Source organism: Cnephaeus nilssonii (genome assembly GCF_951640355.1).
Source record: "Cnephaeus nilssonii genome assembly, chromosome: 4".
In the NCBI taxonomy this organism is placed as follows: Eukaryota; Metazoa; Chordata; class Mammalia; order Chiroptera; family Vespertilionidae; genus Cnephaeus; species Cnephaeus nilssonii.
The window spans coordinates 58,542,471-58,614,559 of NC_137075.1; the positions used below are offsets into that span (position 1 = coordinate 58,542,471).

The following is a 72,089-nucleotide window of genomic DNA, read 5'->3' on the forward strand; positions in this document are numbered from 1 at the left end:
TATACTTTCTTCGTGTTCTCCAACGTGCATGAAAATCTCGTTTAGAAAAGATGTATATGTACCTGATTTGACAACTCCAAGCTGCACCGCAACCACCCACTTCCGAATAGGAGGAAAAAAATGCGAACCATTTCTGTGTGCCATTGTGTAACACAGAAATCTCTGGCCTGGAGCCCATCGCTGTGGTTTGGCAACACAATCAGCACATCTCTTTTTTCATCTCTTGAAGAAAAAAAAAAAGACACACACACAACCCAACAGAGAGAAAGCACCTTGAGCATAAAGGTAATGATTAATCCATCAGGCACAAAAAAGGATAAAAGATCCTTTTGGGATTTCAAAGGTTTTAACTCACTAATTTGAAGAAATAGTAGTGAACAGGGAGTGACAATTTCCCCAGGAGAGGATTAAGTCACGAGCTGTAATTGGGACAGTGCGGAGTCGAATAATCTTATCAGAGATCTCAAGGTATTTATGAGCAGTTGTCAAAACTTCCTTTTACATGTTCGAGTGAAGTAGGGAGCAGAAGAAGCAGGTCCTGGTGGAAAGAGTGGTCCTTGGAGAAGCCGCACGATGCAGCCTGAGAAGGAATGGAGGAGGAAAAGCCTCAAGCAGAGACTGGTGTTGAAGAGCAGTTTGGCTAAAGAAACACTCTCCGAGTTCTTGGGCACGTGTATAATGATCGTGAGTATTTCCTGATTTTCGGATTTCCAAACCAATAATGCCTCCCTATCAACCTAGTTCCCGGGGGAGACTTCTGTTTTGGTTTCTTTAAGTTTGTCAGTAGATTCATCTCTCCCAGGAAGCAGCAAGTTACAGGCTGTTTAACTAGTTAGAGGTCTCAATATTAGGTTTCCATTGACTCGTTTCATTTATTCACAAGACTTGGTGGGAGTGGAAGAGGAGGGAGCTTGAAGTACTTTATTAATTTTAGAGATTTACTTGGACTCTAAGGTGGCCTTGTGATTAATGTCAGATATGAGAAATTTTTTTCATTGACATAAAAAATTAATTTATACCCTGTTTGTTTCACACAAACATTGGGGTGACTCAGTCACTTGAAATAAGTATTGACAGCCAATAAATATGGATGGTAAGAAACAGTTCATTATTGTGTTGGCAGATCACTTGACTCTTAAATTAAAAATTGCACGAGACAGAAACAGTGTACTGTGCAGTAGCCCAGCTTTGGCGTTGCACCATTTCCCCCTCTAACTCAAGCTAATCACTAAAGAGCTTTAATTAGACAATTACAAGAACCTTCTATATATATAAAGGAAGGGCTGATTCTAAACCTCTTGAGAACTTTATCTAGAGATTTGCACGGCTATTAATAAAACATTAGAAAGTTTAGTTGAGTAGTATGGGCTCTAGGTTTTTTGGTTTTTTTTTAAATATATTTTATTGATTTTTTACAGAGAGGAAGAGAGAGGGATAGAGAGTTAGAAACATCGATCAGCTGCCTCTTGCACACCCCCTACTGGGGATGTGCCCGCAACCAAGGTACATGCCCCATGCCCTTGACCGGAATCGAACCTGGGACCTTTCAGTCCGCAGACCGACGCTCTATCCACTGAGCCAAACCGGTTTCAGTGGGTCTAGGTTTTTATCCTGTTGCATGTTTTCCCACATTCTCTGTACCCTGAATTTTCAGTTGGAGCCAGACCATTTGTTTTTGGGTGTGTGTGTGTGTGTGTGTGTGTGTGTGTGTGTGTGTGCTTAAATCTTCACCTGAGGATATTTTTCCATTTATTTTAGAAAGAGTGGAGGAGATAGGGAAAGACAGAAATAGCGATGTGAGAGAAACACATCCATAGGTTGCCTCCTGCATGTGCCCAGATCAGGGCCCGGGCCGAGGAGGAGCCTGCAACCAAGGTATGTGCCCTTGACCGGAATCAAACCCAGGACCATTCAGTCTGCAGGCAGACACTCTATCACTGAGACAAACCAGCTAGGGCATGGTGCCAGACCATTTGTGAACACAAAATTAAATCTTTGATTATTCTCGTGTGTAACAACTACTGATTTTAACTTGTTTTTAAAAATAATCTGCTCAAGGATTCCCTACTCCAGATAGAAATAATTTAATTTTTCTTAAGGTAATAGAGAATTGCCCATAAACTTTGTACATTAAAAGTTATTTGGTAAGAAAAAAATAAAGAAAAAACTTATTTGGTAATGTACAGCATTGTGACTACAGTTGATAATACTGTATTGTCTATTTGAAAGTTGCTAACTAGATCTTAAAACTTATAAGAAAAAATTATAAAACTATGGAGATGGATGTTAACTTATTGTGGTGATCATTTCAAAATATATACAAATATCAAAATATTAGGTTGTGCACCTGAAACTAATATAATGTTATATGTCAATTATACCTCAATTTTTAAAAAGTTATTTGCTTTGGGTAAATACATAGTAATTTAGGAGAATAAGTCAAAATTGAGAAATGAATGTGAACTTGGGAATTGAACTAGCATAAGATGAGAGAGAGCCATGTTTTCTGGTCTCTGATAGCTTCTTTTTTATCTAATTCACTCAAGTATTTTAAAGGCATTAGGGATGGTTTCTTGTATTGCTTCTGGGCTGTCCTTACCCACATGATTGGGTAGAGGAGATTGTGAAGGAAAAGAGACAATCAAAGCCCAGGATTCTTTTGATTTTAGTTATTGCTTCCTGGAAAATTGTGCTCAAGGGGACAGACACCCTCAGGTCAGGGTCACATTACTTGACTATTTGGTCCCAAAGAGGAGAGTGGGTGCCACCCCTGACTTCTGCTTCACAGTAACTTTGCTTCCAGAGAAAGTGAAGCAAGTTCAGTTACAACTCTTGAGTGTTCTGCAGAGTAGGAAGTAAACACCCATTTTGTAACCAAAAAAGTTAAAACTCTTCATTTCTTAACAAGAACCTGTTTCATAATCCCATCCAGTCTGGGTTAAGTAAGTGAAAATTGCTTTCAGCCATTCACTATTCTACTGTTAAAAATCAAACACAAAATCCAACTGTGTCAATATAAAGATCTAATTGGCTTTATGAAGTGATTCATAAATTGGGCAGCATCCCATCTTAGCAACTAGAAGGGGGGGTCCGAGGAGTTATACAGAAAGGAAGGTTTTATAGGCAGAAAGAGGTGGCACTGAGTAATTAGAGTGGATTAATTCAGGCAAGGCCCATTCCTTTAGGGTAAGGCAGGGTGTTATTAGGAAGGTTTCATATAAAAAGAAAGGATTATTTTTGGGTCAGGACATCTTTGAAGGGAAAAGAAGGGAAGGGTTTTTAACATGCAAATTGCCTCTTTCTATGGGTTGGGGTCAATGGAGAGGGCCCATAGCATAGATCTTTACTGGTGCTAGGCCAGAAAATTCCAGAGTGGTTGGTTAAAATTATGTTTCTGGAGAGGTTGAAACTGCAATTAAATCAGGTATGAAATCTGGTTTAGGTATCATGGCTTTCAGCACAAGTGACCATTTTGGGCCTGTGGTTTTCTGTTTAAAAACTACTCCTACGGCCCTGACTGGTTGGCTCTCTTTCTCTCTATATCTATCTATCTATCTATCTATCTATCTATCTATCTATCTATCTTTCTCCTTCCTCTCTCTAAAATCAATTAAAACATACCTTTGAGTGAGGATTTTTAAAAATTAAATAATAAAAAAAACACACACCACTCATACAACTAGCACTGTCTCTTCCCCTAGTATTCAAGAGGGGAGCTAAAGACATAATATCTTACTATTGTATGTTGAAAAATTAACCTTTGTATCTTCTGCCTAAAGCCAATCCATTCCTGAAAAGCTTGATTTCCATCTATACTGTATGCTTATTTAAAGCAAACCCTGATGAAATCTATGATAGTGATTACAAGCTCCAATTTTGTTGAGGCCTGTGGGGATGTACATACAAGTTGCCACACCAACACAATTATTTCTTAATCCATAAATCTATATGGTTTTGCTCAAAGATTTCCAGAGTAGTTGTCTGTATTAAAAAATGTGCATTTTGCCTTGTTTTCTCTAGTAAAAAGTTCTGCATTCTAATAGGCGGGGAAAGGGAGCCTTAAACAGATGGCAGAGGATGGTCAGGACTCATTAGTGCTTCAGGTTTGTGAAGCTGGTTCCCCCTCCCCCCCCCCCCCCCCCCCCAGCCCCTGCCAAACTCTCCCACCCTGGGAGTTTGGGGCCATTTCCCCCACCAAAACCAACACAACACAAAACAAAACAAAATGCTCTTTGGGGAAGCCATGTCACTTAAACTCATTCATGTCATGGTGTAAATGACTAATAAGGCCCACTGGTAGCATTAAGGGAAGGGATGGCCCATGAAAAATTCTTGGTAAACTACAGCTAAAAACAATTACATCGTAAGCTGAGGAACTAGTTCGAATTTGGCTTTTTAGGCATTAAGATAGGTAGGTCTTCTTGCCTTTGCTAATGTCAGGGAGGAGGTCTTATTATCACCCATAAACAGTTGGAGAAATGAAGGTTCAAAGAGATGAAATAACTGGCCCAAACCAGAAAAGCAGTAAACTGAAATTCTTTTTTATTCTAGAGCCTATACGGTCCACACCCATTACTTGGTAGATAGTAAGACTCCCTCTGCTTTAACAGATTAGAGCCATAGCTTGCTTGAGGGCATGTGAGTTGCTCAAGGGCATGTAAGTTTAAACCTGTAAGCACTTGAGACCAGATTGTTAGTTATGCCCGGAAGCCAATGTCTTTACTTTCTCAGAAGCTGAAAAGACTGTTCAGTGCAGGTAGAGAGGTATGAAGTAAAGGTAGAGCTCAGGCCCATGCATGTGGGCTCATGGCCTGGTGGTTTCAAACTGCACCTTAAAAACACTACATGTGAAGTTCCTGATACCAGAAACACTCATTCAATTCCACTTTCTTTCCCCCTTTCTCGCTCCTTCCCCTTCTGCTCAGAATCCTTGTAGTATTTGAAAACAACTGCTTTGTCTCCTCCTGGCCAAAATCTTGCAGGCTCCTTTCTCCAGCATCTGCCATAGAACTCTGCTCATACATTCTAGTAAGTGGGAGCCCATAAATCTTTTTGTGTGTTGAATTTAAATCTTTTTTTTTTTCCCTGAACATTCCAGGATCTCCAGTTATTTCTCGTATGTTCACTCCTTGCTATTCTGTGTATGCTCTTCTCTCTTTAAACATTTCATCATTCTTTGACACAGCTCATCCTCTTGAAGATGCTGAGAAGAACAGCCCCGCAAGCAGCCATGTGGCCTGCGGTAGGAGGGCACCCTTCTAGGGCTGAACTTCTGAGTAGGGAGCACCTATTTGTGTATGGGGGAAGACCCTAAATTCTTTTCTCACCCTGTGTCAAGCTTGCGCATTAGAGGTCTACTTTTTGACATTTCTAAGAACGAAAAAATGTGAATCCTTTTTTGAAAAGTGATCCTTGATGGGTGTCCTGAAGGGAAATACAAAAGGTAAAGGCTTGAGACACAGACTAGGGGTGGGCATAGGGGAGTGGGCAGTGCAGGAGAGAGGAAGGAAATGAGATGAATGGTACATGAGAAACTTCAGACTCTCCGTGTTTCCCAGGTCTGCTCCTGACTTCCTCCATGACTTCATGCCCCAATTCTCTCCCAGCCGGAGTCACTGAGTTAATCATTTCATTCTAGGAAGGTTCTCAGATAGGCTTCCTATAGAAATTCTAGAGCTTTAAAATCATTATTATAAAGTGTGCTCAGATCTTGGAGTAGGCCTATTTTATTTTAGAGTGTTTTTTTAAAAATATGTTTTTATTGATTTTAACGAGAGAGTAAGGGAGAGGGATAGAGAGATAGAAACATCAGTGAGAAACAGCATTCGGCTGCCTCCTGCACACCCCCTACTGGGGATCAAGCCCAAAACCTGGGCATGTGCCCTGACTGAAGACCTCTTGGTTCATGGGTCGATGCTCAACCACTGAGACATACTGGCAGGGCAAGAGAGCTTTTTAAAAAAAAATTTATTGATTGATTTGAAAGAGACAGACAGACAGACAGACAGACAGACAGACAGACAGACATGGACATCAATATGTTCCATATATTTATGCATTCATTGGTTGATTCTTGTATGTGCCCTGACTGGAGATCGAACCTGAACCTTGGGATATTGGGATGATGTTCTAACCAACTGTGCTACCTGGCCAGGGCCCATTTTAGAGAGCTTTGGAAACAAAATATATACATGCATATATAATATATATATATATATATATATATATATATATATATATATATATATATAGTGTATGTATATAGTATATATATATATATATATATATAGTGTATATATATATATATATATATATATATATATATATATTCCAAATTTAGAGTGAAATAGGAAAGTTCTTCAAATAAGCCAGTTCTTAAAATAAGTCTGCTTTGCAGGGCATAATTCAGAGCAGTTTGGGTCTACTACATTATTTAGAATTCTCAGGTACTGGAGGACAGCTGGGATAGGGGTGGGATGGATGGAACTGGCCCTTCATATTGATGGGGAAGCCAGGGCATAGGCTGGCACAACCCTGTATCTTGTATCTTTCCTGGGAGGGAGAGAGGGATAAGAGAAGGAGGGAGGGGGAGAGAGAGAGAGAGAGAGAGAGAGAGAGAGAGAGAGAGAGAGAGAGATCAACTCCATCCTTCTAGATGGGGAAACAGATATAATTAAGAGGTTCATCCAAGATCACCCTGCCCATGAATTCGAGAACTAGGCTTGATAACTTGACTTCAGTCATTCCTAATATACTGTAATCTGATGGGATATATCTCTTTTCATGTGAAGTCCCAAAAAGAGCATTACTAGTTTTATAGCCTAAAGTACATTAGCTAGTAGAGGTGTCAAAAGATGATTATATAGAACAGACATGATCATGGCAGGAAAATTTTATAGAAAATCTATTAGCATAGAGGTTTTGGGTCTCTTTATCACCAGGTTCTGCCATGGCTCCAATGAACACACTGACCATGTGTTTTTCCCCTTGGGACTTTTATAGTCTGTGAGCCAGCAAAGGACCTATAGGAAAGTGAGTCTCAAGAGACCCTGTAACTCCTCTCTTGCTTTCTGCCTCAACAGTCTCCTGCCCTCTATCTGTCTCCTCTCTGCTTGGCTCTATTTAATGCTTTGCAAAGGTATGCCCCCCACTTCAAGCCTGGGGGATTCAAGACAGGGGTCCCCCAGAACTGGAGCTATCAGATTGCCAACAGGTAATAGGACAGAAGTCTCCACTGTCAGCAATGCCCTGGCTGGTTCTGGCCATGCATGGCTAGTCTGCCAAAGGCGTGGAAGGATCCACCATCCCTGGGCTCTCACACACTGGCTTTGGGATGAAGTGGTCTCCGTTGTCCAGTCCCTGTGTCCCTCAGATGAGGGAACAGAGACCCACATGCTTAGTTTCTGTCAAGTGCCCTTTCTACCACAGCAGGACATCAGCGAGACCGTCCACAGTCAATCCCACCTGTTTCTAACTATTTTCTTATGACTTATGTCCCATACTTAACCTTTTATGGATATGCACTTGTGTACTTGGGTGTCCTGTCATAGCAAGAAAGTCCACACTTCTAAAAATCTGAATGCATGAACAAGCTAAACATGGAGGGTTTTTGCCCTGTACTTTCACTGGGGTATAAAGGGGCATTGTGAAGCAGGAAGCTAAAGAGGCGTGGTTCTCTCCCTTCAAATAGTGATGACGACAAAATACAATGAAGTGGTTAACATTTACTGAACGTACTTTATACCAAGACACTCATTCCTTGAAAAATCTCATGACATAAGGGAATTGTTCTTATTTTACAGCTGAGGAAGTCAAGGCTCAGTAGATTAAGCAACTTGACCACAGGCAAATGAGTGATGGAGCTAGGATTAGAGTCAAATCTCTAGTCTCTTCACTGTGCTGAAGTTACTTACCATTCTCCTGTATGCCTTTGAACTTTCACCACTGTCACCTGTAGCAAAATATATTATTCTTATGTATGTTTTTAAAATTTACATACATGGCTTCATAGTTTATACACCTTTTACAATTTGAGATTTTCCCCCAAAGACACTTTTTGAGATTCAGCCATTTGGGGACACGTAGATGTAAGGCAATTCATTTTAGCCATTGTGCAATATGGCAGGTTTATATATCCAGTCCCCTCTTGAACTGTTAGGTTGATTGTAATTTGTCACAATTACCAACACTGACACAATGAACATCTTTGTATGTGTCTCCTTATAATCGAGTTCCATAATTTCTCTTGAGTATATACTTAGAAGTGGGTTTGGTGGTCCTAGAGCTGGCATGTTCAACTGGGTGGGTATTGTAAAATTGCTCTCCAAAGTGGCTTTAAAGTTATACTACCAGCAGCAACATGTGAGTTTCCATTTTCCACATAATCCCTGACCATGGTATCCAACTTTTATATTTCTGTCCTTTGGACATATAGGAAAAAGAATTCCTAGTGCAGTTGACTATCTTTTCATGTTCACTAAAACTTTAGATTTTCTCTTTTTAAGTTGTCTGTTTATGTCCTCTGCACATTTTAAAAAATGATTTCTTATTGGTTATAGGATATTGGTATTTGTTTTAAATCCAGATATTAAAGCTATTTTGTATTTTCTTATTTATAGTTCAACTAGGGGCCCGGTGCATGAAATTCATGCACTGGGGAGGGGTCCCTCAGCCCAGCCTGCCCCCTCTCACATACTGGGAGCCCTCAGGGGATGTACTACAGACGGCTTAAGCCCGCTCCTCATTGGGAGCAGACCTAAGCCGCAGTCTGGCCTCCCTTTGCTTGAGGCAACCGGGCTGATCATGGGAAGGCGCCCGCCCCATCACCCCGCTGCTGCAGCCACTGCCAGTCACCACAGCCGCCCAGGTATTTTCATCAACACGGACTCCAGTCCCTTCACCATGAAAAAATGACAATTTTCTTTAAGCATTTTCAAGATGTGTCTTTCATAGGATATGACATTTCTTTCTTTATTTTTCTTTTGATCCTCCCCTGAGGATATGCTTCCATTGATTTTTTCCCCTTCCCTCTGATCCCAAGCTCAGCCCCTTCCCAAGCCAAAAGCCTCCTCCCCAGGTTTAGGCTTGGGAAGGGGTCCCCCCCCTCCGCCACCTCCGATCACAGGCTCAGCCCCTTCCCAAGCCTAAAGCCTCCACCCCAGGTTTAGGCTTGGGAAGGGGTTCCCCCCACCCCCCGCCAGGAACCTCCGATCGCAGGCTTGGCTCCTTCCCAAGCCTAAAGCCTCCACCCCAGGTTTAGGCTTGGGAAGGGGTACTCCCCCCACCCCCCGCCCGGAACCTCCGATCACAGGCTCGGCCCCTTCCCAAGCCTAAAGCCTCCGCCCCAGGCTTTAGGCTTGGGAAGGGGACCCCCGCCCCTCCGATCGCAGGCTCGACCCTTCCCAAGCCTAAAGCCTCTGCCTGATGGCCGGCTGGGAGTGACCTGGGTGCCAAGGAGGTTCCCAGGACCCAGGTATGTATGCAAATTAACCGCCATCGTTGTTGGGTTAATTTGCATACTCACTCTGATTGGCTGTGGGCATAGCAAATGTACGGTCAATTTACATGTTTCTCTATTATTAGGTAAGATATTTTTCTTTTTGTATTTAGATCTTTAAATCATTAGAATTTTGTGTGATGTAGAGTAGGCGTGCATCTCTTTATCTGGAAGGAAAGCCAATTGCTCCAGTACCAGTCCTATGTCTGCTGATTGTGTTGGCATCTCTATTACATGCCAGTTCACTTATAAATGTGGCTGTATGTCTACTCTGTATTTAATTCCATTGATATCTGTCCAAACCTGCACTGATGCCATATATTTATGTTATAATCACCTTCTAAATTTTTATCTTGTGTTTTTCTTCCTTATTATTTTTCCAATATTGACTAGACTACTTGTAGCTTTTTGTTCTTCCACATGAATTTTATAATTAGTTTATCAAGTTCCCTAAATACTGTGTAGATATTTTGGCTGGAATTGCATTACATTTATATATTATTCTGGATAGAACTGATATCTTTCAAATATTGAATCTTCTCATTCATGAACATGAAATAGCTCTTCATTCATAGGTCTGCTTTTTATATTTCTTTCTAAATTTTTATAATTTACTTGGTGTTAGTCATATATTTTGCTTGCTATATTTCTAGGTATCTAATAGTTATTGCTACTGTGAATTGTACATTTTACAATTATATTTTTCAATTGTTTATTATAGGGTTTAGGAAAAATATTGATTTTTATATGTTGATCTTATATTTAGCAAACTTGGTAACTCTGATTAGTTCAAGTAAGTTTATAGATTATCTTGGATAGTCTATGTAGGTCAGAGCTGTCAAATATGATAGCCAGTAGTCATTGCGGTTACTTAAACAAATAAAAATGAGTTTAAAAATGAGTTCCTCAGTCTTACCAGTCCCATTTCAAGTGATGAAGAGCCATATATGACTATTGACTATCATATTGGACAGCAGGTATAGAACTTTTTCCTTATTGCAAATGATCTGTTGGACTGTGTTGATACAGATATTTTTTTCTAAGAAGATGAGAACTTCAATTTTCTTTCTAGTCCTTAAGTATTTAAATTTCTCTGTCTTTTTATTGCAGTTAAAATCTCTTGCAATGTTGTAAGAAGCTGCAATTGTGGCATTCTTATTTTATTTCAACTTTAAAGAATGTGCTTCTCATGTTTTGCCATTAAGTGTGATGGTTCCTTTAGATTTTTGCCAGACAGTCTTGATTTGAGTGAGGAATTGGTTTATCCTTTATTTACTAAAGTGTTCATTAGAAATGATCTCTGATTTTTTAAAATACCTTTTCTACATCTATTGAAATAAGCTTATGAGTTTCTTTTTATCTGTTGATGAAGAAAATTACATTGATAAATATGTTTAGCATTAAATTGTCTTTACATTCTTGAGCTTTATTCCTACCTAATCATGATGCAGCATTAGTTTGCAATGTTTTATTAAGGATTTGGACTATAAATTCTTTTTATTATGTTATTCTTGTCTAGTTTTATTACCAAGGTTATATTAGCCTCATGAAATAAACTGGAGTTCTTTCCCTCTCTTTATATTTTCTGGAACACATTGTATACAATGAGGATTATCTGTTCCTTGAAGATTATTTTGCATGTGCATTGTAAACAACAACAGCAAAGTCGGGTGTTTCTGAGAGATTTCTCTAGCAGTTACGCCTAATTTAGATTTTCTATTCTTAATTCCATTTTGGCAATTTATATTCTTTCCAGGAAACTGTACTTTGTTTTTGTTTTCAAATGTAGTCCTTCAAAATTCTTAGTACTTTCAGGATTAATACAATGAAAGTAATAATTTTGAAATGATTTTTCATAGTATTTACTTATGGCTTTTATAATTTCTACTTATGGTGAAGTCCTCTTTTTAATTTTTAACATGGTTTCTTTGTCTTCCACTCAGTAGTTTGTTTTCTTATAATCCTTTACTTGAATTGATCAGCTTTCTTTATTTCTCTCTTTTCCCCTACTTGTCTTTCTATAAGTATTTATCCTTACATTCTTAAAAAAGATGTATTCTTGAGCTAACAAAATGTGAAGTGAATTAATACCTTCTGAACAACATTAAAAAATTTTAAATCTTAATTGTAATCAACTATTCCATATTACATGTCATTATTGTCTAATATTTAAATTCTATTCTTGCTATTACTGTTATTGGTGTTTTAATAGTGAATACTTATAAATTTGCTACCACATACCAGTTCAATGTCTAATCATTACTGCATGCATCCATTATTTTGTTTTAGGTGCAATCGCCTTTGTGTAGTAGAAACTTTCTTTAGGGAATTTTTCAGAGAGGGTGTGTGAGGAATAAACTTTCTTTTTTGCCTGAATATGTCTTTATTTCACTCTCAAGGCTCAATGGTAAATTTTAGGTTGATGATTGACTGATTTTTCCTTAGCATTTCAAAAGTGTCATCCTAATGTGTCTGTTACTGCTGGTAACAAGCCTGTTATTGTTGGTTTAATTTTGTCCTTAGTAGCCTGCATTTCTCTGGTTACAGTTGAGTTTCTCTGTTTTTCATTTTGAAATTTCACTATAATATGACTAGGGGTTCATCTTCTATTTAAGGATTTTCAATTTTCACCAGTTCTGGAAAATTCTCAGCTTTATTACATTGCCTCTCCCCCAGTCTCTTTATTTTCTTTGTTTAGAACTCCTATTATGCTTGTATATATGCTTGACCCTCTCACTTTTCTTACCTCATTCACTCTTTCATATTTCTATCTCTTAATCTCTCCATAATGAATTTTGTGTAGTTGTCTTGATTGAATCAACCTTCCAAATCACTAATTCTCTACACAGTTGTATTTAATATCTGTTTAACACACTCATTAACTGTAGTTTCATTAATGTTTTCATTTCTAGAAGTGCTTTTGGTTGTTTTTTTTTCCTTACATGTTTATGTCTTTTATCTCTTTAACTCACTAGGCTTAATATATTTATGGTACTTTATGATTATTCTATCAACTCCTTGTTTATTTATCCACTGACACTCATTCACAAAGGATCATTTCCTTAGTGTTTTGTAAATGTGTACTGTAAATACTTCAGGAAGGTTTCCTTTCTCTGTGGGAATTCCATATGGCCAGCACACGTTTGCATTTGCTTCTGCTAAGTTGCCCAGGGATATCACCAACCAGTAAAAAATATGCATCATGAAATTAAAACAGAAAAAAGGAAACTGATGAATATGGGTGCCTCCTTGAAGAGCACTTTCCCCAAAGAACGGCTCTCTGGTCCCTTCCTCCCACATGAGACGGATGACCATGAATGACTAGAAATCCCACGCTTTCTCTAAATGGGCTGGTTCTCAAGTCCTTAGACGCTGAGTCAGTATCAGCTGAAGGGAGATTTCCCTGCAGGCTTTCCCTTATTAGCAGTGACATGACGGGCCAGACTAACCTGGAAACTTTCTGAGTTCCAAAGGAACTGGGAGAAAAGCCGGTCCTGGGTTGCTGACCTCTAAGAGCTGCAGACGCCCAAAGCCAAACTTGACTCTGCCAATCAGAACTCTGCTTTTTCATCGTGACCCAGAAATGACTCTGGCTTTGAAAGGGGAAATACTTTTGTTTTCTACTTCCCCAAAGTGGGTTTGGTTGGTTTTTCTTTAGTGACAAAGTGCATTGCAACATGTTCTCATTACTTGACAAGAAAGGAGAACATAAGAATGAGAGCAGAAGTTGACTTGTTTTTACTCATCAACCTTGTGATGAAGATATGACATAAAGTGAAGGACAGGTGAGGAAGATAAGCCTCAAAAGGGAGATAATCAATATAACTGATCTAAATGCTCAGACTGCCCAGCAGTGATGGTTACTCCCATCATCCTGTGGGCACCATATTCATGTCTGATCTAGGATTGCTATCTAAAAGCAAAGTAAATGTTTAAGTGAAAAGATGCTGGCAAAATTTGCCCAGCCCCCAACCCCTTTTCCATCTTGATAGATTGGCTGGTCATACTAAGACACAGACCTGGGATGGCCAGTCAATACCAAAAGGAAGTGAGGGCTTAGTCCCTCTCAGACTAGAATCAGCCCACATGCTCTAGTCTCTGTCTGAAAGTTTAGACTTCCTGAGGAGAAAATCTTCCCCAAATCTTATGCTTCTATCCACAGTGAGTGGTTAAAGAAGTTGGGGTATAACTCCACTTCTGGGTATGTTTCTGAAGAAACCCAAATTCAAAATAATATTTGTCTGCACGCCTATGTTCATTGAAGGTTTATTATAGATGAGATTTGTGTTATATAGTGGTATATACAATGTGTTAACATAAGAAACATTCAAACCTACAGAGAATTTTTATGAGTTTGAGTCAAACATGACAATTGCCGGGAAGCAAAATTCTAAAGGGCTAAGAGAATGCTCTGGAAAATGGCAGTTTTGCACCTCACGTCACAATCAAAAGGAGGCTTGAGTGGGTTACATGAAATCCATTGATGACAGATTAGGGAGGCAGGAGAACAAAGGGGTGGGGTGCTCTGGGATTGGATAAAGTGATAGACACATACTTTTACATGGGTGGGTACAGGATAGTTATTAACACAATAATAATGAGAGGATTTGTGGTCTGTGCCCAGAAGCGTCTGGATAAAGCAAAGTTACCTTGACATCCCAAAGATATGTTATCATAGATGCAACAGATAGGCTCAATTAAGGTACAGATTTACTTTTATCAGGGAAGATTCTAGCCTAGGACGTGACTACTTGCCATGAACTGCTTTTAGTTAAAACAGTTTAATTTCAGACCATCCTGTGTGGTTACTTTAGGTCTCTGAGTTGGTAAGGCTGCCACGCAGGCTTCCCTGAGCTTCTCAGGTTTAGTATGTGGAATATTCAAAGAATGGAATCTTTCCATTTGTGACAGCATGGATTATGAAATAGGTCAATCAGAGAAAGACAAATACCATGTGATTTCACTCTTATGTGGAATCTAAAGAAAAAAATAAATGAACAAACAAAATAGAAACAGACTCATTGACACAGTGAACATACAGATGGTTGCCTGAGGGGAGGGGACTTGGGGGAATGGGTGATAAAGGTGAAGGGATTAAGAAGCACGGATTGGTAGTCACAAAATAGTCTTGGGAATGTAAAGTACAGCACAAGGAATATAGTCAATAATGTAATAACTGTGTATGGTATCAGATCAGTACTGTAAATATTGAGGGGAACAGTTTGTAAAGTATATGATTGTCTAACCACTATGTTGTACACCTGAAACTAATATAAAATAATATTGAATGTAAACTGTAATTGAAAAAAATTAAATAAAAAGGAGTTCATTGTAAAGGGATGCATCCATGAAATGAACTCTTATATAGCTATTAAAAATAGAGAAGCCAGTCTTCATATGCTGATATGGAATGACTCTAAGCTATCAGATGGAAAGAGCAGGCAGAGAATGGTATTTATCAAATACTCCTGTTTGTATACACACACACACACACACACACACACACACAAACACACACACACATTTTTTGACAGAATATACCATAAAGTACTGATATTAGTTACCTGTGGAGAATAAAATATGAAATCTGAGGGTGGAAAAGAGACAAATTTCTTATATTTTATTGTATACCCTTTGTAACTGAAAACTTTTTATATGCTCATGCACATTTTCTTCACTCCCATTTTGCAGATAAGCTGCCAGGCGGTGTGGGAGAATTAACCAGCCGGGCACTCAGAGAATATTCAGAAAAGTTGCCTTTATTGCAGATTGCACTAGTGCTGTGACTCAGGGGAGTCAGTCTCCAAATCCAGAGTGATGAATATGGACGAAGCTTTCCCTTTATACCCTTTAGTTCCTTTGTCCCCCAAATATGGATCAGGCCTCTAGACCCTTCTCGGGCTTTGCAGCCCCCCATGAGTTGGGATAGGGGGAGTGAGACCACACTCAGAGGCCTGCCTGCTCTGGCACCAGCCCCTCCGGGGATTGTATATGGTTCATGGTTTATGGCCTCTGTAAAAATGGGAGTATTCCAGGAAACAGGTTCTGCAAGGCAGGACAGGCATCACAGATAAAAATGGAGTTTGATAAGAATGGAGTTTATTGGCAAGCAAGAGTGTGTGTCAGAAGGCAGAAGGCAGGTTACTGGCACAGATTCAGATAGCTAGCCACTGAAAAGTCTTATTTTCCCCTTCACCCTGTTGCCCATAAAAGAGTTCACTCAGCAGAGTTTGTCCCTTCCAAGTGTTTTAGGGAATCGCTTGAAATAGGTTCTGAAGAACACTAGTTCCGTGAAATGAAGATAAAAATTAAGTGAAAGAAATGATGCTGTCTTTCCCAAATATACTTGGGAAACACTGGCTTAAGCCAAGCTAAGCAATTTTTCTCAACTGTGGAAATTGCCATGTTCACTGGAAATCTCTAACAGGAGAATAGAATATGTAGCCATCCCCAGATTGACTTTGCCACATATCCTCCTTCCCCCCCCCCCTTTTTTTTTTGAGGAGCATCTCATGGAACTATTGATTTATGAAATATGTTTTAGGAATTGAAGGGCATAGCATAAATCTAAATCAAATCAGCTTCCAGAATTCCTCCAAGAGTCTTCAGGACTCTTCCAGATTGAGAGTGAACCACGGTATACTTGACATCATTGGGCCGCTGAATAAACAGAAAATTGACCTCAGTAACCTTCATCCACACACAGCACACTCAAACCCATGGTCATCCCAGTATGAACGTGCACACCTTGATAAAGAAGTGCATTATTGGATTCTTATTCTGGCTCTGGGATTATGATCAAGCTCTTGTCAAAGCTGGCATTATTTGGGATGAGTTGAGGGATATGAATGCCTGGTGTAGGCCAGAAAAGAAGAGCATTGTTTTTTTCAGCCTAGCAGAAATAATGGAGTTTAGTCACCTTTCATTTCTGAGGCCCAAGTCTGTTCTTGGTACTTTTTTCTACTGAAAGCACTGAAGTTGGCCATTTGCCTATTCACCTGCTTCTCAAATCTCAGATTTGAGATTCTTCTCTTTTTATGAGCCTGCCTTAATGTCATCTCTTTCAAGTACAGCTGGTTCTTAAGGGTTGATTGATATCCTGATATTCTCTCATGCTGCATGCCACCAAATACTTTATTTGTAACCACAATGCCCAGGTTTCAGTCCTGGTCCTTTGTGACTATTTTTGTTATGATTGAGAAAGTTTTGTTTTTTAATTAGAAAACTAACTGACTGGAAAGCCATGCACACCTATGCATTCTGTCCTAACAAAGGGAACAAGGAGACCCACCGAGACAGCAGCAGTTGTCATGGGAGAAAAACAGGGCTGAGAACCACAGGACTGTCTGCAGACTCGGATTCTGTCACTTATTAGCTATACGAATTCTGTCAAGTCGTCCCGTCTTCCACTTTTTAAATGGGATTAAGTATCAGAAAGAATGATGGAAGTAACGTATGTGAGAGTGCCTGGCTCAAACCACACATGCTGTAAATGAGTGCCCATTCGCCCATCCAGAGGTAAAAAATGTGCGCAGTCACACCCGGGCCTTATCACTTGCTGCCTGTGTGAACATGAGAAATTCTCTTGACCTCTTAACCTTTCTAAGCTTTGTTTTCTTATTTGCAAAATGGAGACAATAAGAAGACCTGATTCATAGAAGTTGTTGTATGAAAAGCGCTTAGCTCATAAAAAGCAATCAATAAGTATTAGTTGTTGCTATTATCATTACATGTTCCAATGGATATAGTCACGTAAACTAAACAGGTGTATCTAATCCGGAGGAGCAGAATGTGGAACTTGCGGCAACCCATGCCTACAGCACGGGTGGGAAAGCCAAGGTTTGCAGAGAATGCTGTATGGGTAGATTGGCATTTGTTCTCCTTTCTCTCTAGTTACAAAAAAAACAAAACGTTTGTAGGAGGAGGGAAATAGTTCCCCAAGTGACTCCCTTCTCAAGAGAGGGGACTGTGTCTTTTGGTCTCCCTAGCACCACCATCTTAAAGTTGGACCTGTAGTCGTCCTTCATTGGAAGGTAGTCCAGAGCCTTCCTCCAGGAACTGGGAAGAGTGCTGCATCTTAGCCCAGGTGTGTTCTGTGATATCAGGGGCCAGGAAGTCTCTGGCACCAAAAGCTAAATGGCTTTCTCTTTCCAGGGCTTAAGAAGGCAATCAATAGCCCCAAATCTTATTGTGACCAAGCAGGTAACATATGTGTGAGGTGGACATGTTGGGGTCAGGGAGGAAGTAGATAGTATGTGCCTTGTCGTAGGAGGCACCTGCCACCCAGACCTTCTCCACTGTGGATGAGCAGGAGTGGTGTAAATCAGATTTACCAGTTTTTCAGGCATTTCCAGACATCGAGTTCTATGTATAATTTTTCTGTTTTTAAAAACTGGCAACAATTACTAAAATTAAGAAAAATCACCATGTGGGCCAAACAAAACACTTCTATGAGACAGTCCTACTCACAGGCTGTCTTCAGCCATGGACCACCAGCCTGTGATTGCTCTACAGTGTCCTTAACCACATTCTACAAAGACAAAATAATCACCAGGAAAGGGCAATGGGGGAGATTGTGAGGGCCCAAGGCTTCTGTTCAATACCATTAGTTTGTAAGAGGCCTGGCTATTGGAAATCTAATTCCTGTATACAAGACTGTGATCTCCTCGCCTACCCCACCCCCTCCTATCACCCAAATTTGTTGAAAACCATTTTTATTTCAGGCACTATCAACAGAAATCTTGATCTCATGTAATCTTAATCAAGTTTCTCAGTAGGGCCTATCTGTTGTACACACACGTGCATATATTGTATAGCTCAGATTTAATAGTATTATGTCAGGTGATTCACTAATTTGAAGTATTGATAAAATGATTCACGAATTTGGGGAGATTTAAATGTTGAAATAACCATCTTCTCAGTAAAGTTGAGTTACAAAACTGTAGCTTTATGCACACTTTCCCCAGGCATAAAGACTTAAGCCATTCATTAATAACAAGCTTATAACATCAAATGACAGTACCACACTTCATCTATACTTTTCTTATGATTCTTACCAGTTCTCAGCTATCTTATCTCTTTTATTGGTCTACAAGTTTTCAGAGGACCTGTGTGTGTGTGTGTGTGTGTGTGTGTGTGTGTGTGTGTGTGTGCGTGTGCACGCTTTGTTTTGTTTTTATATATTTTTATTGATTTCAGAGAGGCAGGGAGAGAGAGAGAGAAAAAAAAAACATCAATGACGAGAATCATCTATTGGCTGCCTCCTGCATGCCCCCAACTGGGGATCGAGCCCGCAAGCTGGGCATGTGCCATTGACTGAAATTGAACCCGGGACCCTTTAGTTCACTGGCCGATGCTCTACCCATTGATAGAGCTCTATCCAAAACCAGTGAGGGCTATGTGTGATTTGTTTGTTTGCTTGCTTGTTTTTAAAATATTTTTGCATCCTACTATATATTATTCATGGAACTTAGAATTTTCAAATGTACAAATACTATTCATGGAACTTAGAATTTTCAAATGTACACATGGAGGAGAGAAAGGAAGAAATAGTTGAGTGACAGCCAAGTCCCAATTAGAGTTACTTGTAGATGTGAGTGGGGATCTTAGTTTCTGATAATTTGGTATTTTGAAAGACAGACTTCTAAAGCACAAATCTGGACAAACCACTTATTTGGCTCAGATTCAGGTGAGGGTAGTTCAGTATAAGTGAAGGAACATGAAACTTTGAACACAAATGCTAAAATTGGGTTCAAAAATATCTTTATTTGTCCTCAGGCAAATTCATTTCTTTTTTAAAAATATGTTTTTAATCGATTTTTAGAGAAAGAGAGTAATGGAGAGGGGTAGAGAGATAGAAACATCAAGGATGAGAGAGAATCACTGACTGGCTGCCTCCTGCATGCCCCTTTGGGGATCAAGTCTGCGACCTGGGTGTTCCCTGACCAGAAATTGAACTGTGGCCTTCTGGTTCATGGGTCAACACTCAACCACTGAACCATACCGGCTGGGCAGGGCTCAGTTTTTACATACTCACTGGAAAAATACTTATTGAGCGTGTTTTATGCTGTGTACTGTTCTAGGAACATCTTGGTCTACACCTTAAAGGAAGTAATAGATGTGCAAGAGATTTGAGAAAGGTCAAATGAAAGAAAATCTGTGGGCTTATCATTCTCTCTCCCCATTCCCATCGTTTTGGATCATGATCATCACCTCATCACATTAGGTTTTACATTGTGTCCAGTAATTGTCTTGTCATAGAGGTCACGGCTCAGTTGGGAACTTCCCAGCAGTCCCAACTGACATTTCTTAGAAGTCACACCTCCCACTTTACACATTCTACCCCAAACTAACTTTTTCTCTTGAAAAGGCATTTATGCCGGGTTTTTTCCATGCCTGTATTTAGATATTTTAATGTCGCTTACCAACATTGTTTAAGCATGGAATATAAAGAAGCCCAAGCTGCCCTAGTAGGCATTTTAGTCTTGGTGGGATACCACAAGGCCAAGTGGAATATATTGAAATGACCTTGTAAAAACATGGTAGAAGAAGCAGAAGAGCCCTTGGGGCCTTAAATTGTCAGAGAAAGTCCCACAAAAATGGAGGATGTTAGATCATTGTATAGACTAGAATGAGTTTGGTTGAGGAGGGTGCCGGGCAAAAAGCTTCTGCTGGAAGGCATAGTATGAGCAGGTGTACAGAGGTGGGAATGGGTGTCATGAGTTCAAAGCACTCGAGTGACCAGGATGCCAGCCTGGCTGATACAGAAGATTTATGCTGAAGAGTACGGGGCAGAAAGTGTGGGGAACATGCAGCAAGGCACTGCAGAGCCCCTGGGCACCGGGCTGAGGGGTTTGTGCTGGCACTTTCTCAGCAATAGGTTGGGGGTGGGGAGCAGATAGGAGCCATGCCTCATCTGGCACTGGCTGGGGAGACACTAGAAGTGGGGACACTAGTCGGAGGCTGCAGAAGAAGGCTCAGAAGGTTTGGGAATGGTTGGCTATGGGTGGCGAAGAGAAGAGGACAGAATACTATAGGATTCCAGAATGCTTGGCCTGGGTGTTTGGGAATGACTGGGGGTACCTTGCCCACCAATCAGTCTTTTGTAGGAGCTCTGCCTTTCAAATGGCTTTCTTTTCCATTGAGATTTTTTCTTGTCCTCCTGGAACCTAGAGATTTTTTAATTTTTTTAAGAAAGAAGAGAACATGTTCCTGCTGCAAGTTTATTTGGCATCCAATGTAGGGTCTGGAGCCAAGCCTGGGATGAAAGTCAAAGGCAGCCCGAGTTCTCCCCTGGAGATATCACCTCCTCCCACTTCTCTCTACTGCCTCGCCATTAGAACTAACACAGTCAGTGTATCTTGGGACTGGGGACTGCAGGAGGTTTTAAAAGGTCTTCTAGATAATTTCTCTGCCTTCAAGGAGGAGCAAATCATCCCAAATGTATTAAATATCCCATGTTTGCAAATTGCATTTCTCTGAAGGACCTCACCAATGAGCCTTGGGAAAGCTATTTAGAATTAATTGATCACTATCAGGAAATTGTTTATGTGCAACCTCTCATAGTTCAGTTTCCAACTTCCCTTCTCATTCTTTTGTGAAGAAACACAATAGCTGGTATTGTCTCACTTACCATAATGTTCTCAAGTTTCATCAATATTGTTCCAAATGGCAAGATTTCATTCTTTTCATGGCTGATTTCATTATATATATATATATATATATATATATATATATATATATATATCCATTTTTAATGAAATGTTTCCTTAATGGGCCATGATTAAATGGTTTTAATTATCTATTCAATAAATATATGGACACTTTATTTGTTTATTTTTGACACATTTTTTTTAAATAGCAGAAAATACATGGTGCTATGGTCTCAATGCTTGTGCTTCCCCTCCCCATCCCAACTTCATTTGTTGAAAATCTAATGCCCAAGGTAATGGTATTAGGAGGTAAGGCCTTTGGGAGATAACGAGGCTCTGAAGGCAGAGCCCTCAGGCGTGGGATTAGGGCCCTTATAAAAAGACATCCCAGAGAGCTGTTTGCCCTTCCACCATGTGAGAACACAGAGAGAAGTCTGCAGCCTGCATGAGGACCTCACCTGATCATACTGCCCCCTAATCTGAGACTTCCAGCCTCCAAAACTGTGAGAAATAAGTTTCTATTATTTATAAGCTATCCAGTCTGTGGTATCTTGTTAGAGCACTACAAAAGGACTAAGACACATGGTAAAAAAGGAAAAGGATATACAATGAACAGTTTTTTCCCAACACCTGTCTCAGCCATCTAATTTCCTGATGCGTGTGTATTCATGGAGATAGCCGATGCATATAGAAATAAATATATATAATGTATTCTTAATACAGTTCAGCAGTGTGCTTTAATACTGCTTTGCATCTTATTTTTAGATTTAATGATATACCTTGGTACACACAGATCTTCCTCATTCTATTTCACTACACTATACAAAATACTGTAATATTTGAAGACTATCATATTTCATCTCCATGGTACAGCTGCTTCCTGAGTGCCTTTTTCTTCCCAGGGCCATATGGATATTTATAACTTCATTTGTGGGCCATACAAATTATCAACTTAAAAATTAGCCTGCTGTATTTAACTCACCCCTAATGCCTTGGCAGGGCCAGACCAAATGATTTTGTGGGCCTTATACAGCCCGTAGGCCAGATGTTCTCCACCCCTGGCTTACAGCAATGTGCTTGGTGCCATGGGGAAGCAGTAAATTGGGCAGCCTCTGCTCCCCAGCGAACTATAGCCCAATCAGAAAGAAAAGACATGGGGATGAGGAAGCCTTGATTGCCATTTCAATTGCCCTGCAGTTTTCCAGCACATCAGACTCTTTTCTAATAGTCTTGTGCATGGCTTAAATGAACTTTCTGCCTGTTAGATGTGCAGATGATTGTGAGACTGACCTGGCCTATACTGGGGATCGCAAGCTCAGGTGCCTATAGGGGCCAGGAAGGAGAACTAAGTGGGCAAAGTGGAGTGAGCCATTGGGAGAGCACAAGCTCTATTTAAAGGGGGCAGCCAACTGCTACTTTGCTCCAGGTTATTCTTTCCCTATGGGTTGCTAGATCTGATTGATCAAAAGGACTCTATGGATAAAAGGCATATGGGGTCTTTTTGTTTTATTTCTTACAACCTCATGTGAATCTACAATTATCTAAAAACTAGAGGCCCAGTGCACAAAATTCATGCACGGCGGGGGGGGGGGGGGGGGGGGGGGGGGGCTTCAGCCTGGCCTGTGACCTCTCACAATCCAGGACCCCTTGGGTAGGGTCCCTAGGCCTGGCTGGCCATCAGGGCCTGTCGGGGCTTTCCTTCCCCCAATTGCCAGCAGCTGGCCCCACTGCCACTGTTTGCCATCTGTGTGGTGCTGCCCCCTCCCACCCCCTCCACCCCCCCGCCACTGGTTGCTTCCCTCTGCGAGCAACAGGTGTGGTGTGCGACTGCTGGCCAGCCCCGCACACCCACCACAGTATCAGTGGCCTGGGCCTCCCTCTGTGGGGCAATCATGGGGTGATGGCGGGGCCCCCCACCAATTGCATCGCACCCGCCTTGGCTGGCCAGTGCACGTCATAGCATGGTCGTCTGGAAGGTCATCCAGATGGTCGTTCTGCTGTTTGGTTGTTCGGTTGATTTGCATATTACCCTTTTATTATTATAGATTAAAAGTTTGATTTAAAATAAAAGCAAATAATAATAATAAAAGTAATTTTAAAAGCCAGAAACCTGGATCATTGGGTGAGGTTACCTGATTCATAAATGTAGGCAAAAATTTAACACTGCACAGGCCCAAGAAAACTCACCCATCAGCTAGGTGCAGGCTGGGGACTGTCATCCTGCAGGCTCTGCGTGTTATGTGCTACATGCTGTTGAGTCAGCTCCGACTCCTCGGGATCTGTGCACAGCCGGAGCATTATAATTTGATTTTCACAAAACCTGTGGCATCCCAATCCATGAATTTGCTTAAAAAGTATGTCTTGTTACTTTGTCAAAGTCTTTGACAGTGGCCATCTCCACTCACTTGTTGAGGTTCCTCTCATTCCAGGTCCTCGGATGTGGCTGTGTTGCCCAAGCCATCCTCAGTCGAGGACATTTTGGAGGAATCGTCACTATTAATGTTGGATTTGCAATGGCGGTCACCATGGCCATTTATGTGACTGGGGGTGTCTCTGGTAAGTAAGAGAAATAATAGCAGCTGCCATTATCTCAACCATTTCCATGTGCTGGCACAGTGCTGGGTGCTTTCTATACCTTCATTTATTTAGATCTCAACAGTCCTGCAAGAATATGTATTTGGTTCTATTTTCAGAGGTGATAAAACGAAAATGTCCAGCAAATGGTAAGTGATGTGTGCACAGGCAACTTTTAGCAAGAGACAGACGTGGGAGTTAGAACTGAGTCCTCTACCTGGCCACTGAATCATACTTTTCACCTGTCTTTTCCTTGCTCTTCCCTGGAAACTATTGCCCAGGTGCCAGGTGAATAGCCCAGTGAAGACGCCACTCCACAGAGGCCCAGTCCCTGCACCTCCATCCGCAGCACTCAGAGTCTGGGTCACTGGCTGGGGCTTTCATGGAAGTGCAGGTCTGGCCCAGAGGTCTTGGTCTAATTCTGCCTCGGGTGGTGGGCTAGCAGCCTGGGAAGGTAGGAAGGGACTGTAAGAATGATCTGGTTCCAAAGGCTCTTGGGATCTTTCAGCAGCTGGTCTGGGTGCTCAGAACACTAGGACGAGACTGTTGGTGGTAAGGGGAAAAGGTAATCATGCGTGCTGGGCCCTGTGCTGGCTGCTGGCATGCTTACCTCCTCTCCCCTCTCCAGCAGGACTCAGAGGCAGGCATTAGTGTCTCCCTTCTACAGAGAAAACTGGGGCTCTGAGGGATTAAGTGAATTGCCAGAAGTCTCACAGCTGGTAAAGGGACAGAACAAAGATTTGACCCAGGCCTGCATGACAGCAAAGCGCATGTCCCCATTATTGCACAACATTCCCAACAGCCTATGACGGGAAGGGCGTTACAGGCAGGGCACTTCATTGCAGCACTGAAGAATGATGGCCTAGCCTCCCTGGGAGCCTCCTTGGGCTGGGCACCTGGAACTGTCATTTGCTCGCTGGCACCCTTTCCATCTCGCAGTCGACGCTGATCCTGGGGCAGTCCAGGTTACAGATGCCTGTCATGTCATTTGTCTGGCATGAGCAGTGTTTCTGTTCAAACTCCAGCAGAGCCTCTGCTGTGATCCCAGCGCGGTACTGCCGACCCGAGTCTCAAGAGTAACCAGGGGACCCTCTTGAATGTGCCAAGGCTTAATTCCAGCACAGGCCTCAGCCCCACACACAGAACATGCTCCTGAATTAGAAAGAGCACGCACGATGCTCCGCTGCCACCTTACATGCTCCCACGCCATTCACACCCGTGGTTTCCACGAAGCATGTGATATGAATGCGGGCATACTCTCAGCTAGTGTTCTATTGTTTGTTTGTTTTCTGGTGGACATGTGGTTTTGGAGTATTTTGCTTGCATGGCACCCTGAATTGAACATGGTCAAATATTTAGTTAAGATGGCTTTGTCCCACACCCTACCAGTGTAACTAACCCCTTTTGCCACCGCCACTGTCCATGACTGCATTCACTGATGCACTTGGGGAATCTGGGCTGTCCCCATAGGAGGAAAGGGAGGAACCAGCAGGAGGGGGAAGAGGGAGTAAAGGTTGGTATGGATCTGGCCCCTGGACTGGGGTTAAGACCCTGTGCTCAGAGCGGTGAGGGCCAGAACTCATGGAACTGTTTTTAATAGAGTTGTTTCTGGGTGAGGGTCGGGAGCTGGCCAAATTGTTTATGAGAGACTGTGAGACCCCAAAATATAAGTAGAGCTTTTTTGAGCCTGGCTGGTAAGGAGCTCATCTCCCCCTCTCTGTTTGGGAACTTAGCACTGTTCGGGCTCTCTGAAAACTGGTGGCTTTGGGAGCATGGGCAGACAACACGCTGACCCACCAATGACATCCATGCAGACTCAGTATCGGCTCCAGCAGCTGCAGGAATAGGGGAGGAAGATTGTGTGTGGGAATGACTTTCTCATGGGGCTGCAGCTAACTTAATGGTTTGTGGGCACCTGTGAGGCCCTCTTTGAGGATTTCAAAAACATATATGGGGCATAACCATCAATGAGATCTCATTTTGTGGTTGCAGACTGGTAAGGTGAGCTGACATCCGGTTTTGAAATATAAAACATTACCTGACTGCAAAGAAGTTACCACACCCTGCTTCCCTTGTGAACATGCCAGTGGTCTGGGAACCCAACCAGCCAATCAGAGCGCATGACACCCTCGTTATGCAGCGTCTTCCACCCAGTGTTACGCCACTGACCTGCACCAGGCTACAGTGCTTGTTTTGATGTAGTATTTTATAAGTAATATAAATTCACCAAAAAATCAAAATAGCTTTGCTTTATAACAAATAACATATGAAGGTTATCTCCATCCTAGAATTGTGTGTGGGTGGTGGGGAGGAGGGGACTTGTCTAGAACAGAGCCCTGAGAGAGTTCAGCCTGCTCACATAAGACTATCTCAGGCCTCAAGGCCTCCGACTGCCCGTGGGGCTCTTTGTGTGAACAATCTGATCATCACGACAACCTTGGCAGGGCCCGAGCGAGGCACTCCCTGATTCTGGCACTGCTGTTCTTTCCAGAACACTGCTCTGCCCTGTCCTTTGGGTAAGCAAGAGTGACCACTCATCTCTGCAAGGAGACATTTTCCTCGTTGCTCTGCAAAGCACCCTCCTAGACACACCTTCTCTGGCCCCCAGCTTTCCCTCTCCGTAAATCCTTGGCGTCTGAGCCCTTTATGTGAATAAAGGGCTCTGACTGTTTATTTCTTCAACTTTTAGATATTTTCTTTTATCCTCACCTGAGGATATGATTTTATTTATTTACTTATTTACTTATTTACTTACTTATTTATTTGAGAGAGAGGAGGGGGGGAGAGAAATATCGGTGTGAAAGAGAAACCGATTGGTTCCCTTCCCTATGCACCCCAACCGAGGATTGAACCTGGGTATGTGTCCTGACCAGGAATCGAACCCACCACCTTCTTTTCTTAATCCTTATAGTTGAAAGTATTACATATGTCCCCCTTCCCCCCCATTGATCCCCTCTAGCCCACCTCCCCAAGGCCTTTGCTACCCTATTATCTGTGTCCATGGAACCCACCACCAGGGACAATGCTCCAACCCACTGAACAACCTTGCCAGAGCTCAACTTTCATATCTTGAACACCTACTAAGTACCTTGCAGCATGTGAAGTCCCAGGTGAATAACAGTTCCAGCTTCAGGGTGCTTAGAAGAGACTAAAACACAAAAACCTACCTGTGGGAAGTTTTATTTTGGGAGAGGAGCTTGCTAAACAAACACCTCTTCCACCGGTGAACCCATCGAAGGGGAGGTATTTTATTTGGGGGATTTAGGAACTGCCCACTGTCCTATGTGCTCCCTGCTCCGAACCCCAGTTTCCTGATGCATGGACTCCTGCTGGTCTCCAGCATCATAACTCCCTTGCATTTAAAAGTAAAACAAGACATGTGACGTGTTTGCAAGGCTTCAGGAAATTATCTGGGCTTTGGCATATTGGCATTTTTTGCTCATGTTAGCCCCTGAGTGGCAGGGGCAGGTATAGAAAGGACCCTGGGGTTTAGCCAGCATTCAGAACCCCTCTCTGCTGCAAACCCACCTTGGTGTAGAGACTCAGGAAAAGCATGGTTTCCTGCACAGGGAGGGCTTCGAAAAACAAGCTCACCCATAGGTGCTGTGGAGGGTCAGTTATGAAGCATCATCATAACCAGCATTATCATCACTCTTGTTTACAACTATTTCTGTAGCCCAAATGTCCACATTTTCATATGGTCACATTGACAGGCATTCTAATCCCCCCTCCACACAAAATGTCACCTGTAAGGGAGCCCATACACGCATGTGATTGTTATTTTCCCCTGCCCACTGAGGCAGAAGCCTTTATAAACTTGGTGCAGAAGGTCTGGAAGTGCCTGGCCAGCGTGGCTCAGTGGTTGAGCGTCTACCTATGAACCAGGAGGTCACGGTTCAATTCCCGGTCAGGGCACATGCCCAGGTTGCGGGCTCGATACCCAGTTGGGGAGCGTGCAGGAGGCAGCCCATCAATGATTCTATCTCATCATTGATGTTTCTCTCTCTCTCTCTCTCCCTCTCGCTCTCTGAAGTCAATAAAAGTCTATTAAAAAAAAAAAAAAGAGGTCTGGAAGTGACAGAACATAGAACATAGGCCCTAGAATTCAGAGAAACCTGGATTTGAATTCTAATTCTCCCACTTTTAACCATGTAGCCTTAAGAAAGTTACTTTAGTTCTGTGCCTCAGTTCCCTCACCAGTGAACTGGAGCAGCACCCATCTCACCAGGTTCTTCTGAAGATCAAGTGCATGTACTATCCCTGTGATAACATCTGGCAAGTGTTCAATGAAAGCTGTTGTTGCTAGCACAGCCAGCTGGGAATATTAGTGTCTTACCAGAGCAAACTCTGTCTGACCTTGTGGTGAGAGGAGAATCAAGAAGGCTGATTTAGGGTGGGATGATAGGAGTGCTGCTTCATGTGTGTGAGAGGAATATATTGTTTATGCAGAACTGCAGAGAATCCACTCAGACACTGTGATCACCTCAAAGTTAATGGAGGCTGTTACCTCAGTGAGGGGACAACTAAGGGACATTTCCCCTTAAAGAGACATCTCTTTTTCAGATTTTCAAAAAAATTTTATGAGTTTATTTGAGCCAAACTGGCAACATGCTGGGAAGCAAGATCTCAGCTCCCTTTTTACTTCCAAGGTTGTTTTTATATCTTCTGGACATGGACTGAGGAATTGCTAGATAATAGATTTAAACTGTATAGGTCTGTTGACTTTTTAAAAAGATATATTGAAGTTAACAATTCACATCGATCTCTTTGAGTTTATTGCTTTATAAATAGAGAAAACCCAGTAGATAGATGATGGATGGATAGATAGATAGATAGATAGATAGATAGATAGATAGATAGAAATGAGCCACTTGAATAAAAGTTTCTTTCTATATAAAAAAAGCTAAATATCCTAAACAGTGTCTAATGATTCCATGAGGATTATTAGTCCTCCCTTCCTCCCTACTCAAGCTCACTCTCTCGTTCCCTCTCTCTCTCTCTTTCACACACACACACACCACTCTGTGTCCTCACATACGGGTCCCTACACAGAGGACTGAGGTCTCTAGATAAGAATTATTTTCTTCATAAGAATTCTCCCTGATCTGCCCTCTAACATCATCTTATCTTCCCTTGTAGGCGGCCACATCAACCCTGCTGTGACTTTTGCAATGTGTCTCTTTGGACGGATGAAATGGTTCAAATTTCCTTTTTATGTGGGAGCCCAGTTCCTGGGAGCCTTTGTAGGGTCTGCAATCCTCTTTGGTATTTACTATGGTGAGTAAGACCCCTCAGTCCAGAGGTTCAGGAGAGCTGGGCGTAACTTGGATGTCAGAATTACTTGGAAGAGGTGCAGTAAGACAAGAATAGGAAGCACTCTACAATTGACAGGCAATTTGAAAAGCTCTAAGTTCTAAATAATGGGACCAACATTACCTTTAGGGAAAATTCATGAAGCCTCTCAATGAGAATGGTCACAACTTAAAAGAGAAAACAGAACTTAAAGGAAGCTTATATTTAGGCCCAACCAGGACTACAATGTTAACATGTGCAAAATAAGTAGCTACATGACTTAAATAAATCATCTGATTGTACTGGTCTTGGTTTTCTCTGGAAAAATGAGGGAAATGAACTGTGGTAGGAGAGAGCTGGGGTCCGACTGGCTCTTTGGGGACACCTATCTCCCTTGCTCCAAGGGCAACTTCACCATTCCATGACACCCTCACATTGTGGACTGCTATTAGAATTATGAATTCTGCCTAGAGTAGGTTCAAGTTCCACATTGGCTTTTGGTCAATATAAAAAAATTCCAACAATTCCCCCTAAAGATGATTATTTCCAGGGCCCACTGGCTAGGGATTTGGCTCAAATTTCGAGGGAACCATTGAGGGCAGCCAGTGCTCTCTGGCCTTAGCCCGCCATCCTATGGCTTCTCTGGGCATATAAAGTGAAGAAAAGCAAACAATATGGATCTGCCAAACTAAACCTGAGTGACTGCGGTTGGTTAACGCCTGGCATAAACCTCCCTCACCCCTTCCCAGAGAATGCTAACGGGCTGGAACTCTGTCTTCCGTAGATGGAATTATGTCCTTTGGTGGTGGAAAACTGTTCATCGTGGGAGAAAATGCAACAGCACACATTTTTGCAACGTACCCAGCTCCATATCTGTCTCTGGCAAATGCATTTGCAGACCAAGTAAGTATCCATTCAATCTGTGTGTGAGAGCTAGCTTTGGTGAAGAGACAGGATTTTATAAGGGGACTGCATGGGACTGCTATACGCCTGTCAATAAGGAGAGGCTGTGCTTCCAGAGCCAGAGGTCACTGGGTATCACCCAAGCTTCCGTGACAGATTTTTGCCTTTGTCGAAGTTGATACTATTAAAAGAGTTTTCTACTTCTGCTTTCATATATACACTTGTTCATACCGGTTGAATTCCAGAAGATAGTGGATAACTAAACATTTCAGCCTCTGTAGGGGCAAATGGGGTTTGCTACACCGTTGCATCTCTTTTGTGCAAACAATCTAAATGGAGAGACCACAAGAAAAGACATTCTGCATTCTTCCCAGCCCCTACCCACTCCCCAGGTCTTCACTACCCTATTGCCCGTGTCCATGGGCTACGTATATAAGTTCTTTGGTTTAACTCTTCTCATCCCCCCAACCCCACATTGAGGTATGCCAGTCTTGCCTTCTATCCCTGGCATTATCACTTGCAAGAGTGATCTGTCACTTGTCAGAGAACCAGGCCCTGTACTCCTCGAACAAGGAACAGCATGGAACTGTACCTGGCTCAGTAGGTGCCAGTAAATAGTTATTAAGTAAAAGAATGACTGCCCATTAATTAAATTATACAATATGTTTGAACAATATCTAGAGCTAAACAATTTAGTAATCTTGAGAGAAGCTGACCCTGAAATGGCCTGGGGCCAGCTCACTCTCCTGAGGGGCCAAGGAGGAGAGCGTTGCTAGAGGCTGTCTCTGTGGGAAAGTCATAAGGGCTGAAGGCTTCACTTTGTCACATTCTCGGAACAGAATTAGAGTATAGGAAGAGGGCTGTGGGTCCAAATCTCAAGGAACTAAGACATCAGCCTTTTCAGGGCAAGCCCAGGATTGAGAGAGAAAGTTGGCTTTCTGGAAAGGGCCTGAATTCACATGAGGAACCTCTAAAGCTCCTCCCACAGCTCTGGACTCTAATGCCATCTTCTTCATTATAAGATACATTGGGCTTGTACTGCATGAAAAGTAGGATCCCTGAGAAACCTTATGATTTTTCCATATTTTAGATTATTTTCATGGTATGGTTCTCAACTATCCAATGGGGTCAAATTGAATAAATAATTTTGTGGGGTTTAAATGCATGTTGCTAAATTACTGCTGAGTTTCTTTTCAAAAGTGTGGTACATGTTCAGTTCTACTGGAAAAGCCTGGGAAAACTGGTATCATTTCCCTAACATTTGGTATTGTTTGCATTTCTTTTCATTACAAACCTGTTTTTCCCATTTGTTTCTTAATTCTCTTTTTCTTTAATGAATTTTCTGTTCATTTCCTTTGCTCATTTTCCTACTGATATCTCACATTATTCACCTTGCCAGTTTGAATGAGCCTCTTTGTTCATTTTTCCAGCCTGCAGTTTGTCTTTCGTTTAGCTGGGTAGTGGTTTAGCAGGAGAGTATAGTAAAGTTAGTCTCTAGAGCCTCTAACTCTCTGGGTCCACTGACTGCCATTAATTTTGCAACCTTGGGCAGGTAACTAATCTGTAAAGGAGAATATTGCCATCATGTTTGAAATTGCTATGGCAAGGAGAGAGTCTGACCCGGTCTGTGTTGCTCAGTGGTTGAGCATCAACCTAAAAACCAGGAGATCATGGTTCGATTCCAAGTCAGGGCACATGCTCGTGTTGCCAGCTTGGTCCCCAGTGGGGGGTCTGCAGGAGGCAGCCAGTCGATGATTCTCTCTCTCTATCCCTCTCCCTTCCTCTCTCTCTAAAATTAAAACAAAAACAATACAAACAAAACACCCTACAACATATCATTTCATACACACAATCAATTAAAGAAAAAGAAGAGTGGTACAGGGTGCTCATCTAGTGTATGTTAGTTATTACTAGGTTTGTTCTTAACAAGAGGGGCTGGATTTTAAGGTGGGCAAACAGACAATTATAAGCTAACCCCCTTGGACATTTTCTCTTTCCCCAGGTAATGTCCACCATGTTCCTCCTCCTGGTTGTCTTTGCCATCTTTGACTCCAGAAACTGGGGAGTCCCCAAAGGCCTAGAGCCCATTGCCATCGGCCTCCTGATTATTGTCCTTTCTTCCTCTTTGGGATTGAACTGTGGCTGTGCCATGAATCCAGCTCGAGACCTGAGTCCCAGACTTTTCACTGCTTTGGCAGGATGGGGGTTTGATGTCTTCAGGTAAGTAACAATGGTGGGGGTGGAGGAGAGAGAGATTCATGCTGTGCTTTATCAGGGAGGGCTGTGCTTTGGATTGGAATCCAGGAGAGTACTGACTGGAAGGTGAAGGTCAAGTGCATACCTTGGCCATGAGTGTGGAATGTCTCCCTGGTGATTTGTGATATGGTAGGGCTGTGTATGTGTGTGGTATGTGTGAGAGAGAGGCAGACAGGCAGACAGGGAGGCAGGCAGGCAGGCGCGCACGCGCGCACACATACACACACACACACACACACACACACACACAGAGATTCCAAAGAGGTAGTCCTGTCCTATATAAAATTGGTGTATGGTTTTATGTGCACATTTTGATTGTATAACTTGTCTACAGATTTACTTTGTGACAAAGTTGATCTAGATTTTATATCTTTCAATACTACTACAGGGCTCTTTCTAGGGAACCATGCCAGCTATGCTTCATTCATTACTTCATTCAACAATTCTTCACTGAACCCTATCTTATGCTGTGTCATTGAGCTAGGCAAGGAAATTTCAAAATTTGCTAAGTCACTAGCCTTGAACAATGTAATAAGGACTCTGGCAACCCCTAAAACAAAGTTCCGAGGAGTGACTAGCTCTGCCTGGGGAAGTTGGGAAAGGCGTCACTGAAGAAAGAGCTGAGTTGGGTCTTAAAAAACCCTAGCAGAACAGAGGTAAAAGAGAGCCCGTGCACAGGAAATTTTGCAAGACGCTGTGCTGTGAACCTCATAGTGTGCGGAGGAAGTATGCCAACGGTCAGTACCTAACTCCCAGGACAAAACCTGCCCATGACTTCCTTCCCACTCCCACCTATAAAGCCACAGTAGCTCATCCCATCCACTCATCACTCCTCTGTCTAGGAAAAGAACTTACTTTGGTTCATCAGGAAACACAGAACGTTACACTAACAAGCAATCCAGTCTGGCTGGAAGGGTGCATGAAGAAGGTTGGAAAGGGCAAATGATTGACAGACCATAGAGGCCCGAGACTCCTAAGAAAGGAAATCTAGGGGTTTGGCTGCCCCCTATTCTGTAGGTCATAGGGAGCAGCAGAGGAGTTAGGGCAGACGTTTGCCATGTTTAGAACTTCAATTTAGCAAAATTAATCTGACCTCATTACATAAAATGGATTAAAAAGGGTCTCTCCTTTAGAGGGGGCAGCAATCAGTTAGGAAAAACCCAGGCTTGCTGGTTATCCTCAACCAAAAAGTTCCCAAGAAAACCTTTAAGAGACAGCAGGTCTCCAAAGTGTTCCTAGAGTCCCACCCTTTCAAGTTTCTATAGCCAAGGTCAGCATCTCAGTAGATATCCTAGCTTGGACCCACACCCTCAGATAAGGCCAAGAATGCCTTCTTCTTAGACCCTCACTTGCCCGGGTGTGGCAAGCAGTGAGGCTGACTGGAAGTGGGGCAGCAGGAGGTCTGACAAGAGCAAGAGTCCCCAGACCTTGGCTGACTCTTCCTTTTCCCGGTAAATGTTAGGATGTTTCCCATCGGAGTTCTCTCCAGGAATTCACATTAAGATGCTAATGATTTGATGAAGGATCTCAGGGTAGTGTTACTTTTTTTTAAAAAAGTTTACCCAAAGGGATGAATCCCTGATGATGATACCTTAAGCAATGAACACAGACATTTCTGGCTTCCCCCAAAATCATAGCATGCAAATGACCTGTGTACCTGTAAGACTTGACCCGGCAGGAAACCACGTGCAAGCTCCTCCGTTTAGGATATGTGACCTGGGCACAAGGCGCTCAGCTCTGATAGAAGGAGGAGGGCCCATCCAGGGGAAGGAGAACATGCGTCCTGGCAGATATCTTGGGCCCCAATCTGTGGAATGACAGATTCGCCATACAATAGTGATGGAAGAAAGGAAATAAAGAACCTCCTAGTCCTTTAAAGCCCTTGTGCTTCCCATAGAAACTTCCATCTGGATTTGGGGGCGCGGGAAAGGGCGCTGCGGGACGGCAGTTTCGCGCCCTCTCTCTCATGCAGTAACAGCGACACCTTGTGGCTGCTGTGCTCAGTCTCAGTGCTGTTCCCGGGAGCCTGCATTGATGATCTAAGAGTAATGATGGAAGAGTACTTGTCTGATCCAAGTGGAAGGGACCACGGGGGACTTGCCCGAAGCCCTTCTATCCTGAGATTAGAACTAGGTCTCGTGAATCCTAGAACAGGCCTCTTGTTTGTGCTTATTTTCTTCATTATCCTTTCTTATCAAAATCTGATACAAAGCAAAAGACCCTATCTATGTGTAGTCATTAAGCACACCGATAAGAAGCACAGACCCTAGTCCTTCCCTTAACCGAACGCTATGAAACCCCCCCTGTGCATCCATGTGCTCCTCCTGTTTTCCCTTCCTCCTCCACAGTGTCCTGAATTTTTTTTTTTTTTGCTATTTCCCTGCTTTTAAAAAAGTTTTATCTCAAATGTATAGCTCCTTAAAGACCTGAAGACCATATATTGTGTAGTTTTGCTTGCTTCTGAGCACTCATGAGTTACTTAAAATGGATTTCCTGTCTCCAAAAAAGATGGTGACAATTCAAAAGATAGCTGCTTTCTCACAGAATTATACCCTTAATATAACGTATTGACATTGAGGATTTCTGGAGGGGAGAAGGAATCACAGCACAATAGCCTGATCAGAAAATAACTTTAAGCTTGGTTAACCTCAAAAAATAAGCACTGAAGTAAATTATAGCTAGTGCATAATTTGTATTCCACCTCTGGTTTTTAAAATTCGTTTTCATTGATAAACATTCCTGATTATTTTGTGGCTGCCTTCACATCACCAATGATTCCAGGAATCTCTCCACATCTTTCCATTCATAATCCTCAGGACTCATTGTTTCAGGACGAGGAAAAGTAAACTCCTGAATAATCAACCTGAACTTTTATTACATGCCCTCAGTTTTGACCATATTGTAGGACTATGTTTTTTGAAAGGAAAATAAAAAATGGGACATATTCTCTCATAAGTACCAATAGGACAATGGTGGATCATCTGAAGTCAGGTGTATTGAATCCAGGTTGCCAAGGTGTGGTGAGTGCCCTTCTACTTAGCTCTTGCTGATTGATAAGGGAGCCATGAGCATGAGAAAGACTAGCTGGTTAGTGAATAAGTAGCAGTAATACAAGGAGGAAGGCCAAGTGATGTATCGCTAATTCCTTGCTTGATTTCAGAGTTGGAAATAACTTCTGGTGGATTCCTGTTGTGGCCCCTATGGTTGGTGCTGCCATTGGAGGCCTCGTCTATGTTCTTCTCATTGAAATCCACCACCCAAGCCCGAACCCAGACTTCGAGGCAGAACCACCGGAGGACAAACTAGAGAAACATGAACTTAGTGTGGTAATGTAGCGGCGTGCTCAGTCCTAGGTTTACAATTGGCTGAGCTGATGTTCTCTTCAGGAAAGATGGCATCCAGCGGCCTATGTTTTCATAAGACTGGCGTGGAGATCTGCCCAATGTTCTCAGCTGGCCATTTGGGACACCTGATTGGAAAAGCATCTGAATGAAGTTTTGCAAACACTGACCTCTTCCCTACCAGTTCCCCCTGCCCTCGGGGAAGTATGGATTGTCTCCTGAAACAGCCTTCTCTCCACCCTGTTTATTTCATTCTTTCCTGTGAATTTTTATTGCTGAGTGAGTACCAATAACTTGAAACTTTGACCTTGGACTTATTTGGATGGTCCCAATTGCATTATCCGCACGAAGCAGCATCACCAAAAACCTTATTTTCAAGCCCATAAAGGTTACATTCTGAATATCAATATCAACCAAAACTCAATTGAAAAATGAAACAGTGGTTTCAGTTAACATATCCATGAAGTAGGGAACTGAAGGGTTAATGCTCTAGTTTTGCCGTGCCACTATTATTTATAAGTATTGATATTTTCCAAACCCAGGGATGTAGGAAGCAGTAGAATGCAGCTGGAAAGCATAGGAGAAGGACATTGTGGCATTCAGAAACCTCAGGAGACAAGATAAATTTGGGAAACCAAATGGAATTATTTTAATGGAAACCATTTATCAGATTAATCTCTAGCTCTTTGCATTTTTAGAGGGCACCAATTAATTTCCTGGTCTTTAGTATGTAATAACCTAAGATACAATCATAACCTCAGTCATGAAAAATACATCACTCTGTATTTTTAGCTCAAATGTATTTTCCTAATTGCCCATGTGAGGACAGACATTTGACAAGTTAAGTCAATGACTGCACTTGTCCATTCTTCTATGCATGCCCTGGAAGCCAAAATGGAAAGCCATTGGCTCCGGGTCTAGTATAATCTTCAAGATGGAGGGTCCCTGGAAATAGCTTACCTATTGGGCTTTAGATTATACAAAGCACTTTCACACACATGACCTAATTTAATCCTCATAGGGACGGTCTGAGCCCTGTTGCCCCTTTTCAGATATGGAAACAAAATCTCCGGGAAGCCAAGAGCGGCCTGGGTCAGGTGGAAAGTCAAACATCCCATGTATCCTACACCTTCCAGAAGGCCAGCCTTTACCGGCCAGCCAGAAGGAGCAGGATTGGCAGCTGCCAGAATATGTACACCTCCGGGACCTAATTCTCCTGGATCCTAAGATAAAAGGCCTGTGTTGTCTGGTTTTATTCGCTCTGCTCTGAAGGTTTCAAAGGAAAGAGAGAGCGATTTGATCATATTTGTCATCTGCTGAAAAACGTCATCAGAAGGCCTCCTTTCCTAGGCCACCGTTGGTATTGCTCAGTCTTGATCTCCTCCCCTGCCAATCCCACACCTTACATTCAGGAAATTTCCTCTTGGTTAGGCTCTTCCCTTTAAACTCCTCTAATTGATGTCCTTTGGTCAAAAGAGTCTCTGTCAGTTACAAACACCAGAGAAATTGCTCTACATCAAGTGATGCACCTTCGGTCAAACTTAAAAAGCCCAGAATTCCCAGAGGGATCCAGTTTTCCAATTGCTCTGCGATAATAACAGAACAACAGAAAGCTAACGTGAAATATCTCCAGTGGCCCGCGTTCTACAATCTACTGACATATGGAGTTTTTGTCTTGCTCTGAAACTACTTGGGTATTTCCTACTTGAAATGAAATTGTGTTTTTTGTTTAAGTTTTTGTAAGTATTAAGACTGCCAAGTACACTTAGTTCAGAGATTTCCTATTCCTGTCTATAAACTGAGATCTTCCGAGGAGCTTTTTAAAAATATGCCCGGGTGGTCATTTGTAATGTCTGGGGTGATTCCCATGTGCAGCCAGGGTTGAACGCATTGACTTGGTGAATTACATGGGCCTAAGGCTTCTTTCAGAACCAAATCTGGCGAGGGCCGGGCAGTTCTGGTAGGATTCTCAGTGTCGGGGTCCTCATGGAGTAGAGAGCAGTGGTTCCCCAGGGGGGTTAGTCTTGCTCCCTTCCCACTTCCACCCACCATTCGTGCAAGGAGACATTTGTCAGTTCCTGGAGATATTTTTGGTTGTCTGCCTGGGAAAGGGGTGTTACTGGCATCTGGTGGGTAGAGGTCCGGGATACTACTCAACAGCCCACAATGCACAGGACACCCCAGGCCCCCACCCCCTGCAATAAAGAATTATTCAGCCCAAAATGTCTACAGTGTGGAGGTTGAGAGACCCTGGAGTCAAGAAAAGGTGAGGAGAGGAGTAAGAATATGTTGAAATCCTGTTCCCTGATTCCAGTTCTGCCAAAAACAGAGATGCCAAACAAGTCAGGAACAGACCCTGGGGGTAGATTATAGAGCAGGAGACAACCCAACATTTGAGTTTTCAGGTTGGATTGTGGAATCTATGATCCATGCAGGTGTTCATTATGCACTACTTGGTGATTAATGACTAGGATTATGAAGAGGAAATGTACACTTATGAAAATCAACTCCAGGAAGTTTTTTTAAATGGGAAAAAAAGTTCTTTTGTTCCAGGTGCTCACACGCAAATCCTCCCCTCCCCCACCTTACAAGTGGGTTTGTCTGTGTCGGGTTCTTTTTTTTTTTTTTTGAGGGGGGGAGTTTAAAATATATTTTTTTTTATTGATTTCAGAGAGGAAGGGAGAGGGAGGGAGATAGAAACACCAATGATAAGAATAATTGGTCGGCTGCCTCCTACACACCTCCTACTGGGGATCAAGCCAGCAACCCTGGCATGTGCCCTTGACCAGAATCAAACCTGGGACCCTTCAGTCCACAGGCTGACGCTCTATTCATTGAGCCAAACCAGCTAGGGCTGTGTCGGGTTCTTATCCAAGAGAAGGTCTATCAGGTTGAATGACTGTTATCAGAAGTCAATTAGATACAACTAACCTACTTGTTAAATAGATCCTTAGGAGCTAAAATTGCAGCATTCCCCCCTTGCTATCTTCCTTGTCAACCCTAAACCTTAATAGAAGCATTTATCTTAATGCCAAAAATAGAATTTATGGTTTTCCAACCAGTTGTGATCTCAGGGCATGTCAAAGCTTATAGGACTTTTCTAAGCAGTAAGAGCCAGAGTTAATATCAGATGTTGAACAGGATAAGTGGAGTATAAATGTCACATTTAAAATCCGATCCTTGACAAAGAAAGTATTTCCTTTCCATTGCTTTACACACACACTTGTCTAATTTAAAGGTATGTCGGTGCTCAAAAATGTCATCATGGAAAAAGAATGATCACTTCCAGTTACAGAACCTATTGTTCAAATAAAAACATGTGGTAACCCACAAGTAAACCACCAGAGCTGCTGTAAATAGAAAAGGGGTGGGTAAGAGGGTGGGAGTTTCATTCTGCCTGTGAGATCATCTTATACTGCACGCCCCCCAACCCAAGACAGCCCCTGAGTGGTCTCTGAAGAGAAACTGTGGGGTGGGGGGATCTTCAGAAGTTAAAAACAGTTTTACAATTTGAAAACCATTGATAAAAGACTTGGGACAAGTTGCTGAACATTTTTATAAAGGTTTCAAGGATAGAACATACCAAAAGCCATGTTCAATCCCAAGTAATATTCTAGGTTTCTTAATAAATAAATTAGAAGGTTTAAACAGAATTAATCAACCCACAAAACATTACCCACAAAGAAATGTTGTATATCAATTCTCAAACTGGGACTTTAGGTAAGTCTATACAAATAAATAGGCAGGCAGGTAGGTAGGTAGGTAGAGCAATTCACCAAGTCCCAGCCTCTTCCTTGTGGCTGGAATGGTATAGCTCTTATTCAAGAGAAACTGTCTCTAAATTAATGAAAGGAGAACCCCCATATAACTAAATATGAATAAATGAACTGAATTACCTGAGAGAATCCATGGAACGATGTGTGGATTCTATCAAGCACAATTCAATTCTATTTCCTTCCAGTATTACATACTCAAAAGTTTTGGGCACTTATGCTTTCTAGGAAATAACCCCACGTCTCCCCCACTCTCCCCCCCCCCCCCACACACACACACAAGTTATAAATTATACTAGAGGTCCGGTGCACAAAATTTGTGCACGGGGGGGGGTTGTCCCTCAGCCCAGCCTGCACCCTCTCCAATCTGGGACCCCTTGGGTAATGTCCAACTGCTGGTGGGATGGGGCCTAAACTGGCAGTTGGACATCTCTCTCGCAATCTGGGACTGCTGGCTCCTAACCACTCGCCTGCCTGCCTGCCTGATTGCCCCCTAACCATCTTTGCCTGCAGGCCTGATGCCCCTAACTGCTCCCCTGCCTGCCTGATCACCCCTAATTGCCTCTTCCTGCTGGCCTGATCACCCCTAACTGCCCTCCCCTGTGGGCCTGATTGCTCCTAACTGTCTTCCCCTGCCAGCCTGACCACCCCTAACCACTTCTGCCTCAGCCCCCACCACCGTGGCTTTGTCTGGAAGGACATCCGGAAGATGTCGGGTCTAATTAGTATATTACCCTTTTATTAGTATAGATCCGTGGTCGGCAAACTGCGGCTCGAGAGCCACAGGTGGCTCTTTGGCCCCTTGAGTGTGGCTCTTCCACAAAATACCATGGCCTGGGAGAGTCTATTTTGAAGAAGTGGCGTTAGAAGAAGCTTAAGTTTAAAAAATTTGGCTCTCAAAAGAAATTTCAATCGTTGTACTGTTGATATTTGGCTCTGTTGACTAATGAGTTTGCTGACCACTGGTATAGATGATGTCCCTGCCTCCTGCTTCCTTCCCATAGCGCGCCTCCTGGTGTCCAGAGCCCAGTCACACAGTGGCCTCTTATTCCTGTCCCTCAACTCCCTGCCTGTATGGTCTCAGGAAATAGGACCCAGGGAAGATGAAACCCGAGTAGGGATGGAGATAGAGGAGAGCTTTGGGAGTCCTAGAGGTTGTGAGGAATACTCCAGAGGCCAGGCCCAAGGCCATGGGGATCCTCCACATCCTCCACCTTCCTTGTGAGGCACCCAGCAGAAAAGGGGATTTCCTGAGCTTCTGAGAAGAAAGCAAGGGGTTCTGGAGCCTGGGCATCATAAGCAACCGAGACCCTGCACTGTGTTAACACATAGTTCTTGTGTAGTATCTCACAGTTTACAAAGCACATTCACATCTAGTATCTGATAAGAGTCGTAGAACAGACCAGCGAGTAGACAGACTATTATCCCCATTTAGAGATGAGAAAACTGAGTCTCAGAGGCCTAAGAGCTTTGCACCCAGTTCCAGAGTGAACAGTGGCAGAGGTGAAATACAAATCACCTGGCTAAGAATGACCAACAGTCCCAGTTTGCTTAGGATCCAGGGATTTTCTGGGGTGTGTGAGGCCAGTGCTAAAAGCCGGGAAGAGTCAGTCACACTACATCTTGAGTCAAGACCCACACACTTCCCACCACGGTGCCAATTAATATACACTAGCAGAGAAAATAGTATAATGGGAGTACAATAGTATAATGGACTCTCTACCCAGCTGCAACAGTTACCAATGGATGGCTCGTATTGTTTCCTCTATGCCCCTCTCTCTGTCTCGCTACTAACCTGGGATTATTTGTTGAAGCAAATCCCAGACATGACGCCGTTGTATTCATGAATATTTAATATATATCTAAAAGATAAGAATTCTTTAAAAATATTAGTATCACACATAAAAATAATTATCAATGATGTCTTAATATCATCAAAATCCAGTCACAGTTCATATATCCAGTGAGACTGTCCTTTAACTCTTGCGAATAACAACGTGGGCTGTGGATATGGGAGACGAGTGATTTACTCCGATGTCCAGTTCCTCAGGACAACATTGGGCTTTTGTAGTACTAGTTTATCTGTGTTTTGTACTTTGTATTAGAGTCTTCTGTAAGATTTTTGCAAAATATTTTCATTTTTACACCAAAAGGAAAATGCATGTGCCCACTGTTACTAAAAGTACCCATCTGGCAGGAGTGAAATTATGTCTAGGAAGGGAGGAAGCCTCAAATTTACTTGAAGTTGTGAGAAAGGTCTATTACTACATCAAAAAATGCATACTCTACAAAATGCTCACATTTTAAAAGCTAAAATGCACTGTGAAAAGAAATCCAAATTTTTTTAACAGCCATACAGCCCTCTCTGTATGTGAAACTCTGTGGCTGATTAAGGTAAGTGGATACCTAAAAATTTCTAAGCTATGATAATCTTTAGGAGTGGTGTTTATTTGATGCTTCTTATTTATTTATTTATTTATTTATTTATTTATTTATTTATTTATTTATACTATTTTACCCAAAGACTTCAAACTTTTGAAAATAAAAGCAAATAAGAAGTGCCATAATACAGCCCAACTTTTGCATAAAGGAAGTCACCTCTGCTAAAATGTTTTTGTGTATTTTTTAATATGTTTTTATTGATTTTTTTTAGAGAGAGAGGAAGGGAGAGGGATAGAGAAATAGAAACATTGATGAGAGAGGAACATTATTGATTGACTGCCTCCTGTATGCACCTCACTGGGGATCAAGACTACAACCTGGGCATGTGCCCTGACAGGGAATTGAACTGGTGACCTCTTGGTTCCTGGGTCAATTGATGAGTTACACTGGCTGGACTGAAAGGGGGTTTTGATGGCCTTCAGCTGGCCTATCTCATCTGGTGATATTCTGAGAATAAGATGCTGATACAATAGATGAGATAGCCACAAAGATCTTTGAGGGTGAAGGGGAAGGGTGGGCCATGCTTTGCCCATATGGGAGTCTAATTTTAGCCTGGGGCCAAGGGCAGGGAACAGGTGTTTTATTGCTGAATCACTGAACAAGACCGTGAAGGGAGTCTGTGCATCACAGATTGAAGGCTGTGTGGCTAGTGCTCAAGAGGTCAGGGTCTGGAGATAGCCAGATTGAATTCTGATTCACTGCTGCATAGCTATGAGACCCTCTAAACCTCAGTCTCTTCGCCCATGAAATGGAAACAATATTGGCAAGTGCTTTCTATTGATTTTTGAAAATACTAAGAAAATGGCTGTGAAACATTGAACATAGTGCCTGGAATTTACTTCCTTGAGAATTACTTTCAGCGAATTCTATCATTATTTCATATTTATGTACTCAGCTTTACAGCTGCATTGCCAACATAAAAAAAAAACCTGAAGAAAAACTATGTACATTTGCTGACATTTAAATAATCCAATTTGTGAGACAGACTTAGCTTGTATAGTACTAGTTTATCTGTGTTTTGTACTTTGTATTAGAGTCTTCTGTAAGATTTTTGCAAAAATATTTTCATTTTTACACCAAAAGGAAAATGCTTTGACAATTCTCTTAATATACTCTGTTGCAAAGAATGCCATGCTTCGTTCCTGAATTACAGTGCTTTGGTTTTGGTGAATCCATGTAAGATTTCTGGCCCACAGAACTGTAAGTAAATAAAACTTTGTTGTTTTAGGCCACTAGATACGTGCTAGGTTGTTGCAGAAGCTGAACAAACTAATAGAGATGATAACACTTCCAAAACAATCTTGAAAAGAACAAAGTTAGAGGACTTTCACTTCAAGGTTTTAAAATTTAGTAAAAAGATGCAGTAGTCAAGACAGTGTGGATAAGGATAGACATGTAACAACGGAATAGAATTGAGAGTCTAGAGATAAACCTTTGCATTTATAGTCTACTGATTTTTAACAAGGGTGTCAAGACAATTCCTTGGCCTTTTCAACAGGTTGTGCTGGAACAACTAGATAACCATTTACATAAGATTGAATTTGGATCCGTAGCTTAAAACATGTACAAATGTTAATTCATAATTGATCAAAGACTTAAATGGAAGAGCTAAAACTATAAAACTCTTAAAAGAAAACATAGGCATAAATCTTTATGAGCTTGGGTTAGATAATAGTTTGCACCAAAAGGATAATCAACAAAATAAGAAATAGATAAATTGGACTTCCTGAAAATTAAATTTTGTGTTTTAAAGACACAATCAAGAAAGTGTAAAGAATCTATAGAACACATGAAAATATTTGCAATCATATATCTGATAAGGAGATTGTATCATAAGAACTATTACAACTCAACAATAAAAGGGCAAGTAACTTAATTTGAAAATGAGCAAAGGAGTTAAATAGACATTTCTCCAAAGAAGATATATAAATGGCCAATAAGCACAAAGAAATATGCTCAAAATAATTAGTCATTAGGAGATGCAAATCAAATCCACAGTGAAATGCTACTTCCCACCTACTTGGATGGCTGTAATAGAAAATAGGTACAATAACCACCATTGATAAGGCTGTGTAGAAATGGATCCTTTATATATTGCTGGTGGGAATATAAAATGGTGCAACTACTTTGAAAAACAATCCTAATAAAAAAACAGAGTTACCATATGATCTAGCAATTCCATGCTTAGGTCTGTATTCAAAGGAATTGAAAACGCATGCCCATAAAAAAAGCATGTACATGAATGCTCATAGCAGCATTTTTATAACAGCCAACAAAAAAAAATAAAACACCAAATGTCCTTCATCTGATGAATGGATAAATAAATGTGGTACCTCCATGCAATGGAAAATCATTCAGCAGCTAAAAGGAATGAAATACATTCCTTGAAAACAATTTGCTAAGTATGAGAAATCAGACACAAAAGGCCACATAGAATATAATTCCATTTATATGAAATGTCCAAAAATAGACAAATCTATAGAGACAGAATGTAGATTTTCAGCCGCTGGTTGACAGGGGTAAGGGGAGAGGAAGTGGGGGGTGACCGCTAATAGTTCCCAGGTTTCTTTTAGTGGTGCTGAAAATGTTCTGGAATCAGATGCACAACTCTGTGAATAATCTACAAACCACTGAATTATATACCTTTAAAAGAGAAAATTTTATGGCAGGTGAATAATTTCTCAATAAAAAAGAATGCTATAACCATTTGAAGAACAATATGGGAGCACTTAGTGATACTAAATATGTGTATCCCTACAACTGAGAAATCTCACTCCTGTGTATATACTTCTGATAGTCAGATCCATAGTGGCATATGCATGGGGACGTTTATTGTTGCCTTTGACAGCGGGATGTCAGAAACAACCTATATGTCCATCACTAGGATTGCTCATTGAAATGTGATGGATACTTACTATCAGACACCATGCAGCAGTTAGCAGCAATGAGCCAGATAAGCATCCCACACTATAAATAGATCATAAAAACAGTGTTGAGTTAAAATAAAAGGAAACAGAACAAGACCCAGAGCAAGTACCATTTATGTAAATTGAAAATATATCAGTACAATGTATTCTTCAATGATGCATGCAAATGCAAGCATATAGCATCTTAGAATGGCTAACAATGGTAAGCTAGGGGACTGGGAGTAAAAACCTAAGATGAGGGAGGAAAATCTATTCCATATATATAAAAGCCTAAGTGACCATCTGACCGGTAGCTATGACGTGCAATGACCACCAGGGGGTAGACGCTCAACACAGGAGCTGCCGAGCTGTGGTGACTTGGCAGCTGTGGTTCTCGGGTGATGCATCTGGGACCAGAGAGGAGGGAGCCCAATTCCGGGGTGCGTCACCTGAGAACTGCTCTCTCGCAATCCAGGACCCCTCAGGGGATGTTAGAGAGCCAGTTTCAGCCCAATCCCCGCAGGCTAGGCCAAGGGACCCCACCTGCTGGAGAGACTCTGCTCACTCTGCAGATGCCCTTCAAGCTGCAGCACCGCCCCTGGTGAGGCCAGCTGGGGAGGGACCGAGGGAGGTTGGCTCCTGGGAGTGTCCAGCCCATCTCATCTCACCCAGTCCTGCCCTGTCCTGCCGGCCACCTTCTAATTAATTTCCTTTCAATGTGCACGAATCCGTGCACCGGGTCACTAGTAATAAAATAAAATAGAAGCAAAGCCAAGACATGAAAATGTTGTTAATGTGCTATCACTAAGAAGTATAAATAACTCAACTCTCTGACCCAAGGTCCAAAGAGAGAAAGAGAAGGGGGAGGGCAAAAAGGAAGTGGGGTGGGGAGGGGAGGAGGGCGGAAAGAAGGCAGTTCAGAAGCACCCCAACACTTTAACAGACTGTCTCCAGGTGGTAGAATTGTGGTGAGGTTTATTTCTCCATCTCCTTCAAAACACTCTTTAAACATATTTTTTTAGTTTTAAAAGATTTAAAAATATGGCAAAAGTCTTAGATGACCTTTGAATGACATTTAAGGGCACCTTGATGCTACAGGCAGCCAGAGAATTATAACCAGTATCATTTCCTGGGGTCATCAATGCGGATTTAAAATGACTGCCTTGTGAAGTGTAACCCACCACTGCCTCTCCCCGTTCTTATCAAGTCTGTTCTAGCCTTCCATTGACATTTTGAGCACTCAGAGAGTCACCAGTGACCCGGATCCCACTCAGTTGTCATCACATATGGTCATCCCGCTGGAAAAAAAAAAAAAAGGCATCTAATAGGTTTCTGAATGCCCAGAAATCAGTAAGAGAAGGGCTCTCCAGAGTTTAATTCAGGACTGGTTGGAAGAACTGGATGGGATGAGCAAGAGTCAGGAATCTTGGAAATTCTCCTAGGAGATTTCTTATTACCGTGCTTGGCTCTCTGCTAGTGCAGCACAGTCACCCCTACTGCTGGGGCCACTTAATACTACTTATAGATTCAACTCATATCCAAGATCTGGTACTTCCAATTTTGGAGGGGGATATAAGAAACCCTGGCTTGGTACTGTCTGGTTACTATGTTAGGCTTGTGCATGGTTCTATGACTTGGTACCCAGGTCCTCGCTACTATTATTTAGTTGTACTTCCTTCCCTTCCCGGTGCCCTAGTTCCCCATCATAAGGGTGCTCTCCTATTTCTCCAAGTCCTGCTCTCTAAGCCTAGATCCCATGACTTCCTGATGTTAAATAGTTTCCTGGCACAGCTAAATGATGTCTGGGTCTCACCCAGCTCACTCCTAGTGATGACAGACCTATGCAAAATATGGCAGGAACATATAGAGTGACCCCAATGGGTCTGTCCGATGGTGGTTGGAGCCCCAATGAGTTGAGCCATGTGAAACATGCTAGGGCCACAAAAGGTTTAAGTTGGGCATGGGGTGGGAGACACATTTTAATCAATGTTTGGAGCATGAAGAACAAAAAAAGGGATATGCCCACAGCTTTGGGCAGATGGTCAATGTTAACAGATGGCAGAGAGAAAGCAGCACTATTTTTATTTTTGCTACATTCTTCAACACAGTGCCATAAGATGAGGGATAGGCATGTGTTGTTCAAATTTTCAGATAAGTGAAAAGAAAGAGGTCAAATTTAGAAACTACAGATTGAGTAACAGCTTGTCATTACAATAATAAAACAATAACAATAATGGAAACCGACATGTATTGAGTTATTGCATGCTGGGCATGGTGCTGTGTGCTCTCCGTACATCATTGCATTTTCATTATCATATCAAACCCTCAAAGAAAGTATTATTGTTCTCATTTTACAGATGAAGAGACTGAGGCTCTGAGAAGTTGGCTCACTTGCCTTAGTTCACAATAAAAATATCCAGGATTTCAACCCAGGTGTGTTTGATGGCCAAGCCTGGGCTCATCAAATTTTAAATCAAATTGTTGCTGATTGTGTAGGGAGTAATGTGTGTTCACTAGAAGACTACGAGTTGATTGGCAGCCAGTGTGTCAGACTATATTTGAACCATATTTTTATTTTTTGGAAAGTTTTACCCAGAAAATTCAGGGGAAAGCTAGAGACCAAGTATTCCTTGACTTAAGCAAGGCAAATTCTCTGCAATGTCATTGTGAATCAAAAGAAGAAAAGCAGCCTATTGGACAATAGATTAGACAGATTTCTAGCTGGAATGATCACTTCCTAAAAGTATTGCTCAATCAAAAGAGCAAACCTGCCTAGCAGATCTTTATCGCCCTTCCTTAGGACTCTGAACTTGCCTAGCCCCATTCAACAATTTTGTCAATGACTTGAATAAAATATGACATATTTGCCAAGTTGCAGGGGACACAAGGGATAATGATTTTATTGGATGACAGATTTGAATAGATTATATAACTGGAATGACCATTTCCTAAAAATGTTGCTTAATTAATGTATCTGAATCCACTCAGGAGATCGTTAGTGCCTGCAAACAGACTGAATTTGCCTGGTCCTATTCAGCAATTCTATCAACGATTTGGATAAAATGTGTAGGACATGTTTGCCAAGTTGCAGAGAACATGAGAGGTAATTGTTATATTTATGTGGCAGAACTCAAATCTTTTCTAAAAATCTCATCAAGCTGGAACGATGTCGCAGCAGATAAGATGAAATTAGGAAGAAAGAAGATATAAAAATCCTTTATTTAGGTCTGTAATACCACTTATAAAGACATTGGAGAGAACTAGCCAAACAGCCACTCTATGATGAATGCCAGGGACTTATAGTTTGCTGCACATCCCATCTGATGGCAGGATGGCTAAAGGTAAGCAAGCCCAGGACAGTGTAAATAGTGTGAGGATAAAGGAGGCACCGTTTCTTCCATCCTCAGCATGAGACAGATCAATTTTGTTCTGGGAATATGTTTCAAGTTATCTATAGCTATATAATAAACCTCTCCGATGTAGTGGCTTAAACAATTGTATTCTTATCTCTCATGATTCTGTGTGCTGACTGGGCTCAGCTGGGTGTCCTGTTGGCTTGGTTTGGAAGCAGTCCTGGCAGGGCACCCCCGATGGTTCTCACTCACAGAGCTGACCTCTCGGTTCTCCAAGTGGCATCTCATCCTCTAGGGCAGTGATGGGCAACCTTTTGAGCTTGGTGTGTCAAACTTCGCCAAAAAAACTGAGCATAACTCGGGTAGTGTGTCACTTTGAGGAAAAAACTAACTCCAAGACTCTAGTCGCAAATGTTTCATCCTCAGGAGCAGCAAATGTTTCATCCTCAGCATGTGGCCGCGTGTCATCAGAAATGGCTACTCGTGTCCGTGCTGACACGCGTGTCATAGGTTCGCCATCACTGCTCTAGGGTTTCCTCTCCAGCAGGGTCGCTAAACGCACATGGTGGTTAGCTTCCAAGAGCACAGACATGACATTTATTTAAGGCTTAGGACCCAAAGTGGCACAGTCAAATGGCAGCCAAAATTCAGTGTGGGACAAACTAACTACACAAGGACATGCATAGCAGGAGCTGTCATTTAGGAGGCCATCTTTGGAGCCTATCAGAGGAGGACAACCAGGTTTATAATAAATCCTATATAATAAAAGCCCAGCAACCATAACGGTGTAACGACCGGAAACTGCTCAACCAGTCGCTATGAGGTGGGTGCATCGACCACCTCTCAGTCCCTCCCCTGGCCCACGGGCTCCAATCATAGCATGGAGAACGGAAAACCACAGGGAACCAGGTGGGTGGTGGCAGGGTGGGACTGGGGACTGGCGAGTGGGCGGAACGGCCGACCTCTTGGTTCTCCCCCTTCCCCCCCCCCCCCCCCCGCCACCAACCCATCCCCCAGCCCGCAGGCTCCGATCACAGCATGGTGAACGGGGAACCGGATGGGTGGTGGCAGGGCGGGACTGGGGACTGGGGACTGGCAAGCAGGCGGAAGATGGCCCTGATCGCAGGCTAGGCCTAGGGACCCTACCTGCACGTGATTTCATGAGCTGGGCCTCTAGTTATATTATAAAATTATTGTATAATGTGAAAGACTTACATAAACTTGGGAATTTTAGCACAGACCTGATTAGGTTTTATAGATTCACATGAGTTGTTTTCAAATTCTTAACCTTTTGCACTCGGATGTCGAGATTAAAATTACTCTTTGAATGTATCAATAATTTGAAATATAAAAAAATCCAAATAAATAAGTTTGTATGAAAAGAAACTCGTTTTTTATTCTACTGCCGCGCTTTGTAAAATCTGGGGTATTTAAAAAATTAAATCCCGAGTAGAATAAAGGAATCAAGAAAAAAGCAAGCGAGTGCAAAGGGTTAAAGGACTGGGTAGAGAGGAGGGCTTAGATACATGCTATTAGTATACACTGAGTGGCCAGATTATTATGATCTCTGAACGCATAATAATCTGGCCACTCAGTGTAGACTGACCACAGAGTTGGGATTTTAAAATAAGGTTTTTCCATGTATAAGAACTGCATTGTGGGTAATTAAAAGGAAGCAGAGGACTTACCAGCCAGAGGCTGGGGGCCACTATCTCCTGGTCCCTTGACATATCAAGATTTGCAAGCTTTCCCTTATACATAAGTACACCGAGTAGCCAGATTATTACGTGTTCAGAGATCATAATAATCTGGCCACTCGGTGTATAGCTCCAGGGAACAAAATTTGTACTAGAAGTAGGTTTCAGCACAGCGGCCGAGTGCCCGGTTGTCTGGGGGGGATGCAGAGAGGTTTCTGTCTGAGCAGAAAGTCCTACTAGATGGTCTCTAAGGCCCCTTTCCCTCTTGAAATCTCAGCTTCTAATTACAAGCCTCCTTCTGTTAATTATTTATTGGTGTGAAACCTATCTCCTCAGCCAGGTTTTAAATTGGAGGAGCTGGATAAAGGAATAAAGAGATTTCTGGACTAGCATCTGGTCTTAGCTCTGTCAACAGCCAGCTGCTATGTGGCTTCGGGTAAGTCATTTAATGTCCCTGGGCCTCAGTTGCTTCATCTGGAAAAGGAGGGGATTGAATTCTAACCCCCATCCTAGTGCAAAGTGAGGATAACAAAATTTGGACCCAAAGTGGCACAGGATAAAATGGAAATGAAAATAGATAAAGTCCTTTAGATATTGCCTGGCCTATTGTACTTAATGTTAGCGCTCATTCTTTTCTTTCTTTTCTCTCTCTCAAATCAATAAATTTTTAAAACAATCTTTATTGTTGAAAGTATTACATATGTCCCCCTTTTCCCCCCATCAACCCCCTCCAGTCCACCTCCACCCCAGCCCCAGCTCTCATTATTTTCAGGATGATTATTATTATAGTTGTTTTCTGGGTCTATGATTTCCATGTATACAATAAAATCTTGAGTTACTTTAGACCAGTGGTCGGCAAACTCATTAGTCAACAGAGCCAAATATCAACAGTAGAACGATTGAAATTTCTTTTGAGAGTCAAATTTTTTAAACTTAAACTTCTTCTAACGCCACTTCTTCAAAATAGACTCGCCCAGGCCGTAGTATTTTGTGGAAGAGCCACACTCAAGGGGCCAAAGAGCCGCATGTGACTCGGGAGCCGCAGTTTGCCGACCACGGCTTTAGACCTTCACTTTGTTTGCTCTGCTCAGTGGTGATCAGAAAGTGACTCATAATCATTTCTAGTCTAAGTCTCCTCAACAAGTAACCAGGAGCCCACCTTGACCTTGTAGAGGGCACACCTTTGATAAATAATTGAATTAAACCTGAAATCATTTGAGCAACAAAATGTTCTCTTGGTCCATGTCCAGCAGAGGGAGCCAAAGAAAAGGAATAAGTTCTTTTCTTTGATTAGGTAGGGAACACAGTAAGACAGAAGGTCAGGGGCTTTTAGAGGTCCCCTCATTCACTGTCCCCCTCATACTTCCCTCATTTTAAACTGAGGCCAAGAGAGGAAAGGGGATTTCCCAAGGTTACTAACTAATAAGTGGTAAGATCCTCAGAAAAGAAAACAAAAAGAAGCCTGTATTCTCAATCCATATCCTTGGGTCTTTGACCCACGGTCCTTTCGATAATCCCTGTCGCTTTTTTGTTCTTCAAGGAAATCAGTTGTAGATAACTGACCTCGACATTCACTTCCCCTCCCTTATCTGACAGCCTAGGCTTTGGGTTTGAATCCTGACTCTGCTCCTCACTAACTGTGTGACCATGGGCAAGTTACACAGCCTCCCAAAGAGTCAGAATCATGTCTTAAAGTGGTTATAAATAATTATAGTTATTTCAAAGGGTTGCTGGGAGGATTAAATAAAACGATGTAATGTGAAATGCCTTACTAGATGTAAACACCGATCTTTGTAAAAAAGAAATAGTTTTATCTAAAGGAACTGAACCTGGATAACACAGGTCTCAAACTCAGACCTGTGCCAGATGCTTCCAGGAGCCAGACATTTAAATAAAGCTGAGAGCAAGGAGCTCCAGGGACTGTGGCAAACCACAGAGTTCATGGCCATGGGAGGCAATCAACCTTCACCAAAGGAAAAACAAGTCCAATGTTGCCAGGTTTTCCAGAATGTCAAGAGAAGTGGACATCTGGGCTTTTATGTGTAAATTTCTGTTTTTTAAAAATACTGCGCAGACCAAATAAAATCCAGGCCAGCAGCTTGTTATGCCTGCTTTCACAGCTAATTTTAGGGCTCCATATGCAGGCACACAGCATTCTAGAGCGGAGAAACTCAGCCCAAAAAATTCAGGAGAAGTATCTCTCTCGTTTGGAAGGAATGTGCCAATAATATAAGCCCACAGGATTGTTTTGCCAAGGGCCTTACTCAGCAAACACATTGAACTTCTGGGGATTATTTTGCAATATCTAGAATATCCTCCGTTTCCTCGAAGACTTTAGGTATTTCTGCCCACTCCATGTCTGACGCCACTGTCTTCCAGCTTGACTATACATTATATATCCCACACTGGTGTATTTTTTTCTTTACAAGGCAGAAAATAACATTTTGTGGCTTTATATATAGCATTCATTTTTACTTAACAGCTACCTTCTTTAGATATTCATTGAAAAGAGGTTCATTGTAAGTAACAGCTAGGTTGGGGAAAAGGAACTAAGTGTCTAGAAATTTTTAGACCAAACTTCGAATACACATCCTATATAATAAAAGGCTAATATGCAAATAGACCGAATGGCAGAACAACCGGAACAACTGAACAACCAGTCGCTATGACATGCACTGACCACCAGGGGGCATGTGCTGAACATGGCGGGCGTTGGCTGTGGCGGAATGGTGGAGCAGGTGAGCAGGGGCGCCAGACCAAGGTGGGGCGCCAGACCAAGGTGGGGCGCCAGTCACTGTCATTGGGGTGAGCCTCTGGTAGTTACTAAAAATTCTTTGTTCCCTCGCACCGTGGTCCGGCCCAGAACTTGCACCTGCTGCCAGTGCTGGCCCCACTCGTACCTGGTGTTGGCACTGGAGACGCCACTCACACCCACTGCCAGCACCAGCCCCGTTCCCACGCACAGCCAGCACTGGAGCTGCCACTTGCACCCACTGCCGGTGCCTGGCGCCAGTCCCCATCACTTGGCACCATCAGCGAGTGTGAGAAGCGGCTGCCAGCCCTGATCGCCCCTGAGGGCTTCTCCACCTCCTGCTCCTGAGGAGCAATCGGGGCAGCAGCTGCCACTCACGCCTGCTGATGGCACCAGCCCTGCTCCCACCACTGCTGGCGCCAGTTCCAATCTCTCTGGGAGTGGTGGCAGAGGGAGTGGGGCTGCTGGGAGACAGGAGACTTGGGGCTGAGGTGGGAGGGGCCAGGCGAGGGCGTGAAGGATGGGCTGAGACCTGCCCCTGTGCCCACCACAGCCTCACGGCCCACAGTTCCTTTCAAGGTGCACGAATTCGTGAACTGGGCCCCTAGTTAAGAATAAAAACCAACTGTGTTCCAGTCCAAGAAGAAAAATAAATTACAAGCACGTCAGAATAGGAAAAATAAAATAAAATGTTAAAATGAAGAAAAGGCAAGGTCAGGGGAATGGGAGGAAAATAGCAGAATAGTTCAATCCCAACTTCTTAAAGATCTTTGAGATGTGTGTGTGTGTGTGTGTGTGTGTGTGTGTGTGTGTGTGTGTGTGTGTGTGTTTCTTTGAGTTGTTTTTACTTCTCTGCCTAGCAAACTGAAGCCCTGCGGTTTATGCTTGACTTCCATAGGGCCTCTCCACTACTTCCTTTGTGGAAAGAAGGGCTGATTGGACAACATGTTCATTTTTTATTGTTTCATTATTTGCAAAATGTTCTTGGGCAAACTCAGCCTGGTGGGTTAGTGTACAGGTTGGCGTGTTTCAAGCAATCCCTTTGGAGATTGGGGGGTGTTACTGCCCTGCGTGTAGCAATCTTGTTTCAAACTTGAGGTTTCCAGTGGGCATGGTCAAGATATGATTATGCTGACTTGGTTATGTTAGGATTTGCTTCAATAATGCAAAGAAGGTGTTTTGTGTTTTTTAGATTTTTTAAAAATATATATATTTTATTGATTTTTTACAGAGAGGAAGAGAGAGGGATAGAGAGTTAGAAACATCGATGAGAGAGAAACATCAATCAGCTGCCTCCTGCACACCTCCTACTGGGGATGTGCCCACAACCAAGGTACATGCCCTGGACCAAAATCGAACCTGGGACCCTTGAGTCCACAGGCCGACGCTCTATCCACTGAGCCAAACCGGTTTCGGCTGTTTTGTGTTTTTTAAATCAGCTGTGGCCAGGTCAGTGAAAGTAGGACCAAGTTAGTAATAAAATGAGGAGACAGTAAAACCCGGGTGGTTGAGAAGGGAACTCAGTGTGCTGTTGTCAGCGCCAAGGCATCCTGTAGTCCAAGGTCAAAGGTCTAAGGAGCAGGAGAAACCACAGGCCTAGAGAGAGACAGGGACCAATGTCAAGGCCTCACGTGTGCCCTGCCTGCCCCCAGTCATTTTGATATGGAAAAGCCAATGGATTACTAGAAAGGTTAAAATTTTTACATGTCAAAAAAGTGAGGTTAATTTTCACGAGAGATAGCAAAGACTAGTAGGAATAAGTGGTCGAGCTCTCTTGCTTGCTAACTCTGTGGCTTTGGATAAGCCACTTAATCTCTTTGGGTTTTAATTTTACAAATGAAAGATTTAGAAGATAGCCCTAGCCGGTTTGGCTTAGTGGACTGAAGGGTCCTGGGTTCGATTCCAGTCAAGAGTACATGCCTGGGTTGTGGGCTCGATCCTCAGTAGGGGGCGTGCAGGAGGCAGCTGATCAATGATTCTCTCTCATCATTGATGTTTCTCTCTCTCTCTCTCCCTCTCCCTTCCTCTCTGAAATCCATAAAAATATATTAAAACAAAAGATTTAGAAGATAAAAATCCAAGGATCCTTCCAGATCTTAAGCTTTATAGCCAGGCATTTCCCCCTAACTTTTTATTTTGGAAAAAACTTTAAGTCTATAGAAAAGATAAAAGAATTGAATTAACACCCAAATTCACCACTTGTTAACATTTTGCCACCACATTTGCTTTATCTTTCTGTCTCTGTTGCTATCTATCTACCTATCCATCTACAGAGAAAATGCAGAAGGAAAACTTCTATTATTATTATTGCTGTTGTTGTTAAATTATTTAAATTAAGTGGCAGACATTTGTTACATTCTATCACTAAATATTTCACTATGCGTCTAAAAATAAGGACTTTTTTTTACATAGCCACAATATCATATATATATAAAAGGCTAAGTGACTGACCAGCCGGCTGGCCAGTACATATGACACACACTGGCAATTTAAAAATAAACGTTGACTTGCACATGTGCAATACATGTAAAGCTCTCACTGGCACCAAACACACGTGAGTGTTTCAATCTGTAATTATAGATCGTGAATTTGGTTGTTTTTGTTGATATTCAACGTGAATCACATTGTGATATATTCATCAACCATCCAACTGACCGGTACATATGACGTGCACTGGCAATTTAAAAATAAACGTTGACTCGTGCATGCGCAATACATATAAAGCTCCTGCTGGTGCCAATTGCACGTGTGTTTTAATTTTATAATACTATATTATATATACTATTTTGACATGTAATTTTTTGCAATAACATAATTACCGCATTAATCTTTCTTCTAATTAATTTCCTTTCAATGTGCATGAATCCATGCACAAGCCCACTAGTAATCACATAAAAGAAAATGATGATAATTCCATATCATCTAATATCCAGTTCATATTCACATTTCTACAATTACACCAAATTCTTGCATTCTTAATGTTTTTAGCCTTTAAAGTTTTAAAGTATTGAGTAGTGCTCATCTTTCTGTGTTTTCTTTTTCTTTTTAATTTGCATTGGCTTTTTTGCAGAGTCCAGGTATTTTGTAGAACATTCTAGATAAGGCTGTTTCCTCGTGGTGAAATTTATCATGTTCCTATGTTTCCTGGACACTGAAAGCTAGGTTTGGCAACTTGACCCGATTCAGGTTAAACCTCTTTGGCAAGAATGCTTCATAGGCAATGCTGTGTCCTTCCTGTTGCGTTACACCTGGAGCTGCATCGTATCTGACTGTCCCAGTATTTGTGATGATGAGTTTGAGAGGTGGAAGGTGGTGATGGCCAGATCTCTCCAGAGTGAAGGTACATGTTCTCCTCCTTTGTCCTTAGTAATCTGTGGAGTAATTTGACACTATAGAATAAACTCTTCCCCAAAACCTCTCCCCCAATGATAGTAACCGTTGAAGATCCCTACCATGTTGGGGTTACAGGTATTATCTAATTCTATGCTTCTATATTTACTAGCTAGCCTTCTTCTGTGAAAATGAGCTTTATTTTTATTCTCTTTATTATCTATTTGAGACAGGCCAGTAAGCAAGGACAAATGAAATAGAGAAACTGAGATAGATAGTTAAACAGCAGTCTGCAGCCATCTAGAAAATCTCGATGCTAAGCAGCTTGCATTCATCCAGTAAATCCTGTCTCCCCTAAACCAGGGACACTTGAGAGTAAATGGTTTGCACTTCTCCTCCCCAACCAGAGGGTAAATAGCTTAAACCACCCTACTCAGGAAGACAGCAGAAATCCAGTTAGTGCCATTTGTGCCAACCGAACCCAAGGACAGATGAAGTTAAGGGAGTAAATCTCATTTGGGTACATCAGCATAAAGCTGATGAACATTCTATTGAGATCCTCCCCTAAGACCTCCCCTAACTCCAAGCCTTTAGAACCCTTAAAATGAAGGTTCCAGGGCGAGTACTCCCTCACAGGAGCATACAGGTGCCTCCTCTCCCCCGCCCCCAACTTCTTCCCCCACAGGCATGCATCTCTTTTCTTTTTAAAAAAATATATTTTATTGATTTTTTTTTTTACAGAGAGGAAGGGAGAGGGATAGAAAGCTAGAAACATCGACCAGCTGCCTCCTGCAGGCCCCCTACTGGGGATGTGCCTGCAACCAATGTACATGCCCTTGACCGGAATCGAACCTGGGACCTTTCAGTCCGCAGACCGATGCTCTATCCACAGAGCCAAACCGGTTTTGGCGGCATGCATCTCTTAAGCTCTAAGGAACCTCAGGAGACGTGTAACCAGGGCAGCAATGGGCAGTGACAGTTCATCCCAAGCTAATCCCCTGAACCTGTTCCCAAGGCCCCCTTTTCACCGACTTTTTTTTAAAATATATGTTTTTATTTATTTTAGAGAGAGAGGAAGGGAGAGGGAGAGAGATAGAAACATTGATGCATCAGCATTGATCAGCTACCTCCCCATAGCTCCCCTCCACCCGGTTCCCACCCCACCGTCTGCCCTTACTGTCCTCATCCATAGGTGTACGATTTTTGTCCAGTCTCTTCCCGCACCCCCACACCCCTTTCCCCCAGAGAATTGTCAGTCCACTCCTGTCTATGCCCCTGATTCTATTATATTCACCAGTTTATTCTGTTCATCAGATTTTTTATTCACTTGATTTTTAGATTCACTTGTTGATAGATATGTATTTGTTATTCATAATTTTTATCATATCTTGATACATGGGTCGATGCTTAACCACTGAGCCACATCAGCCAAGCTTCACTGAGTTCTTTTTTTTTTTTTTTATAATATATTTTATTGATTTTTTACAGAGAGGAAGGGAGAGGGATAGAGAGCCAGAAACATCGATGAGAGAGAAACATCGATCAGCTGCCTCCTGCACACCTCCCACTGGGGATGTGCCCGCAACCAATGTACATGCCCTTGACCGGAATCGAACCTGGGACCTTTCAGTCCGCAGGCCGAGGCTCCATCCACTGAGCCAAACCGGTTTCGGCTTCACTGAGTTCTTAGTGAGCCAAAGCTGACCAGCCTAGACCCATTTCCCCGGCCCTTCCTTGTCTCACTGTCCGCACTTTAATAAACGTCCTCTGAACTTCACCTGGACTTGTGTTGTGAAATTTTCCTACATGAAGTCAAGAATCCACACACTACAGGCCGGACTCAGACAGACCCGCTCAGGGCCAGGTCCCCCTTCCGGTAACATTATCACTTTCTTTATTCTTTTTGATCCCCAAATGGTCCCAAATTTGGCTAGAAAGAGTCCCTTTAAGATGGACCCTGGGTCCTTTTTTGTAAGAAAGCATTGGTTTTAGAGTTTTTCCTTGCTGTCTAGCAAGGGAATAAAATACTTCTGATTTGCTTTATATTTTTATTCTCTAGGCCTGGATTCAGCCATTCCCCAAGGAGTCTTGTTTCCTTTTTTTTTTTTTTTTAATATATATATATATTTTTATTGATTTAAGAGAGGAAAGGAGAGGGAGAGAGAAACATCAATGATGAATCACTGACTGGCTGCCTCCTGCACGCCCCCTACTGGGGATCAAGCCCGCACCATGGGAATCGAACTGTGACCTCCTGGTTCATAGTTCAACACTCAACCACTGAGCCATGCCAGCCAGGCCCTTGTTTTGTGTGTGTGTGTGTGTGTGTGTGTGTGTGTGTGTGTGTGTGTGTGTTTTGATGGAAAATAATATTCACATCAAGATCTGAGCAATAAATGTACTCATTCCTCTAAGTGTCATTATGTTTAAGTCCTTTCAAGTGGGCAAAGCTAGGAAATATATATACTTACGACTTCATATATTCGAATTTAATAGAAAATGTTTATTTAAACTTCTTTTATTTTCTATTTTTATTTCTTTTCCCTTACAGTGAAGTCTTAATTTCTAATAATATTATTATATCCACTTATTTGCTTTGTCTGACAATATTTATATACCATTTCAAAATTATAATGCTATCATTGCTAATAACCAATAAACATAAAAAAGCTTTATATGCCATTGAAATTCTTTTTGCTCTTAGAATATATCCCACTAAGGGATGGTCAGCCAGAGTCCTGATATCCAAATTTACTTGAATCAATTATTTTCTCTATGTGATTACTTTATTCATACAATATAACTAGATTCATTTGTTTTATTACTATATTTTAATTTTGGAGCTTGCTTCTTTCCATCCCTTTGAAGTTAATTTAATTTTCCAGGTGTATAAGACATTCACGTGTTCTCATATCCATTCCCAACATCCGAACCCCTTCCCCTTCCTTATAGGTTTTATTAATTTCTGGCTTATCCTCACTGTGTTTCTTTTTGTTACACACACACACACACACACATTTTCTGGGCAAAATATAGCCTGCTATACACATTTTTGTACCTTGCTTCTTTCACTTAACAATATACTCTAAAAGTTACTCTAAATCCATTCATAAAGATCTTCCTCGGGGGGAGGAACCAAGATGGCGGCAAAGTTAAACAACTAAACTGCCACCTCGCACAACAATTTCAAAAATACAACTAAAAAACAAAACATCTACCACCCAGAACCACGGGAAAGCTGGCTGAGTGGTAGATTTACAACTAAGAAGAGAAGGGAGCGCAAACGCTGGAGAGCTGAGGTACGGAGGCACGTGCAAAGCGGGCTGGCGGCGGGTGACTGGGCGCGCGGCTTTTCTTCAAACCGAAGGGAGACAAACTCCTAATCACTCTGAACTCCAGTTTCTGGGGACACGAGGGGGACCCAGACGCCTATGGGGAGAAGCTGGACTCTCGGCCATCGGTCAGAGAGTGAGAGTGACTTTTCTGCAGAGGTGCGCCCAGCAATCAGGGTTTGCTGCACTGGAGCGTGGGACACGGGGACTTGGAAATGCGGAAAGGCAGAGACAGCTGAAGGCAGCCATGGCCGTTGGCCATGCCCCAGCCTAGTGATGCCCTGAGACCCCGCCCGCCCTGTGACCCCGCCCCGCACATTCTACAAACCCGCCCAGGCTCCACACAGCGGCTTTTACATATAAATGGCCTGTTCTGTGGCAGCTCAACCAAATTAACTGCAACTCCAGTCAGACTGCTCCAAAACTGCCCAAGCAAAGAGGAGAAAACTGTAGCTCTGGCTGTAGCTCCTGCTGGGAGGCCTCAGACCTGCACCCCATTGGAGATCCAGACACTAGGGTATCTAGTGGTCAGTGTGGACGACACCAGATTTCAACCACTCTCATAAGGGACACATTCAAGAGGCAGACTCAGTGAGCACCAAAGCCCTACTGTGTCTCCAGCACAGCAATTCTTCCGTTATAGACACAGCAGGTCCTCACAGCCAATTGGCCTGGAGGTCAATTCCTCCCAGTGTACCAACAGCAATCAAGGCTTTTAACTACACCAAGATTTTCCACTCAGCCCACAAAGGGGTGTACCAAGAGCGACCACCTAGAGTGATTGGGGAAGCTGAGCTACCGGCCCCTATAGGTCACTGACCACACAAAGCCACTCCATCAACACAGGGAGACAGCCAAATTGCGGAGATACTGAAGTATGTCACGAGTAGGAGAGATGGAGGAAAGCAAACAAATGGACGACACAGTGTTCAGAACCACATTTATAAGGTTACTCAAGAATCTTCTAAAAACCGCTGAGAAACTTGAAGAGACCTTCAAGGACCTTAATGAGAATACCAAAAAAAAAAAAAAAAAATGGAAAAGGACCAGTCAGAAATTATGCATACACTGTCTGAAATAAAGAATATACAGACACTCAACTATAGACCACCGTACCCGAAGAGTCAAACCAAAGATCTGGAATATGAGGAAGAAAAAAACACCCAACCAGAGAGGCGGAAAGAAAGAAGAATCCAAAAGTGTGAGGATAGTGGAAAGAGCCTCTGGGATGGCTTTAAGTGTACAAATATCCGAATTTTTGGGGTGCCAGAAGAAGAGAGAGAGCAAGATACTGAAAACCTATTTGAAGAAATAATGACAGAAAACTTCCCCCACCTGGTGAAAGAAATAGACTTACAAGTTCAGGAAGTGCACAGAACCCCCAACAAGATGAATCCAAAGAGGACCACACCAAGGCACATCATAATTAAAATGCCAAGGGCAAAAGACAAAGAGAGAATCTTACAAGCAGCAAGAGAAAAACAGTTAGTTACCTACAAGGGAGCACCCATATGACTGTCAGCTGATTTCTCAACAGAAACTATGCAGGCCAGACGGGAATGGCAAGAAATATTCAAAGCGATGAATAGCAAGAACCTACAACCAAGACTACTCGACCCAGCAAAGTTATCATTCAGAATTGAAGGGCAGATAAAGAGCTTCACAGATAAGAAAAAGCTAAAGGAGTTCATCACCACCAAACCAGTATTATATGAAATGCTGAAAGGTATTCTTTAAAAAGAGGAAAAAGTAAAGATAAAAATTATGAACAACAAATACATATCTATCAACAAGTGATCCTAAAAATCAAGTGAATTAAAAATCTGAGGAACAAAATAAACTGGTGAACATAATAGAATCAGAGGCATAGAATGGGAGTGGATTGATAATTCTCAGGGGGAAAGGGGTGTCTGTGTGGGGGGTACCGGAAGAGACTGGACAAAAATCATACACCTATGGATAAGGACAACGGGGGGGGGGGGGGAGGTAAGGGCACTGGGTGGCAGGGAGATATGGGGTGGGGGGGGGAAGGAGAAACAATTGTAATAATCTGAACAATAAAGATTTATTAAAAAAAAAAGATCTTCCTCGTTCTTTTTCATGTATCACCAGGTTATTTTCAAAGGCATATTTATGACATGAGACTTTGGAAAACGAAAATCAAAAGTACCTAACACTAAAACAGAAGATTATTTCTTTCAGGGGGACCAGAGGCAGCTGCCTTAATGGGGGGCCATGGGTTGGTTGCCTTCACTCAATGGCCACACACTGTCTTGAAGCCTCCCTCCGCTGCCAGGTACTTGAAAGCCTCCGGGTTGGGGAACTTGAAAGTGTATCCATCTGGCAGCGTGATGGCCAGGTCTGCCTGTCAGAGGCGATGCCCAGCTCCCTCCGGGACACTCCCAGGCTGGAAGGGAAAGGCAGACTCCCACGGCTCGCTCGGTCCCCAGGTCCTGCTGTCCTGGCTGTTACACACAATGGTGTTGGCGTCCCCATGTACACTGAAGGGAGGGCTGAAGTACAGGCACATGTTGTTGCCCAGGTTCAGCACGAAGCTCTTGGCATCGGGGCCATCTTGCCCACACTCTGAGATTCAGGTTGGTGGTGACCAGATCACCTGAGTGAGGACAGGAGGGTGGTCCTGGGCACTGCGTCTCCAGCGGCCTGAGACTCCACCTGACAGTGTAACGGAAGATTTTAAAGTTAGGAACAGACTTAGAGACCAAGTGAGCCGGAAGGGTGAAATGTAGAGGATGCTGGGCTGGGCTTGGCGGCCCAGATACCCTCTTAGGACTAAAGAACAAACCCCAGCTGTTAGGAATGCCCCCGCTGAGCCTGCTGCTGGCTCTTCCCATGGGATTGCCCTGGGCTGGAAAGAGCTGACTCAGTAAAGATCTCACTCCCCTCTGAGGTGAGCCTCTGTCCAAACACAGGCTGATGTGGAGGTATAAAGTCCAGGCCCGCCCCTTGTCCCAACTTAGGACAACTCTGAAGGGCCACTGGGCTCCAGCCTCCACAGGGGAGGTTGAGCCTTTGTTGTGACCGCATCCAGGCCCAACCTCTCCCTCTGCCCAGCCCCGCTTCCTCCCTCCCCTGGTGCTGATCCCAAGGGCATGTCCTAATAAACCTGGATCATCAGTAATCAAATCTTCTGACAATAAATCTACACTTTACACTGTGTCAATTCAGCTTTTAGTTCCTTATCAATTTACTTAACTATCAAGAACACTACATTTTAACACACTAGTCAAAATTTCTGGGGAAAAGCAAAAAACAAGTACCATGTGATTTCATTCATATGTGGGATCTAATAAACAAAATAAACTAAAAAACAAAATAGAAACAGACTCATAGATACAGAGACCAGACTGACAGCTGTCAGAAGGGTGGGGGTTGTGGGGCTGGGTGAAAAAGGTGAAAGGATTAAGAAAAAAACAAACAAACAATAACAACAACAATAAAAATCATGCAAAGACACAGACAACAATGTGGTGATTACTAGAGGGAAAGAGGAGTGGTGTGAGGTAGAAGAGGGTAAAGGGGGGAAATAGTTCAGAAGGAGACTTGGGGTGGTGAACACACAATAAACAGATGATATATTATAGAATTGTACAATTGAAACCTACATAATCTTATTAACCAATATCACCCCAATAAATTCAGTTAAAAAGTCTGTCTTTAGAGTTACTTGCTATCAAAGATAAATACTTCATTTTTCTTTTAGTTCTAATGCAACAGATATCAGCTAAGATCTCTCAACCTTTTTCTATCTGGGTAAGATTGGCTTGAAGCCCCATTTCACACTCGGTGGAAATCCAAAGCTTTCTACAAGATTTCGGAAAATTCCCAAAGAGCTTATATTCTTAGAATAATTCTGGCTCTGGCTCCTGCTTCTACATGTGCTGTCTGGCATATAGTAAGTGCTCCATAAACTTGACTGTTTGTTAGCCAAGCCGTTCTTCTTTCTTCTGAGAATAGTGATCTCTTCTTCTGGGGAACTTCTTCTTTCCTCCATCCTTTCCACACTATAATATGATCCAAATCAGGCTGGCTATCTTTTTGACCCAGGGATGAACACATGACCTGATCCAAGCCAATGAGAGTCTCATCCAGAGAATGAAAAATTAGAACTAAGGAAAAAAGGTCTTCGCCTAGCTGGTAGCAAAGCTTGGAGGATGAGAGCCTGGAAATGCTGGTAGGCTCATTCCCTGCTGACTGGGTTCATCTGTACTAGGAAGAAATAAAGCCAACACATAATGATTAAGAGAGAGATCTTATGGTGTTGTGTCCTTGCATATCACAGTCTCTGAGGCCAGCTCTACCTTTTCTTTTTCTTTTCTTTTAATGTTATTATTTATTTGACCTTCTCCTTTTCCAGAGTGTGAGCTGAAAAATGACATAATGGAGATGATGATAAGTGGCAATAATTAGAGTGCAAAAGGAATGTAGAATTAGAAAATAACCCATTAGAGAATAAGTTGGAAATGACACAATAGGCAAAGAGGGTTTGTCAGATTAAGAATTTCTACCATGTTTCACAGTTCATTAGCAATGCAGCCTGGCCTTGGCTGGTGTGAATCAGTTGGTTGGGTGTCATCCCATGCACCGAAAGGTTGCTGTGGTTCAATTCCTGAGCAGGCACATGCCTGGGTTGTGGGCTCGATCTCTGGTAGTGGTTGTGCAGGAGACAGCCAATCAATGTTTTGCTCTCACATAGATGTTTCTCTCTCTCCCTCTCCCTCTCTAAGAATCAAAGAAAGATCTTTGGGGGGAAAAAAAAAGAAAGAAAAAAGAATCCACCAATGAATATTTGGATGAGTGGAGCAATGGATCAATGTTTCTCTCTCTCTCTCTCTCTCTCTCTCTCTCTCTCTCTCTCTCTCTCTCAAAAAATAAAAAATAAATAAAAAAAATTAGCCTGTAGTTGAAGAGCACTTCTTACACCATCCCTTTACCTACCAGCAATACCCATGATTCAAAAAAACCTAGGTTTCTCCACCAGAAGAGTTATCCACAGAGGGGAATTTGCTGGTTTCGCCTAGCTAACCTCTCAACTCTATGTAAACTTTTGTAAATAGGGTAGGAGCCTGGGGACTTCCTTTGCTAACTACTTACCACGAAGGCTTCAAATAGGTGAGTTTCTATGATCTACCCCCTATGAAAGGGTGACCTTTGAGTTAGCAGAATGGCCTTTAATGGGTTGTCCATTTGTCCACATAGTTTCATCAAATAATCGGAAACCTCCAATTGCCCGCCCCAAGGCTTTGGGAAGTGGAGGTTTTATATTTTACAAACTGTTAATACTGCTTTCTCTTTCTCTTACTAGAAGGAGAAGAAAAGGTTTAGCTTCGCCTTAAATATCAGAGGCAGAAGACCTTTGTTTCAGTGGAATTTGCAAATCCTTCCTCTTTTGGGATTCTAGATAGACTAGTTTGCTGAAATGATGGACATGACGTATGATTTATGAGAGCCAACCTTCTAAATTCAATCCCTCCCCAATCCATTTAGTCTCCCAGTGGTGCTGTTCAAAGAAGTTCCTATATAAATCCTCCGCATACTGAGGCCTATGAGTTCTTACAGATGAAGGGTCTCTGGGCCATCACTCCCAGGTCTTCCTGGACAAGGGGCATAACTCCGACTGGGTGGGCCACTGCTGTGGGGTCCTGATCGTGAGCATTTTCCCAGTGATGAGATTTCAAAATCATCCAGGATTTGAGATGAAATGTTGACGCTACAGGGAGACCATGAAGAAACAGAAACCATCACTTTATTGATTTTTTTTTTTTTTTTTTTTTTTACAGAGAGGAAGGGAGAGGGATAGAGAGTTAGATGAGAGAGACATTGATCAGCTGCCTCCTGCACACCTCCTACTGGGGATGTGCCCGCAACCAAGGTACATACACTTGACCGGGATCGAACCTGGGACCCTTCAGTCCGCAGGCCGATGCTCTATCCACTGAGCCAAACCGGTCAGGGCAGAAACCATCACTTTAAACACCAAACACTGATTATAATATTAATTTTCAAAACTTAAATTCCATGAGCTCGAAATTCTGCATCCATAAAATGAAAGATTACAATACCTACTTCACACTGGTATTTTGCTCAGGGAATGCTAATTGAGTAAGTGAATCACTGAACTAATTAATTTGCTGAATAGATGAGTCAGAGTTCTTGGTTGCAAGCAATAGAAACTCCACGTGATTAACTTAAGAAGAAAGGGAATCTACAGGCAAGATACCAGGGAGCTCCCAGAATTGGTCAGAAAGCAAAAGAGCCAGCCCAGGACTATGGGCTAAATCCAAGGCAGCAGGAAGACAGCCAAGGTCTTGTCACAGTCCCTTTGGCTGCGGCTGCCCGCACTCAGGTCCTCCGGGCTCGGCACTGCTGCTGGGCCCCCCGCCCTGTGCAAACCCGTCCACCCAGTGCAGCTTTCCTCTCAGGAAAGGTAGAAACTGGTCCCATTCTGCATGTCTGGGCCTCTGTGCTTCACCATGCAATCTTTGAAAAATGTCTAAGTGTAACTATGTGAAGAAATTATTGCAATTTTGAAACATCCATTTCTTCCACCATCTGAAGAGTTAGTTTCAAGTTTAGTCTATACCTGCATACCTGCTTCTGCTAAGGACTTGAGCCCTTTTACAGATTAAAACTCAGTTTAAAAAATAGATAAATGAATGGATGGACAAATAGAGAGGCAGACAGCTAATCCATTTTAAAAAATAACTGACGGCACCTGGCTTGAGCAGATGAGGATGTTGAAACAATGAATTTAACTTTAAGATACCTGGCACCCAAGACTGGGGAGGAAAATATGATAGATTACGTAGCTTTAATTTCCCTTTTCACACCAGAATTTTATCTGTAGAGACAAATGTCTGGCAATAATTTCATGCAACAGATTTTCATTTGGTTTTTATTCGAAAGGTGTTACATGAGAAGTAGACAGTGTCGCTCATTATGGTTTCCAAATACAGAAAGGCTTTGTCAATGTATAAAGTCCCTGCGAAATGTCTTGTGAAGGCAAATGGTATCTCAGAAACGTTTCTTCCGGTCACGTGGGAGACAGGGCCCAGTGCTTTGGCTCCTAGGACGTGGTGCCCAGACGCTGCCCAAAGAGTGTGCATATACACCCTGTGGGGCCTCCAGCGAGCCTCCCTTCTCCATCGTCAGATGTGTTAAAGCCAAGTTTGGGCACCGGTTGCCCCCACGAATGGACGAACCAACCTCCAGACATGCTTCTGTGGTGTTGCAGGCCATCGTTGTGTTTAGAGGGGGACGACTGGCATCTTGTTCTGGAAGGTTTCAAATCCAGCGTGTTCTGTTGCCCAGAGGGCAGCAGGGCCTCAGCTGCAGGCGTTGTGTCCACAGATGGAAATGCTGCTGCTGCTTTTTCCTCTTTTTCTGGAAGAAGCTCAGCAGCATCTCCAGCTCCAGAACAGCAACAGAGCTTCCAGGGCCTGAGAGGCAGCCTTCCAGCAGCGTGGATGCTCATCAGAAATGGCATCGTCCAGGGTGAGAAGGACATTGGGAGCCAAGAGGCAAATCCTGGGCTGTTCGTTGACACAGAAGAGAGCTGGGGAGGCAATCAGAGCCTGAGAACAACACTGAGTTGAATGCTTATAATAAAAACAGCCAGAATGCAGGAAACCTCAGCGTCATTCCAAAAAGGTTTGAGGCAGACTTTTTCCATTTTAGGGAGGAATCAAGATGAAGACAAAAATAAAATTAGGTTAGTAAGATGAAGTGTGGCGTCAGAGAGCTTTTCTGGAAATGCGTGCCACACGGTCCTGTGGAAGCTGGGTAAGCCCGGCAAGGAGAATGAGCCAACCCCCTCTCCTCCCCACCCCTGCGCTGCTGCCATTCACCTCACCCCGCCCTCTGTGGCAGCACGCCCAGGTAGCAGGCTCTGGATCCGTCCACACTCACCACAACCTCCCCATCCCACAGAACCCCACATCCTGGCCAGGCTGGGCCCCTTCTCTTTCGATAACTTTCATCCTGTGTGGGGATGAGGGCAAGGGGCTTGGGAGAGATCCTGGCGGGAAGGAGGACCAGCAGGCTGAGAGGGAATTAGAATTCTGGGTATATTCCAGGGAAACTGTACTGAGATATAAATAGAGGGCAGAAGGCAGCCAGGGGCTGGGAAGTAGGATCTGGAATCTTGGTCTTCAATTTGCAAGTGATGATAATGTCCCTGGGGCTAACATCTGGATAACAGAGCACACATACACACAGCATTTGACGTTTTCACCAACACGATGACAAAAATAATCATCTCAATTTTACAGGCCTGGAAACCCAGCCCTAGGAAAGTGAAATGAGTTCCCTGAAGAAGCAGCAAAGTGCAAAAGTAAGATTTGAACCTTCTGCTCCCACAACGTACGTTGATGATAAAAACAGCCCATGAACTTTAGCAATTATTTCACAGGCTGGAGAATTAACAAAATAATAAGAAAAGAATATACAGAAAAAAATTTTACCTGTGTAAAATTAATCCCACTTAAATACCCTGATGTGAATTAATAACTGTGGGACTCAGTTCGATAATGGATACAATGAACCATGTCTGACCAATATATTTCTTACAAGTTTTATTTGATTATTATAATCTAATACGATCTACACACTTATGACTTTTTTCACAAATTATGCACTTCACAGTGTCTGCTTACAATATTCTCATATTCTCTAAGAGATTAAGGTAATCAGTTATTTTGTAAGGCTCCAAGGGCTCATAGTAATTCACAGGATGAGGTGTAAAACAAATTTAAAGACATAGTCTTTGCTCCAAATTGACTCTGCATTTCCTATAAGAACAACAGTATCATATGAGACAACTTGGCATCTTATATTTGGTTCTTAAGATTCAGTTCCCAAAAGGGAGGCTCTCAGCACACACACACACACACACACACACACACACACACACACACACACAAATGGGGGTGTGGGTGGATGGTCAGGACTCAGTTTATGTACACTGCCACCAGGTGGAGGCAGAGTGCCATGGGTTGTGAAGCCTGAAGAAATAGGTGGAGGATTTGCTAAAATTAGCTTGGGTTCTGGGTTCAAACTCTAGAGATTTACAATCACAAATTTTCCTATTTCTTACTCAGTAGAAACATGTACTGGAATAGCAAAATGCAAGCGAGCTATAAACATTTTAAATAGCTCTTTAGAGGGGCTTTACAAATGAAAAGTCGTATTACATCTTTCCCTTCAATCTCTTAAGGTTCCTTTCTCACAGTACCTTCAAAGAAAATTATTGGCTACTCCTTATGCTGCTTGAATGTGAAATTTCCCCAAATCTCTGGGTTGTGTTTGGCAAAAAGCTTCCAAAGCACAGTTTTGATGAGCTCTCTCCCCATCTCTCCTCTCAAATCATGTAAGAAAGCAGAAGGGAACTTGCAGGGTGGCGGTGGGGAAGGCGACGGAAGGTGACCAGCTATCCTGGTTTGCCCAAGACCATCCTGGTTTTAGCACTGAAAGTTCCACACCCGGGAAAAATCCCTTAGCCCCGAGAAAAATATAGCTTCTCATTTCAGACTCCCTGCTCCAAAGCATTTATTTCTCGTCATTGGGCGGGGTGGGGGTGGGAAGGGGAAGTGCCCTGCCATTTGCTGAACCACACAAATCCCACGTAGAGAAACCCTTGCTTAGCGTGAGGCTCTGCTGCTTGGTGAGGGGGGTGCTTTGTGTTTTGCACGAGGCAGGATGTGCAGCTGTGTATAAATGTGTGTGCTGGTGAAGGGGCCATGCAGAGCCGTGGGCCAACCTGTCAGGTAAACAGACGGGGCCTGGAAGAAGTCTCTCAGCTCATCCTGCCAACCTCGGAGGCTGACCCTTGCAGCCGGCAGGCCTCAGCCTCCAGGAGGCTGCCCTGCGCGTGGAAAGGAAGCAGGAAGGAAATCAGCGCAGCTGAGAGAGGATGCAGGCGGAGAGGGAAGGCTCCCGGGAAGGGTATATTTAGCCCAGCTGTTAATAGCTGACCCCCTTGGGTCTCCTCAGGAGTGTAGCCAGGAGAGTTCCTCCCAGAGTCAGGAGCGAAATCAAAGGACAGGCTTATAACTGGAAAAGAACACCCTAGAGGAAATGAGCCCAGAAAGGACAAGTCCACAGTGATTAGACGAAAGTGTTAGTGTTACCCTGTGACTTGCTTTCTTGAGCAGTTTATATGCTTTATATTTGTTTTCTGTGTCCTTTCACGGGATCAGTTCACTCCTAACTGAGCTTTGCTTTAGGACAAGTGATCTTTGTCAAGTCCATGTTCTCGGGCACACAGTGCCAACAAACCCTGCTCCATACACCTGTCACCTGCCAGCGCGTATTAATAAAGAAACTAATGGGATGTGGTAATGGTCTTAAAAAACGAGATCTGGCCCAGCGGGCCTGGCTCAGTGGTGGAGTGTCGACCTATGAACTAAGAGGTCACTGTTCAATTCCCGGTCAGGGCACATGCCTGGGTTGGGGGCCGGATCTCCAGTGGGGGGCATGCAGGAGGCAGCCGATTGATGATTCTCATCATTGATGTTTCAATCTCTCTCTCCTTCTCACTTCCTCTCTGAAATAAAAATATATATATACATTAAAACAAAACAAAATAACCAAGATCTGGCAAGAATTACTCCAAGAATAAACCAGAGATGCTGGCCACGGAGACACTGTCACAGCAGGATGGTAGGGCTGTCTCACCCCGAGGCCCCGAATGGGTACAGACAATGAACAAGGGCAGCCACACAATGGCACAAACACTATTAGAACAACACTTTATTTATTGGCTCTGAGGCTGGGGCACTAAAGACAACTGAAAATATGGTTGAGTCCCTAACTTGACAATGAATAAGCAGGCTTTAATTTACATTGCAGGGTGTTAGCCGGCCATATACTATGTAAATAGCTGTAGGTCCCTTTAAGAGAAGAAATGGTGTGAAGACAAAGCCTTTTTGTACTACTGACTGAGGCCTACCTTAATCTGCGGAGAATAAAAGAGAGGCCACCTGGATAGAGTTTCCAGATAAAATACAGCACACCCGGTGACATTTAAATATCCAATAAACAATGAAAACATGCTGGTTTAAGTATGTCCCAAATATTGTCTAGGACGTACTTACCCTAAAAGACCTATCCATTGTTCATCTGAGTTCAAATTTAAACTGGTCGTCTTGTGTTTTTATTTGCTGAATCTGGTAACCCTACACCTGGGAACAAAACGGAAAGGACTGGGAGAGGGGAGAGGAGTACTGTTGTCACTAAGGCAAAGGAGCAGGAAGTTGACGATGCCCCAGAGAAGAGAGAAGCTCGAACAGGGAGGGAGCCCAGGAGTGTGTGGAAGAAAGGCCAGATTCCACAGCAGAGGCTCCCAGGAACCCCTCCTAAAAGCTTCAAAGCTTTCCAGCTTGCCTCGTTCCTGCTGGAGTGAACAATCAGGCACTGAAGACTGTTTTATTGGCCGTGATGGGACATATAATGTTTCCTTTTATTGGGTGGAAGGCCGGCCTTTAGAAAGAGGCAGGCAAAATTCTTCTGATTAAAGACCTACTCAAATGAAAGCAAAGGGGAGTAGGGGTAGGGGTAGGGGAGCTATAAACCCAGAAGGATGAAAGAACAGGAGGGAATACAGGAAACAGACTGCAGCTGATTTCTGGAAGGTGAGAGCAGGTGGGTGGAGGAGAGGTGACAGCTCTCAGTGGAAAGCTCACGGAGACTTCGGGTGCCTAAGTTCAGAGAAGCCAGGCGTGCCAAAGGAAGGAAGTGGGCCCAGCTGGTGTGACTCAGTGGCTGAGTGTCAACTTATGAACCAGGAGCTCATGGTTCGATTCCCAGGCGGGGCACATGCCCAGGTTGTAGGCTCGATCCTTAGTGTGGGGTGTGCAGGAGGCAGCCGATCATTGATTCTCTCTCATCATTGATATTTCTATCTATCTCTCCCTTCCTCTCTGAAATCAATAAAAATATAAAAAAAATATAAAAAAATAAAAGAAATTAGGTTTGTCATTGAAAAGTGGAAACTGACAGCCCTCACCAGAGGCTGGTGGGATGTCCCTGGGCCAAGAGATCAGAGGGTTGTTTGCAGAAACTGAAAGGGAGAGGCATCAATCTTCAAAACTCCAGGTACAACAAAGGACAGAAGAAAGTCATCTGGGCTGAAAGTGGAGCAGGAGTAACGGAGTCTGCAAATGGACTGACTGGAGCCCAGGCACCTGCCTCTGCCCTGGACACAGACAAGGCCCTACCCCAGCCCCGGAGGAAGAACCCCCACATGTCACCCTGCCCCTGCCCCAGGACACAAATATAACTTCCAGAACTTCCCACCCATTTATTGATGCCATAATTTTAACTACAAACAGACTACCAAGCATCGTCAACCACTGGAGGAAAGTTCCCTCCTTTCCCCAAAGTCTCTCTCTCCCCCCTGAAAGAAACCAAAATAAGCAGAAAAAAGAAAAAGAAGGAAAGAAAGAAAGAAGAGAAACTAGATGAATAGGCAATAAGATCAAATATAGGTTAAAAAAATTTTAGCTTCTAATTAGTACCTTCAAATATTTGAGAAGATATTATATACTCTCTCCCCAAAAATAAATGGAATGTGATCAAATGAAACAACTACAAAGTAAAATAACCATGGAAATTTAAAGCATGATACAAAATAAAAACTCTATTGAGGCTTAGAATATAAATAAAAAGGTACCTCTCATAAAGCAGAACAAAAAGACAAAGATGGGGAAAATATGACAGAAAATATGAAAGGCATAGGGAATCAGTTCAGGAGGACCAATATATCACCTAATGGCCTTTTCAGAAAACAGAGAAAACAGGAAAGGAAACTATAAAAAAGTGATCTTTACAGAACTGACAACAACTAACATTTATCAGGTGGCAATAACCCTGAGGTAGCAACTATGATTACCCCATTTTACTGGTGAATAAACTGGAGCACAGAGCAGTAGAGATTAGGTAACTTGCCCAGTGCCCTGGGGTTAGCAGGGCC

General features: G+C 42.7%; 1 protein-coding gene across 1 annotated transcript; it reads left to right on the forward strand.

Moving 5' to 3' along the window:
• Positions 1-531: 531 nt before the first annotated feature.
• AQP9 (aquaporin 9) lies at positions 532-37,295 on the forward strand. Its single transcript, XM_079767709.1, has 6 exons — positions 532-684; positions 23,577-23,703; positions 28,861-28,998; positions 29,798-29,916; positions 31,919-32,136; positions 35,333-37,295. Exons 1-6 carry the CDS (start codon positions 574-576, stop codon positions 35,505-35,507), a joined length of 888 nt encoding a protein of 295 aa, XP_079623835.1. The 5' UTR covers positions 532-573; the 3' UTR covers positions 35,508-37,295.
• Positions 37,296-72,089: the final 34,794 nt, after the last annotated feature.

What these genes read in the sequence shown, in the direction of transcription:
- AQP9 (XM_079767709.1), top strand. Translation starts at nt 574, where the DNA reads ATGCAGCCTGAGAAGGAATGGAGGAGGAAAAGCCTCAAGCAGAGACTG. An exon ending in TGGGCACGTGTATAATGATC is followed by an intron (nt 685 to 23,576) that starts GTGAGTATTTCC and finishes CTCTCATTCCAG; the next exon opens with GTCCTCGGATGTGGCTGTGT. An exon ending in TGTGACTGGGGGTGTCTCTG is followed by an intron (nt 23,704 to 28,860) that starts GTAAGTAAGAGA and finishes CTTCCCTTGTAG; the next exon opens with GCGGCCACATCAACCCTGCT.